Source organism: Gossypium hirsutum, chromosome D11, assembly GCF_007990345.1.
Source record: "Gossypium hirsutum isolate 1008001.06 chromosome D11, Gossypium_hirsutum_v2.1, whole genome shotgun sequence".
Lineage (NCBI taxonomy): Eukaryota > Viridiplantae > Streptophyta > Magnoliopsida > Malvales > Malvaceae > Gossypium > Gossypium hirsutum.
The window spans coordinates 2656590-2723406 of record NC_053447.1 but is presented as its reverse complement, the minus strand read 5'-3'; the positions used below and the strand labels follow the sequence as shown (position 1 = coordinate 2723406).

The following is a 66817-nucleotide window of genomic DNA, read 5'->3' as shown; positions in this document are numbered from 1 at the left end:
ATTTCTTAAAATAATTAATATTATGACATATGAAATGTATAAGGAATTTAAGTTTATATATTCACGTATTATATTAAAATATTAAAACCCTAACCAACACCCCTAATTCATCATCACCAACAGCTTTGTCAAGCGTTGTATCATAGTTAACTTTCAACCAATTATCCTCTAACCTCACTCAATCATATCTAAATACTACATATTTCATAGTTTCGTCTCTATAAATTAGGTGTAAGGGTACAACTTTTTTTCCATAAACAATGTTTAATAGGATTAACACTAGTGCAACATTTTCATGGAAAGATCTTTAACATACTAAGCATCTTTAACTTCTAGATTACTATCAATATTCTATTATCAACCAAATGCGAGGAAGGTTAATAACTAATACATTGACTTAACAATGTATATGTCACCGTTTGCTCATAAGCAAGGCACCCAAAAGTGCGGAACATGCAACTAGGTGTGAACAAATGCCAATACTCCAGGTGTGGAAGGAGGCCCCCTCAAGTAATACAAGCCCCCAACATGCCTAATTCAAGAAGGAAGAGTCAAAAGGTTCTTGGAATGTGGTTGACACTTCTAGAATGCGATGAAAGAAGGCTTAAAAGAGATTGGAAGTATGAGGAAGAGATCAAAATTTTGTGGAATTAAGTAAAACATTTCGGAAGCTCTAAAATACTCTAGACTTGTATAAACTTGTTAAACATTATAAAAATATTCTAGAGACACGATCTTAACCATCCATTGTAATAAATCCTAATTACAGGATCAAAAAAGCTTGCCCTATATAAAAGAGGCATCATTCCCTCATTTGTACACAATTTTGCATTTTACCAATAATAGTTCTAATATATCTCTCAAACTCACTTGTGTTCTTTAGGTACTTTTTTTATTGTGATTAGTAGAGACTAGAAGCTAGTTAGTGACTCTCCGAATTAGATCCAAAGTTAACACAAGACCCAAGTCAAAGGTTGCACATTAACAGCACTAAAGTTTCAGCCGTAACATCTACACTAATATAATATAAGGTCATACAATTTTACCAAATCATCAATTTCATAGATTAACATTTTTTGAATTGCTTACTCTCTTTTTTTTTTCCCTCAATCAGCCATTCTTCTATACTAGATAGATCCCACTTTCTTTCCTCCTTCAATAATAACTCAACTACCTTAACAAGTATATAGATTTATAAATAGGTCAGGTGCAAGTAATTTATGTCTCTTGATCATTTTACTAATCTATCTTCTCATAGCTTAATATTTTCACTATATATAATTCAGTAGAACAAATATCATGTTCATCATCAATGCATCTCGATCAATCAATCATAAAATTAATAACTACTCACAAACATGCACAATAACATTTATATTAACTCTAATTTATATTTAATTTAATTGTATATTAATCTAATTTACAAAAATGGATGGAATATAAACTACAACAACATGCATAATTTAACACCGCTTTAAGTAATTAATAGCCACACAACCATTATGTAACGCCCCTCACCTGATCTGATCGTCGGGTTCGAATTATGGTGTGCCACATTCGTTGCCGGAACAACTACAGTTAAATATGCAGTAAATAATTATTCACACATGCAATTAACTATCAATCACATTCAATTCATGTTAAACAATTAATATGTATTTAATTGACGATTTGTTCCTCAAAAAGTATTTGATGACTTGTTTGTCATTCCAGTTTTGTTCAATAGTAGATCGATTTTAAACCTCTACAAAATTAACCCGGTCCATTAGTTTCAGTCCATTTAATCCAAGTTTCGGATTTTTTTATGGATTTAGCATTATTTGGCTTTGAATTTTTTTATAGAAAAATATATATGTTAATATCTATTTCACAATTAAATAAAGATGTATGGAAATTTGAGATTTTCATCTTTAATTCACTAATTATAGGTTAATAATCAATCTTTTTATCTTTCAAAATTGAGAAAAAAAAAACATAGATATTTAATTGTGAAAAAAAAATTTAAGTACTAAATTGAATATTGAAAACAAATTAATATATCAAATAGAATATTAGCCTTTTATTTAGTGATAGAGTATTTTTTTGTTTTTTAAGGCATTCACTGGAGCGAGCCCAGTGATTAATCTTCCACATCCTATAGGCTTATTTAGTGATAAAGATACTTCATATTCGGGACAAAAATCGAACTCTTGACCATTGATTAAGGTAAGAAAGACCTTTACTATCTAACCCTTGACCACTCGTTTTAAAAATAATTTTTTAGTTAAATTTGATTTAAAAATAAGTATTAACATAGAATTTTTTTTTTATAAAAGAAAATCAAAAGCTAAACAATATTAAATTCATAACAAAATTCAAAACCTAGATTAAACTGACTGAAATTAATGGACCGGGCCAATCTTGTATAGGCTAAAACCAATCTACCATTGAACAAAATCGAAATGGCAAATAAGCCACCAAACAGTTTTTGTGGAACAAATGGTCAACTAAATAAATACTATTATATAAAAAATTCTGTAAAATAGAGTAAAGAGGACTCTTTTCATTTATTATTAGTGTTTTATGTGCAGTTTTGGGTTTCATCCCCAAAATTGAAAGCCAAATCTTTCACCGCTAATCAATCATTTTTATACAATTTCTTTTCATGCTCATGTTTCCTTGTTTGGGTTTCTTTCAAAATTTCTGAATCAAATTGGTGTAGTTATTGGTAGATATTAGAAGAAGATGGTGCTGGTTTTGGCTTTGGGGGATTTGCATATACCCCATCGGGCGGCTGATCTCCCTCCCAAATTCAAGTCCATGCTGGTTCCTGGAAAGATCCAACACATCATTTGCACTGGTAATCTTTGCATCAAGGTATCCCATCTTTCTTTTCCTTTCTGGGATTTTTTTTTTGTAGCTGAAATCATAGTTGAATTTGGTTCCACTTCTTTAGCACTTTGGGTTTTATGTTTCTCAGCAAGCAATTGACTATGTTAATTTTCTCTTCCTTTTTTGGAACTATGGATTGTTCATTCCTTTGTAGTAGTTATGCTAAATTTATGCCTAATTTAATCTGGATTTCATGTTTTTGCCCAATTATTTTCTCTTTGAGCTGTAATATGCGAAGAGATATTATTTGCTAGTTTGAATTTGGGAAAAGCAGCAGAAGCTACCATACCTGAATTATTAGTATTTTAAATGATCGCCAGCAATTGTTTTATTTGATAATTGTAATTTTGATCCGAATAGCCATTGCTGCTACCTTGCATTTATACATGCAAAGAACGATTCCTGTCATGTTTGATCTCAAATGCGTATAATCACGTGTCAGATACTAGTTTGTGTCCAACTCTGACATGAGTATGTTCAAAATTTCCGAAGCTTTTCCGTATATTTGAAGGATTTTATCTCAATCCTCTGAATATGTGTAGGGCATATGTGCCACTTTTGAGAAAACGAGAAGAGTCCGTGTAACATAGCATTAAGTAGGATTGAAGTACATATTCGGTTGAACTTAGAAACATGTAGGAAGTTAGTCACTAAGGGCTAGTTTCTCATTGCTTTTGAAAAGTGCTGCAAAAAAATGCTTATGAAAAATGCTTTTGAAAAGCTTGGTCTAAAATTTAAGGGTTTACTATCTGTTTAGTATTGCTTATGGCTCTAAAAGCACTTTTGAAAAGCAACGAGAAATGATGCCCAAGTCTAAGCTGTTTTTCTCTTATTTGCATAGCTAACAACAAATCAAATGAACCTGATTTGTTAGCTTTAGCTTTATGGAAATTATGCCATAGTATTTCTACCAATTGAACTTTTACGGTTTTCGTTTATCTTATTAAAATTACCACTGGCTCAGCTAATTCGGACTAAAATTTCAGGAAGTTCAAGATTACTTGAAGACACTTTGTCCTGACTTGCATATTACCAGAGGTGAATATGATGAAGATACAAGATATCCCGAGACCAAAACATTAACTATCGGACAATTCAAGTTGGGATTGTGCCATGGCCATCAGGTATTATTTTCTTCTTTCCGCTGGTATATAGTATTGGACTCTGCATTTTAAATCAGTAAGTAGTTTGCCATTGATGCGGATTATAAATTTGTATTGAAGCATGCATCTTCTGCTGTGAAAAATATGTGATTTCATGCTAATGGTGTTATCCACACCTATGTCACTTGGATTCTGTTGTGAAATATCGGATGCAAGAATGTGTCCAACTTGAATATGCTCTTTTTCCTTTTTTCTTTTTTTTTTTCAAGTTTTCCCATGTATTTTTGAATGATCCATGAGGGATATATCTCTGAACCCTTGTAGATCTGCACATTTCAGCCAATACTAATCAGTCTTAATACGACTTTGATGCATCAAGGTCATTCCCTGGGGTGACCTAGACTCCTTAGCCATGCTACAGAGGCAACTGGATGTAGACATACTTGTAACAGGTCACACCCACCAGTTCACCGCTTACAAACATGAAGCCGGAGTTGTTATAAACCCGGGGTCTGCTACTGGTGCATATAGCAGCATCACTTACGATGTCAACCCTAGCTTTGTCTTGATGGATATCGATGGACTACGTGTTGTGGTCTATGTCTATGAACTCATCGATGGAGAGGTTAAAGTCGACAAAATCGATTTTAAGAAGACACCTGCTACAACTCACTCTGCTCATTGAAACGTTGGGGTTTGTTCTCTGTTGCTGTTCACATTTTCTATGGATTCGCTCAAAAGTTTGTCTTGCTAATCTAATGTTATGTCCTGTTTTGGAAGCCATTGGTTTGGATTAAATTAAAGAAAATGAAAGTAAAAGCTAAGGCAAGCTTTGAAATGGATTTTTTTTTTTTTGAGATGTTAGTGTGCCTTTACATGAATAATAGTTTTGAAAAATTATTGGTTTTGTTATTTTTTTTTCATGCAGATTATCAAAACTAGATAACCCCTTTTTTTTTTCTTTTAATGTTGGGTTCGCGTTATCAGCTAGCTTTTAATATGATTTCTTTTTATCATATGTATGAACTGACTTGCGATTTGTCTCTTCTTTTTTTTTTTTTCTTGAGAGGGCCATTTGTCTCATTTGGTTATATATTATTGCATAAATCAAGTAAATTGGGTACCTTAAAAAGAAAAAAAAAGTAAATTGGGGAAAAATATATATTAAAATATTAAATTTCAAATTAAATAGTTTTAGTTATTTAAATTTTTGAGGCAATTCAAGTAATTTGATTTACGTTTTAATTATAACTTAAAAAGATTAAAAGTGGTTATTCAACAATTTGGAAATTTTTATTAAAGTAATTAAGGTTTTTTTAAAAAAAATTAGGTTAGCAAGTTTCAAGTTACAATTTGATATTCAATATTGTAGATTAGTTCTTATTGATGAGTAGAACATAAGGGGGAAATGTGTTTAAATTTTGGTTTACAAATTTGTGACATTTAAAATCATTTCATGAAAAAGTTAAACATGGAAGGAGAGTTTTTAATTGGTACAGGCGGTGCGAACAGTAAATTTTGTACAACAATGATTTTATTATTTTAGTAATTTAAATAAAAACTTTTGAATTATTCAGTATTTTGTGCTTTTTAAAATTGAGTAACTAAAGTGTAAACTTACTAATACTTTAATGATTTTGAGCGAAGTTTACCCTTATATATATATCAAAAACTAATTACACAAAAGACTTTTGAGCAAGGCTAACACTAGAGGATATTGTTTACACCTCCCTTGTGATCTCTTCAAACACTGTTAAGTTTGTCTTATATCAAAAACTAATTTTACCATACAATCTCAATTTCATTTAACTCCTTGGAAATATATTGCATGACCCAGTATCTAATATTTACTAAGAGTTGATGAATATATAACCCTTGTATTTTTAAGTATTTTCAAATTTCAATCCTTAAACAATGAAACAAATTAATCAAGTGTGCTTTAATGAAGATTTAAGTACTTTAATAACATTGGGTATAATTTAATTAATCAAGTTTTTTTTATATTAATCCTTAAACATCCTTTTATTTTAAATGGAGATTTAAGGCTCGACTACTAGTCTAACCTAACATAAATTATGTACATATAATTAATAATTATGAATTACAAAATTTATATTAGTATTTTTTATTAAACTATAAAAAAAATTTGTAAAATGAGATGAGAATTTGTGTTCAACTTTTTTTTTTTATGTACCAAACATTCACCCTTAAATTAATCAATGTAAAAAATTATTTTTTATTCGCAACTGCTCTAAAATAATAATAAACAAATAAACAAATTTAAACATACTATAAAATCAATTAATAAACCTAAACCTTAATCCTCATACTCTTAATGAGCTGTGAACCTATAAACCATAAAATGCTTATATATCCCTCGAGGCTTAACAATCTGAGATGGAAAATTTGGGTGATTCACTGCATCAGGGAATCCTTGAGTCTCAAGGCAAAACCCTGCATGTTTTCCATACACAGTTCCATTTTTGCCCTTCTCATTCTTCAACATATTGCTTGTATAAAACTGGACCCCTGGCATATTGGTCCATAGCTCCATTTTCCTTCCACATTTGCTTTCTACAACCACAGCAACTTTCCTCAAGTGTCTCGACCGCCTCGATTTATGGAGCACGTAGTTTATGTCGTATCCGTGGGGTAATTGGTCGAACTTGCTGCCGATCTCGCGAGGCCGGCGGAAATCATAAGGGGTTTTTCGAACTGGAACGATTTCGCCCGTTGGGATTAGTTCAGAGTCCACCGGTGTTATCTTAGAGCCAAATAGCTTAAGTGTGTGAGACATGATGTCGCCACTGTTGTGGCCACCGAGGTTCCAATAGGTGTGTAAGGCTAAATTCACTGGGGTGGGTTTGTTTAGTGGCTTGGCCATCATTTTCACAGCTAGTTTGTTCTTATGAAGCAACATATATGTCACTGAAACTGAAAGATTTCCGGGAAAACCTGCATAATTTAAGAGAAAATTTTTAATTTTTTTAGGGACGAAAGTTATAGTTTTAGCGACGATTTTGAAGTTTAATGTAGATATACCTTCTTCACCGTCAAAACTTTCGTAGCTAAAAGTTACATGGCTATGTTTTTTATAACTTTTCACAGTCCATATAACATCAGAAAATCCCTTGCTTCCACCTAAATTTAAAAAAATGTTAAAATGTTAAAATAGAACCAACAATTTCAATTTTAGTTAAAAAATAGTAAAAAAATTTACCATGAAGGGTGTTTTTTCCATCATTAGCATCGGTTTTATAAGTGACACCATTTAAAATAAACTTAGCCCCTCCAATTCTATTAGCCACTCGGCCTACAATGGCTCCAAAATAGGTTGTATCATTCTGAGAGAAACCCAAAATTCAAAATCATAATCGATTATAATAACATTCATCACTTTCGCTATCATCATAATATTACCTTGTAATCATTAACCAAGTCATAACCGAGAACAACATCATCCAATTTCCCTAAATAAATAAACAATTTTACACTAGTTTTAAAATTATGTGAAAACACAAAATGTAAAGTACAAAAAAAAAAGTATTAGGGATACCAGTTTTATCAGGGAGAATAACAGAGAGCATAGTTGCACCATAATTAGTGAACTTAGCAGAGAAATATCCTCTCTTAAGTTCATATACTTTAACATGCTGTGCTTTAGAAAAGCATAATGAAGAAAGGACAATAAAAACACAAAAGGAAAAAATATTAGCCATGGTTTAATGTTAATGAGAAATACAGCTAAAAGTCACAGATTATATAGAGAGAAGAAGGGTTTGGATTAAGTTGAAACTGGGTAAAAAATAAGTAGATAAGCACAGAGTTTACAGATCAAAGATAAATATCCCGTTTATTTTGCAGAAAAATCTGTAGGTTATGATTATGAATACTGAAAATTATGGCAAGAATTTATTGCATTATAACTCTGTTTTTTTACTCCAGCGATATGGATTTGGTGTTTATTCTTCTAAAACTCAATTTGGGTTTATTAGTTTTTGGATAAATATCAAATTTACATATGAATCTTGTTTTAATTTGTATTTTGATACATAAATTTTTATTTAGTACAATTATATATTTGAAATTTTAATCATGGTTCATATGAATACATAAAAAAAAATTTGTGATTCAAACTATATAAATTTAAAGAAATAATACATCACTTTCTTTTCATATTAGATAAATATAATTATATTTCTATTTGCAGTATGTATAAAAACAGTGTAGTTTTGACATTTATCTCTTTAACTTTTTTTTTAAATAACAATTTGAATTTATTAGCTATTATAATTCGTTTTATAATATAATTGGTTTTTAATAACATGTGGAATGATTGGATTTGCTTTTTATTTATATAGATATTTAAAATTATTTTATTTTTTATGTTATATTTTATAAAAATTATATATATTATTAAAATTACATTATATTATCTCTAAAAAATACATTATATTATAGTATTTATTATATTAATAAAAATATACTTATTTTATTAAATTATTAAATATCTTCATGTAGCATATAGGATACGTACTATTTAAATATGTTTAGATACATAAAAGTAGTGTTATTTGAACAATTACATAAACCAAAATATGAAAATATATAAATAATACGATAAAACTTTTTTCACTTATTAAATTTAAATGTTTAGCGGATTTAAATAAGTAAGAAAATCCCACCCATTCGCCATTACTCTCTCTTTTCGCGTGGTGGTTCCAAGAATATGAGATGAGAGATTCGATTTTATTTTATTTTTGTTATCTTTATTTTTGCCTTTAATGGACTTAAAGGAATACTAAAATTTATTCAAAAAGTTTGAAACTTAATTTGTACAAATAATAATAAGACAAATTCAACGTCTATGTCGAAATATATATTACAAACTTAATTTTTGCCTTAGAGATAATCACTCTGCATATAATTGTTTATATTGGTTTCTGGTGTTAATCAAGTAAATGTAGTTTTCTATCATTTTAACTCCTGGATTTTGTCACTTCTGATGTTTGATGGCAGGCTGCTTATGCATTCATGATATCGACGTTCATTTAGAAGTCATCTGCAGCCATGACATACGGGTACTTTCCCACCCAACTACACCATCTTAATGCGACTACTGAAAATCCAGCGGATCCTGGAATGAAGTGGGAGGATCGAAAGGGTAGGCTGGCCAGCTCGCAAGCTCGCACTTTGACAGGCTCACCAAGTGAGAGAGCTGCTGCATGGTTGACCTACTCGTAACAGTATTTTCTAGCAGTGCCTATCCTACTCATAATATTTGCTCAAATCCAGGTAACTCGCAGTTATTGGATCAGGTCAAGCTCTCAGAAAGTACCAAGTTAGAGCTGGTCGTTACAGTGGAGGGATGAAGCGTCGTCTCAGTGTTGCAGCTGCCCTTTTAGGGGATCCGAAGTTAGTCATTCTCGATGAACCGGTACGTGTGCTCACTCTATTTTGCAAGTCCTACCTTTTATTTAGTTCCTTTCTTGTGACTGCAGACTACTGGTATGGATCCAATAACCAGAAGGCATATGTATGGGATATAATAGAGGCTGCAAAGAAAGGTCGTTCCATTGTCTTAACGACACACTCTATGGAAGAAGCTGATGTTTTAAGTGACCGTCTCGGAATCATGGCAAAGGGTAGGCTGCGTTGGATCGGTTACCTCAATCAGGTTAAAGACACGATTCGGTTCCGGTTTCATTGCTAATCTTAGCTTCCCCTCCGGGAGCAATAAGGCAGACACAACTCACCATCGGGAGGCTGTAAAGCAGTTCTTCCAAGCTGTATATCGTATTATAATTCCAATTGATTTAAACAATCTCATCAACTGTTGGTTTGGTTTTAACCATTTTTTACTCGAAAAACATTTTTTTTTCTCAGTATCTCAACGTGTTAATAAAGGTAGAGAACAATTCTTTCTTGACTTATGTCATCCCTTATGATCGAGAAAATTACCTCACTGTAAGCACTTCGGTAATCTCAAACTATATATCTGTTGCATTTTACTTTTTAACTATTTTCCTAGAAATTCTTCAGGGAACTCCAACCGAGAGAAAAGGAATTCAGCATAGGCGATATACAACTCGGTCTCACTACGCTCGAAGAAGTTTTCATGAACGTTGCAATGAGGACGGAGTTAGAAACCGCTTTCACCGAAGGACGAATGACGACTTTTACGATTCCTAACGGATTAGTCGTTGAGGTATGTTTCAATCGTCCGAACACTCCTCAACGTTTATATATATTTGTCGGATACGGATACTTACCAAACCAATGGGTGCTATTACAGATACCAGCTGGGGCAAGGTATATAGGGATTCCAGGGACAGAGTCACCACACTATCCGCAAGGCTTGGTAGTGGAAGTGTATTGGCAACAAGATCCTTTAACAGGGAAATTATGCATGGCTGGTCACTCGGCTAAAATTGCAGTGCCTCCCAATTTTCAACGCTTGCCTTCTCTAACATCAACTACTCCGCCTAATACCTTAGGCAAAGGTGGTACAGTTAAAGGAATCGTGGTCAGTTACTAAAAAAGAAAATTTATAACCTCATTTTTTAGAGGTAAATTGCACATCACCCCCCTCTACTTAGAAATTGGTTGGTGAAAGAAAGCAACAATTTAATTATTTAATTTGTTTTTTAAAATAATAAATTTATTAATTATATAATAATTAATTGAAATATTAAGTGTTTATAAGTAATATATTTGTTTTTTTGGAGAGTTTACTTGTAGAATTACAAATACATATTTGAGCAATTACAAAATAGAATTAAATCAATAAAAAGTACAAATGAACAGTTAAATTGTCTAATATGCCTTTTTTTTATTAATTAGTCAAATAAATCGTTTCTTTTTAAAAATTTAAGAAAATAAACCGGTTTTGAAGAGAGTGTATGAAAACGTGTCTAGCTAGACGTGGAAAGTGCATTACATTTTTTTGACTTTTTTAATATAATCAATCTTTGGTCAAATGGTTTAATGTTAGTAATTTTGTTCTTGAGTCTTGGGTTCGATTTCTCTCTTGCTCACTTTCAATTTTTTTTTTATTTCATGTTGTTTTAAGCTTTTTATTATTTTTAGTTAATGTTTCTAACATATCAACTCCATTGGTTAAATGGTTAAATAGTAATGATTTTATCTTTTGAGTCTGAGGTTCAATTCCTCCTCTTTTAAACACATTTATAATTTTATTTCATGTTGTTTCAAGCTTTTCTTTATTTTTAATTAATAAATATATTGTTTTCAATTTTTTTATTTTTAATTCATCTTTTTAATTAATATGTCTTTTATTCATAAAATTAAACAATAAATATGTAATTATATAATAAAGATAATATATTTTACATATATCATTATGTTAAAAATATTTGAAATTAATAACTCTATCAACTAATTTTTTTGATATATTTTTCTTTAAATATTTATATGTCAAATATTTACTTTCTCCACGTATATTGTGGACATGGTAAATTCTAATATTATAAAATGAAATAATTATTTCAAATATAATTATTATGTTTATATATAAAATATTTCAAATATCATTATTTTTTCATCTACATTGTGGTATGATGTTTCAAAGATTTTTATATGTGAAATATTTTAACTAATTATTTCAAATATATATCATTATGCTTATATGTGAAATATTTTTAATACACATACAAAAATATATAATACTAAAATTTACTGCACTTATAATATGGATTGAAAAATAAATATTACACATATAAAAATTATATTTACTAAAAATAATAATTTTTGTAATAATTATTTGATTTTATAAATAAAAGAGTTATTAATTAAAATGATGAATTAAAAATAAAAAATTGAAAACAATATATTTATTAATTAAAAAAAAGAGCTTGAAACAACATGAAATAAAAATTACAAATATGTTTAGAAGAGGAGGAATTGAATTTGGGACTCAAAGATAAAATAATTATTATTTAATCATTTAACCAATGGAGCAAATATGTTAAAAATATTAATTAAAAAAAATAGAAAGTTTAAAACCACATGAAATAAAGAATACAAATGTGTGTGGGGAGGAATTAGGGATTCAAGGACAAAACTACTAACATTTAAATATCTAATCAAAGATTTATTATATTAAAAAAAAAGTAAAAAAAAATTGCGACTTAAGGAGAAAGCACGTCCAACTGGGCATGCTTCTCTACCACTTGGACGTACTTTTATATTCTCTCTCTAAAATCGACCTATTTGCCCAATTAACAAAAAGAAAAAACACATTTATACTATTTAGCCCTAATAAACTAAGAGCCAAGATAATTTGTACTTAAAAAGTGGAAAATTAAGTCCCGTTTAAAAAATAAAAAAAATCTCGGTTCAGCCATTAGTACTTTTTGTGAAAATTTATTAACTTGAAATTTTGTTTAAGTTATTCTCATATGACATGTAATGTGATTAATAAAAAATGAACATAATAAGTTGATAAATGTTAACAACAATGAAGGTTGAATTATAATTTTTAAATTAGAAAAATATACTTAAATTTTAAATATTTAAAACGCAAATATTAGATCTTAAATTTTAAATAAATAAAATTATTTTTGGTTAAATTTTCTGAAAAATTCGCGTCAGCTCAAACTTAAAAGCTTAGAAGAGAAACAAATTAACTTAATAACTAAAAAAGAAACCAAAAATAAAAAAGGAAGAAACTGTTCCACTTTTTAAAGACGTTTCGAGGGAATTATCTACGAGAGTTGAAATGTTTTCATAAAGTCATCGGTCAATTGCATTGGACGTTTGTAAATTATGGTTTAAAATTTAATTTTCTTTCATAATTTTAAAACATTGAAATTTCAAAAAATCAATCTAATATTAATCTAGATTAGATGTTAAATATTAATTTAAATCAGACCTAAAATATATTTAAATCAAAATAATCAACTTTTAAATATATATATTTGTACTACATAAACAACTTAATTAAATCGTATTTAAAATTTATGATGATATCTAGACATATCAAAGCTATCTATGCAATATGTTAACACTCAAACCAACATAATGATCTAATTTATGTAATATTGATATTTAAGAAGGTTTTTGGTTCATGTTACATTCTTAAGATAATCTTACTTTTCAACATAAACGTTCTTTTATCCTGTAAATTTCTTTGAGTTAGAAATCTTATATTCTCAATAGTGTTAAGATTCTAGATTATACAAGTTAACTTAAGAGTCAGATTACATTTTATCTTTCTATTAAAAAAATTAGACAAATTAATCTATGTACATTGGATCAGATAATAAATTGATCCTTTTTGTTAAAAATTTCATCTATTTATATTGTAAAAAATTGGTGCAATTGATAGAATAACCAGATAGTGACACGTGACATGTCATGTGCACCTAGACTAATTTTTAATGGTACAAATAGATGTAATTTTTAACAGAATGATTAATTTATTCTTTAATTTAACATATAATAAATAATATTCTATTTTTTAAGTAAACAGACAAAATACATTCTTTCATAATACTTTTTATCATTAATTTGAATACCAACTCTTTCGAGATTCTAAGGGGTAATCATCATGTAAGGACATTTTTATCCTTTCAAGGGTAATCCCATTACCTCCCCTGGTTTGTCCTCACTTATTGATTTTGGGTCCCCGGATGGCTAGAAAAGAAAATATAAAATAAAAGTTATTTTAACAATTACTTTGGATCATTCGCAAATTGACCCATATTATTTAAATAATTTTTTGGTGAAATTAAATAATAATCATTTTTCTAGATTCATCCTTAATATCTGAAATCATCATACTAATATCATATAATCATTTTATTTTCATAGTATTTTTCAAGTTTTATATAATTAAAAAATATTTAACGCACTGTTAAAATTTATAAACTCCACGATTAAGAGATTGATAATCATCTTATAAAATATAATAAAATATTTTTAAAAAATACATAATAATTTTTTAAAATTATTTGTAAAATAAAAAGCATACTACGAATATAACAAATATTCACACATAATATAATTAGAATGAATTTATTATAATAATATATAAACCCTGGTACAAAATTCTAGAAGACATATAATAAATCCAATACGGTGGGCTTTGCTTTGGACAACCTTTTGTGCTCATATTATGGTGGCTTTTGTATAATGTTAGAAGTGGCAGGAGCTTCAATATAAAAAAACAAAATTCAACGGTCAAAGGCGATGCCAGCAATCCCAATTTTAAAACAAATAAAATATTTAAAAGATAATATACTGGGGTTTTGAAAACCGAAGATTGCTTACTGTTAAAGTAATAATTAAAAAACAGAAGGCTTTATTTCAAAGAATAGAAAATAGGAAAAGTTCTAATTTTATATTTTCATTAGTTGAAACTTTATTATGGGTTTTTGAAATAAAATTTTGATATTCCAGCTATATTACTATTTAATTAATTAAATGTTTGATTTAAATCTACACTTATATATAAAAACTATACTTACGAGTCAATTGAATTATAACTCGATTGGTATGAATATTGTTGCTAATTTAGGAGGAAGTGGGTTTAAGTGTGCCGAAACGCATTATCCTCCTATTTATAAATTGAGGAGGGACTATAGGTAGTTCTAGGTATTGTATAAAAAAAAACAGATATGATAGATGTTCTTTTTATATTGGTCAATTTTTAAGTTTTGGTACTTTTATTATATTCAAATTTAAGATCATTTTAACACACAAAAAATATATTTCAACGTGCATTAAAATTTGTGTTTAAAAAAAAATTTAACTCAACATTTTAATCAAAATAAATAAAAGGTGTTAACTATTTGTACTAACCAATGATATTGTAAACATAGAAAACCGAATCATATCAAGTTAAAATATAGAGACTAAATATTAAATTTTAATATGGTAAAGGGAACATAATTATAATTTGACTTAATTTATACCTTACACAATAATCTCGAGAGAAACTATGCTTTTGTTTATATAAATATGGGTGTATAATAAAATGTTAAATGGTGTTGATTTAAAATAAAGTATGAAGATGAAGCAAAATAATATATTTTATCTAAATTTGTTTCTATTTTAATTCAAATATTTTAAAAATAAAAAATTTGAATATTCAAATTGAATGTCTAGGTATATATTGAATAGCAGTAATAAAAAAATGCATGAAATTTATTAAATCATTTGAAACCTATAGTGATTTAAAATTCCATTTAATAAAAGTAAAATTATAATTATAAAATCCCCAAACGAAATATTGTTAAAAACTCAGTATTAATCTATAAACATACCAGTTAAAATTTCCATGATGAAAATATAGTTATAATTTTATTTCCAATGCTATTAATGAAGTTCAAAAATTTTATAAATATGATTATTGGATGACACATACCACTTTACGATACAATAAATTAATAAAAATTAAGTGTTAAAAAAAACATATTACAGTATTTGAATATGTTATTAGTGAAATTAAAATTTCTAGTGATAAGTGTTGGAATTGTTTTTATAGGGAAAAAAATTGGTATAAAGATAAATTTAGTCTTTAATTTGTATTTTTTTTTATCATTTTAACTTTTATTTTTTATTTAGTTAAATTTGATCATTAATTATTTTTATAAAAGAAAAATTGGTATAAGGGTAAATTTAACCCTTAACTTGTACTTTCTTTTTCTTTTCATTTTAGCTTTTATTATTATTTTAGTTAAATTTTATCATTAATTTTTATAAAAAAACTAAGTCGAAAATGTTAACTAAAACATCAAAATTTTATCAATGTTGTTGCATGATAATTTACGTGGCGGTCCATATATATTTCATACTAAAATGGCATTATTTGTCTTATGAAAAATTTTCATTTAGGAGATTTAAAAGTTTTAATAAAGATAAAATTGCACTTTGACCCCCCAAATGATAAAATTTTGATTTAATCATTTAAAAATTATAAAAATATAAGCTATTCAAATGGTGAAATTATATTTGTACTATTGTAAAAATTATAATTTAATTTCGGCCCTCCCAAACAAAATTTGCTGGTTTCGCCCCTATGCATCACGTCAACAAATAATTTAAAATTATAAAAATATTTAATAAATAAAAATTTTATAAATTAAAAAAAAATGTAAGAAGTACTCATGGATTATCACATAAGTTACCATGTTTAAAAATATAATATTTTAGTTAGTATTTCCATTAAAATCAACAATTCGACTCTTTTTTGAATGTTGATGATTAAATTTGATTTTTTTTAAAAATTATAGACCAAATTAATAAAAAATATAAATATTGAAGATTAAATTTATTATTATACCACAAATTTCAGGTCAACCATTTGCATTTGAAAGCGCCGGTGTTTAGAAGCAGGAAAATTCTTTCCCGTTGTTTGAATCACAGAATAAAACAAATATTATTACAATCATAAAGTCGCAATCCTAATATATAAATTAATGTAAATTTACGGAATTGACCATTCTTCCATGGTGGTGATTTATAGGAAAAGTCTTCGTAAGAAGATACAAATTCACATTTATAAACTTTCAACGATTAAAGTTAAATAAAAACAAAAAAAATCATAAGTTTTACCATTTAGTTAAATAAGTCCCTATAACTTTTACTCTAACAAACCAGCCTTTACCTCCGCCTTCAACCATCAACTTATATTCAAATAAGTCCCTAACATTTAATCTATAAGTGGACTTGTTTATCTACAAATAAAAACTTAATTTTAATAAATCTTTGTCATGATTGATAAAGACGTGTTAAAATTAGCCAAAATATTTTCATTACACCCCAAAAAGTTAATAAATTAATATTAAAATAAAATTCGAGGGATTAATGAAAATCAAATTCAAGGGAATTGAATTGAGAGTTCCGTACTTCTTTGTTTTAGGGAAGCATTTATAATTTTTAAATACTTATTATTCAATTATTATATTTGACGTGCAATAAAAAATAATATATTTTTAGAATGCATTCACGCGGCTTTTTATAAATGGAAGTGACATAGTTAAGCTTCGAAGTAATTGTTGTTTACAGTTTTTTTCAGTAACATTAATATTTTAAAAATTAATATATAGAAATTATTCTTAATTAGTCAACAATTTTATTAAACTAGGCAGAAATTTAAATTTACACGCAAAACATTCAATTCGTAATCTTCCAGGAAATGACCCGTCAGTGGCAAAATGGGGAATATCTTAAACTACAAGGTCATTTGCTAGCTTATCACTCTTGCATAATCAACAAAACCCCGCGCCTTTTCAACTGTTATAAGAATCCAAGCAAGTCCGTACTTTTAAAAATCAAAGGAAAAAAATGGCGATGAGAGGAATTGGGTTACTTTACTTGCAGTTCAGAGCTTTATTAAAGAAGAATTTGATACTTTCATGGCGGAGCAAGAGATCGACGTTTCTTCAACTCTTCTCTTCGCTCTTCTTCATTTTCCTTATCTACTGTATCGAGAAAGCCACAAATGCTCAAAACTCCAATTCGACGGCGTACAAGGTGATCCGAGATCCCAAGCCGTTGGTTGCTCCGGTGATCCCCCCTTGCGAGGATAAGTTCTTCATCAAGCTGCCTTGTTACGACTTCGTTTGGAGCGGGAATGAGAGTCAGACCGTTGATAGGATCGTTAGAGCCATTAGAGAGAATAATCCCGGTAGACCTATTCCCGAGTCTAAGGTAAAGCTTTGTTGAATACGAATTTCTCCAAAAAAGCAATGAAATTGTATTTTCGTTTAATGCCAAAGATTAGGATTCGATTAACGGAATGGCCGTACAAATTTTTTATTTTTTATTTTTACTTATTAGGGTTCTGTTAATTATTTTGATGTAATTTTGCTTAAAAATGAAATTTAGCAGCATTAACAATTGGATCTGAATTTTGAAATTTGAAAAGTAGAGGGACTAAATTCGTGAAAGTACAGGTACAAGGACTAAATTCCTAATTTTCCAAAAGTACAGGGACTATAAGCATTTTTAAACTTTTTTTTTATAGATGTGATAGTAGCAGAATGCTAGGGAAGTTTTGCTGTAGCTATTCTTGGATAAATAATACAGTAACTTAATCCCATATATATATGTTACCCATGTTTTTTTTTCAGGTTAAATCGTTTAGGACTACTGTTGAAGTTGATGACTGGCTTTTCAATAACCGTATGCATGTGCCGGGAGCTCTGCATTTTCAACAAGTAAATGCAAGTGTGATTAGCTATGGTTTACAGACTAATTCTACTCCAGTGGCAAGACGAGGGCAATATGAAGATCCCACACTTAAATTCCAAATTCCACTTCAAGTTGCTGCAGAACGTGAGATTGCTAGGTCACTAATAGGAGGTACTAAGTTCTATCCTTTTCAAGAAATTTTATTTGCGGGAGGTTTGATTTGTATTTCCTTGTCTGATTGGTTTATATGATGAATACAGATCCAAGCTTTAGGTGGACTGTTGAATTCAAGGAATTTGCACACCCTGCAATGGAAAGACTTGAAACTATAGCCATGGTTGGACCTACTTTTTTCCTTGCTATTGCGATGTTCAGTTTTGTGTTTCAGATCGGTTCATTGGTGTCAGAGAAAGAACTGAAGCTTCGACAGGTCTTTCAATTTTTATGTTTGAACTGAGATTAGCATTGCATCCTCATACAGAAACATCATGGATTCTCTTTGTTGACTTTCTGATCCTTTCCCAACAGGCTATGAATATGATGGGTCTTCTTGATTCTGCCTACTGGTTATCGTGGCTCACGTGGGAGGGACTCATGACACTTATTTCGTCGCTCTTCATAATTCTGTTTGGGATGATGTTTCAGTTCGATTTTTTCTTGAATAACAGTTTTGCCGTTCTCTTATTCATCTTCTTCCTTTTCCAACTCAACATGGTAAAAACATGTTCCTTGATCTTCGCTTATGTTTTGTTTGTGTTTATAATTGCTTTTGTTGATTTCTAGTCTCAATTTAGTCATGATTTGTGACTTGTGATGCTTGATGGCAGGTTGGTTTTGCATTCATGTTGTCAGCCTTCATGAGCAAATCATCTTCAGCCACGACAGTTGGTTTCTCTATTTTTATCATTGGTTTTTTTACTCAGGCAATGCTCCAACTCTAAACTTCTTGATTTGAAATTACATGTTCAGCTATATTTATAGATATTAGTTATTTATTGCAGATTGTTACCACTGTCGGATTCCCCTACAGTGATTCCTACAGTCAAACCCTTCAAAGTATCTGGTCATTATTCCCACCCAATCTTCTTGCTCAAGCACTAAGGCTTCTTTCTGATGCTACTGCCAGCTCGACAGACATTGGAATTAGCTGGAGTAGACGAACCAAATGTGCTCCAAATGATGATGAGTGTGTAATAACAATTGTATGTCCACATTTCAAAATTAAAGATTTTCTCTATTGAGAATGTTTCCCATTATATCTTCCACATACTCTTCACTTCTTTCCTTCCTGTCTGCTTCGTTCTCCTTTCATCAGGCTGCAATATTTCAAAATGTTTTTGGATAGTTAAATCATTCGTTTATGCTTTATTTCACTTGTTCTTAACAGAATGATATCTACATATGGCTGTTGGCTACATTTATTGTGTGGGTTGTTTTGGCTATCTACTTTGACAACATAATTCCAAATGCATCTGGTGTGAGAAAACCAATATTGTACTTTTTGAGGCCTGGCTATTGGACGGGGAAAGGTGGAAAGGAAAAAGGTAATTAAATTCCAAATTCAATTTATATTCAAGAAATTTCCTATTGAATTAGTGTGCCTCACTTATAGTTTTCTGGCTTTCTCTTCGTAGAGGGTGGTGTTTGTAGTTGTATTGGTAAAGCTCCACCTCTGGAGCATAATACTCCTGATGATGAAGATGTCCTTGATGAGGAAAACCTTGTTAGAACACAAACAAGGGAAGGTACCGTTGATCCAAATGTTGCAGTTCAGATACGTGGTCTTGCAAAGACATTTCCCGGGACCAGAACATGCGGTTTCTGCTGTAAGTGCAAGAAGACTGCACCATACCATGCTGTTAAGGTAAGCAAATCCCTTATTAGCCTTATGCTGTCCAAATTTAAGAACCAGAACCTAAAAGGTTTTCTCTTTCCAAATTACTATTTTCCCTAATATACCTCTAAAGGAAATTTTCTCGTCCCAGTTGTGCTATGTTAGGTCATTTAGGATTGTAAGAGTTGTTTAATTTGATTGGTCTTTGGCCTGCTAGCACCCTTTCAGTTGGACTTCTTGCAATAACATCATTATGGCTCCTAGGCAATGTTCTTCCCTATCTATATTTGTTCAGCAAGTAAAGATTTATCTACAATATGGATATGCATTTAGATTTGGAGCTTAATTATCTTTTTCTGCATATCTTGTATGGGTGAACCTCACAAAACATATTGTAGATGTGCATCTAGATTTCTTCTGTAAGTGGAGATTTATTTAAAATCTGCTGCTTACTTGTAAACTTGTCTTCAGGGCTTATGGGTGAACCTTGCAAAGGATCAATTATTTTGTCTTCTTGGACCCAATGGAGCTGGAAAAACCACAGCAATCAACTGCTTGACTGGCATAACACCTGTGACTAATGGAGATGGTAAGATGCCTTGTTCCTCAAATCTTTTTTTCTTGATGCGTATTATTCAGCACAATGACTCCTCTAGGGAAATAATAATATGTTATAAATTAAAAACAGCGTTGATCTACGGTAATTCTGTTCGAAGTTCTGTTGGTATGTCAAACATTCGAAGAATCATAGGAGTTTGTCCTCAGGTAACCCTCTCTTTCTCTCTGTGATATGCAGCCATTCATAGTCGGCAGGTGTGTCAGAGCTTGCTGTTTTCAGCATTTCTAAGAAGACATATAATATCAATTGTCATTCGATTCTGATCTTATCATTTTCTGTATCATGTATTTTTGTAGTTTGATATTCTTTGGAATGCTCTATCTGGTAAAGAGCATCTGGAGCTGTTTGCTAGTGTCAAAGGCCTACTTCCATCTACAATCAACTCAGTATGTACCACATAGATATGTCTATCTCTGAATTGGACCAGTTCTAATCATCGACATTCCATCGTATATAACCATTTAAATATTTACAAGCATGCCAGATGAAATCTTTTACATCAGAAAAGACCCTTTCAACTATCCTACCCATAAAGATCGATTTATTTGCTCAAATCGCAGGTAGTTCAAAAATCATTGGAGGAGGTCAGACTCACAGACGCTGCAAAAGTGAGAGCTGGGAGTTACAGTGGAGGAATGAAGCGCCGACTCAGTGTTGCAGTCGCCCTTCTAGGGGATCCAAAGTTAGTCATTTTGGATGAACCGGTATGTCAATCAGACCTTATCCTCACGTTAATGTCCTTAATCTACTTTGCAAGCACTTCTCTATCCCCTGGTACCTTGTATTTATTCCCTTATGACTGCAGACTACCGGTATGGATCCGATAACCAGAAGGCATGTATGGGACATAATAGAAAGTGCAAAGAGAGGTCGTGCCATTGTCTTGACAACACACTCTATGGAAGAAGCTGATGTTTTAAGTGACCGTATAGGAATCATGGTAAAAGGTAGACTCAGTTGCCTTGGAACCTCAATCAGGTTGAAGTCACGATTCGGTACTGGTTTCATTGCTAATGTTAGCTTCACTGGAAACAACAATGGACTTAGCCCTCCCAACGGAGATGCAGCTGACACAACACACCAACGGGAGTCTGTAAAACATTTCTTTAAAAAAGTATGTTGTATAATTCCAACTTATTTAAACTCTTTTGAGTTTCAAACACTTGGTTTCTCATTTGGGCTCGTATTCTTTCAGCATCTAGACGTCGAGCCAAAGGAGGAGACCCAAAATTTCTTGACTTTCGTCATTCCTCATGATCGAGAAAAGCTTCTGACTGTGAGCACTTTCTAATCTCGGTTGGAATAATCTCTTTTCTTTTTTCTCTTTTTTTGCTTTGGTTTTTAATTATTTTCATTTCTTCTGTATTTGTAATCTCAAACAGGGATTTTTTAAGGAGCTAGAAGAGAGAGCAGGAGAATTTGGCATAGCAGATATACAACTTGGTCTCGCAACCCTTGAAGAAGTTTTCTTGAACATTGCAAGGCAAGCAGAGTTAGAAAGTGCTGCAGCCGAAGGACGATTAGTCACTTTGACGATAACTTCTGGAGCATCAGTCCAGGTAAGTGCAACCAAATTTGATGATAGAATCATGTATATATAAAACTAAAAATAAAATTTAGCATAATTTCGAAATTAAAAATCCTTAAAACGCAATGCAGATACCAATAGGTGCAAGGTTTGTGGGGATTCCCGGAACAGAATCTGCTGAGAATCCTAGAGGTATCATGGTTGAAGTCTACTGGCAACAAGATGATACTGGGACACTCTGCATTTCAGGTCACTCTGCTGAAATACCACTACCTCAAAATTTTCAACCGATGGCTTCTGTACCGTCTCATACCCGGAACCTCTTTGGCCGAAGGGGACCAGTTCAGGGAGTTGTGATCAACCCGGATGAAAGTTTTAGACCTACTTCATAATCATACATTATAAACACTGCCTCATACCCAGAACCTCTTCGGCTGAAGAGCACCAGTTGGGGGAGTTGGTCAGGCCGGATTACACCTACTTCATAATCATACATCATAGACACCTTATTTTCATCATCATTTTACTTGTTTGCTTGAATCACTATAGTCTTCTTTCGGGTTTTTCATACGTATATTTTTTGTGGGTATAGTAAGTAATTTATTTTTTGTAATTATATTTTTATTTAATTTATAACATTTTGTTTGTAGTTGTGGAGGCCCTTTCTTTAATATCATCTGATCCCAAAGGAAAATATGAGTTAGCTTTGTTAACAAGAAAACACAAAATTATAAAAGTTGGAACAAATTCTAATACGCAATTAAGAAGCCAAAAGAAAAACTAAAAATAGCAAGGCAAAGTTTAGAAGAAACAAACGGAATGAAGCAATTTATCACAACGATGATTATTTTGCGGCATGTTTGAAAGTTCAAAATCTATTGATTTACACTCAAATTCACTCACAAACACTGAGAAACATTGAATTTTCAGAGGCACTCAACCCGCGCACACATCCTATCGACCCGGTTTCAGTTTCAAAGCAAGTTCTATTAATTTACACCACAAAGCATATGAATCTTGAACCTAATAGTGCCAACAACTCCTCAAATCTCAATAAGATCACCTCCTCCACTCTACTTGAGTCGCCTTGGCTGCAAAATCGAACCAAAATTATTTATTAACATGGGAAAAAAGGTAACCATTTTCGGTAAAGTAAATGGTACGGCATTCTTTAGCTTCTTATGTGATAGGAGCTATAAAGAACAAAAGTGTTAGCTGTGAACCGACATTGGTGAAATATGCGAACTAAATAAACTAATATACAACCTTTACGGAAGCTGCAAGGTGAAACATGTCAAGCTTACGACAAGATATGAACAAAAATAGGTAAGTATTAACCAAGAATCAGCACTTCATACCATTTCTGTCTCTGGATGACAGTGGTCTGTCGCTTTTGCTCCCTTCCTTCCCTGCATGAACCAGTCTCTGCGTCCTTGGTGACTGTGAGTGGATTTTACTATTGGCTGAAATTGGCAGGGACTGGCGACGAGCGAGGTTATGTTTTTCACCTCCATCCTGGCTAAATCGAGGAGAGCCTTGCAGTCTCAGCTTAGCCTTGGCAGATTCAGTTGCTGCCATGTAGCTTGGCAGTGCAGGACTGATTTGAGGCCCATTCTCAGTATGATCTTGTTTTGCAGGATTAGAAGCTTTCCTGCCAGACTTCTGATTCTCATTGTTGGTTGAATCGCCCTTCCTGTTCAGCTCCACGTTTGCTATGGGATTATTTTCATCCTTAACGATACTATCTATCGAAGGCTTTGAATCAGCAACAAAAGGATCTGCATGAAATAAATCTGATGTCTCATTCATCCCTAATGGCCCCAGCATAGTTTCAATGTCAGGTGATTTCGAAACTGCCACAGTGGTCTCTTTTTTCATCTTCTCAGCTGAGCCATTCACTGTTGAAGCGATCTCTTTCTTAACCTTCTCAGCCGAGTTATTTACTGTCAAGGCTGTTTCTTTCTTCACCTTCTCGTTCGAGCTCTTTACTGTCAAGGCCGTCTCTTTCTTCATCTTCTCAGCCGAGCCATTTACTGTAGCTGTCTCTTGTCTCATCTTCTCAGCTGAGCTATTCACTGTCCTGGCCATCTCTTTGTTCATCTTCTCAGCTGAGTTATTTATTGTCAAGGCTGTCTCTTTGTTCATCTTCTCAGCTGAGATATTTACTGTCAAGGCTGTCTCTTTCTTCATCTTTTCAGCTGAACCATTTTCTGCAGCTGTCTCTTGTCTCATCTTCTCAGCTGAGCTATTTAATGATGTTTCTTTCTTCATCTTCTCAGCTGAGTTATTTATTTTCAAGGCTGTCTCTTTGTTCATCTTCTCCGCTGAGCTCTTTATTGAAGTTGTCTCTCTTTTCATCTCCTCAGTGGAGCTATTTACTGTCATGGCCATCTCGTTCTTCATCTTCTCGGCCGAGCTATTCACTGCCGAGGCCATCTCTTTGTTTGCCTTCTCAGCCAAACTATTCAGACTCTGTTCCACAACATCTGGATTAGTAGCGCTTGAGAACTTCTCCAAACTTTGCTTTGGCTTATCAGGTTCAACCCGTGACTGCACTGAATTTTCTACTACAGGGTTATGAACCTTTCTCAAGTTGCGTTTAACCTTTTCAAGCTCATTTTGTGGGTTTTCCTGCACTGCCATCTCAGCTGGATGACTGGAAACTTTCCTCAGGTTACGCTTGGGCTTATCAAATTCAGAGGTCGCTTGAACCGAGGCACCATCCAGATTTGCAGGACGAATCCTGCGAACACTCAGTTTTGGTCGACCAGAATCAGTTTCAACAACTTGACCGTTAGCTTGTTTCTTCTGCAACTTAGAGGCTTTTTTTGGTTGAGGAACCGGTTTCCAGAAGCAGGATGCTGACCAGCGCTCTAACCAGTTCCAGACTGAATTTGGTTCCCCAGTGTCATCATGGAGGCGCAAAGGCATTACAGGAGGTGATGAAGCAACAAGCTAAAGAAACAAACCCAACAGTCACTTGCCCAATGTGTAAGAAAAAGAAGGTAAACAAATCAAAATGACATTCCAATTTAAGAAATCATGTCTACTGATGGTGAGAAACAGGAGAGATTTTTAAGTTGGATTATGTGCAATAGTTTTTGTGCCACTGATTCAGATTTTCTTAAAGATATGAGAAATACCAATGCACCATCTAGTGACAGATAATTATCAATCAGACTTTCAAACATCTCGTATTTGCAATACTTTTGGGTGCCAGGTAATGCCATAATGTTTTCCCCATCAAAAGGAGTTTATGGATAAGGATAAAGCCCCGAAAGCATAACAGCCAACAAATGGAGTCATCTCGAGAAATGTCACACAATATCAAGGTAAATTCTATATATTTTCAATTTCATAAACAAGATATATTATAAGCACAAAAGCAGCCATACCTTACGAACAAAAGTATTTGCAGACAACTTTCCAATGCGTGCAGGCATATTCACTCCAAGAGAAACCACAGGCTTGCTCTCCTGCCAAACAATGAAATAAGAATTAACAAAGCAAAAAAAGCTGGCTTACCTATTTCTTGAATAAATACAAATTCGGTGCAGGAAGATGAGGACAAAAGCTAAAAAGTATTCATATATAATACGAAATTCTGCATATTGCGATTACGGGAAGTAAAGAAAATGCATGGTGTTAGCTTCAAAAGCATTTTGACCACCCACAGAACATAGTGTTCAATTTTGCTCAAAAACCTCAGGCCAAAGATCTCTTTTAATCATTCTCACTAAACTTAGTTCATGATGGACTAGACAAATTCCATTTACATATGGAACATCAGATGGCCAATACAAAATTTAATTTATATAAAAAATCAAGTTGCAAAGTAGTAGGCATGCCTATTAAATTTGAACAAAAAGATTAGTGATTGTAAGATGAATTTCAATTAGTAGCACCGGGATCATGAATGGTAATTGGTCCATGATCGGATTCGCAAAGAAATTACCCAGAGGTTCATTTGATTGTATTTCTTATGCACTTCAAGACCACCATCAGAACGTCTGGCCATTACTCCACGAATATGACTTTGTAGCTTGACAATCCCCATCACACAGCACAAAGTAGCAATAGCTTGTCTTCTAACCAAGTGACCACGAATAAGTGCCTGCAGCCTTATAATGCCTTTGAGGGCCCAGAATGCTCGGCGAGCCTTCACATAATGAACTAATATGAGTGTAGGGATAATCTCAACTAAAGGTCCTTCCTTGGCTATATAAATTATTTGAAAATCGATAGTAACATTTTACAGGCAAAAGGATAAAATACCAGGTAACCCCTAAAAGCAGCCTGAACGATGGTTGCTGCTTGCTTTTGCTTCATTCTTTCAGGATCATTTTGGAAATCTTGAAGAGTGGATTCCTGAGAACCTATGCCTTGACTCACTGGTAGTGATATCCTGTCATCGTTATAGATATTTGCAGCCTCCTTGTTTTCCAGTTCTAATTTCCCTTCATCTCTCTCATTTCTCTCATTAGCATATTGATTAAGCTGTGAAGGGAAGGGAGGAGCCACAGGGACTTCAGCTTCTGATGCCCTGGCTGAAACCAACACCTCGTTTACATTGGCAACATTCTGCAAATAACAGTCCAATAAAAAACAGAAGTGTACATAAATATTTTAGGATTGATGGAAGAAAGATGCCATATCATGTTTATCTCATAACTCGAGGAAAGAATGATACATTCCCAAAACCAAAGCATTAAAACAGCCATGTTAAATACAACAGCTCCCGAGAAATTTCGGGGAAGCTACTGTTCAAATCAGCTAATCCTTTACAATTACTTAACTTTCTCAGTAGAGGGAATGAAGCCACCAAAAATAAACCAAATGACAGAGGAACTATATTTGCAGTTCCTCATGTACATAATCTAAACATTATATTTTTCGTTTAGTAGTAATTAGCAATAAATATTACCTCCCTTCCTTTATGATAACCAGATTTGGAAGACTTCTTTCCAAAAAGCACAGCCTTAATCCATTTTCCCGGTGATTTTCCCATTTCGCGAAGTTCAGGAGAAACTGCAAATACCTTTAACTGACTTTCAGCATCATTTTAAGCGGTAACAGCTTAAGGATACATTTAACCATAAATTCAAGAATAATTAAAAAGAAAGCAAAAAAATACAATTTCAAACGAAAATAGAAATTACGCATAGCAAATTACAGTATAAATTCAAAGTTCAACAAACAATTATAAACAAAAAGCAAAGAAAATTACTAGCATCCGTTAAGAATCCAATGATCTAACAGATTCAAAGACAAATTTCAAAAACTTGAAGAAATTTAAAGTAATTAAGCCAAACATTTACGATCTACTGTGAGATTAAATAAAAAATAAACAGATATGGCGCCAAAAGGAAAAAAAGCAAAACCAAACATCTTAAAACTAACAAATTTACACTAGATCTGATACTTACCTCACAAATGCAGTACTTTCAGGGCTCAAATCTCCATTCCTGATTTTCAAAAAACACCGAAACATCAGTTTTTTTTCCCCTTCGAAACCAAAGAAAGAAACACTAAAAAGAAGAAAAGATTTCAAAAATCGAGACAATAGAAATCAAAATGTACTATGAGAAAAGTTAGCACAGAAGAGAGAGTAAGCTTACAAGCAAAACAAGAGGAAGATTTTCCTTTTTGTTTTTTTTTATTCGCTTTGGCTTCGCTTTTGTTTGCAGTGGTTAGGTGTCTTTGTATTGAGAGTGAGGGAAGGATGTAAAAATAACGGTGACTAATCCAGTACAAGCGATTTTAGTGTAATGATTTTGAGTAGGACAGTTTAGACCGTCAGATGCAGAAACTTGACAGAGATTGTAACCGACAGTGGGATTTGACGGTTGAGATTGATAAAAGATTATACGCGTTGGCGTAGGGGATGATTAAGATCAGTAAAAGAGGGAGGTGGCGGTTGGCCTATATTACAGTTACTTCGGGAACAAACAAACCAGCCGCAAGTCAAGTTTACATATATTCGGCAATTTGTAACTTAAATTTTAGAGATATTTTGTATATTCGTAATTTAATTCACTTAAAATTTATTGTATTATAATTTAGCACGATGTTTGTTGTTTTTTTATTGCATTATATACTTGTACTTATACTTGTATATTTATGTTTTAGTAATATTTTTGTCGTCTCGTAAAATTTGTTCAATTTTTCTTGAAGTCTGTGCTGAACTTACGTTTCTGCCCTTTTACCTTGTTGTCGCGCGTGGGAGTTATTATTTAAGTAGTGGCAGTTGCACGGGTGAAATGCCATGATAAATTGATTGATAGATGTGGTGTTGGATACAACCGAACATGTAGTAAAACGAAAAGTAATTTCTTCGTCCAGAATTCAGTGTAAGTTTTAGGTATGTGGTAGCATGCGATGTGTTTAGTTTATTTTCTTATCATATTATAGTATCGTTATAATATTTAATTTTATTGTTGTTATTATTTTTATATTAATAGTAAATAAACGTATCGTTCATTTAAATTCATTTTTAATTCATGCTAGCAAAATAAATGAGATATTAATATTTGTAATCTATTTTAGTTCAATTTGAAAAAAAAATTTAAATTGTATTCAATAATTATCAAGTCGAATTCAAATATCTTGAGCTATCAATCGAATTGAATTCGAGTTTAATAATATTTAACCCGAATGACTTGTGAATCTTATCAAGTTCTTCATATTTTTATATTATTAAATTATGTTATTGCCTTTAATTTATATCATTAACTCTAAGCTTGATTATTGAGTCAAGCTTGAGTAGTTTAATCATATTTCGAGTCGAGCTCGAACTTAAAAATAAATGTTTGATCGAGCTTGAATCGAGTATCCAACTCAAGCTTGGTAATATTTAGGCTCAGCTCGGCTCAATTACACCCTTAATTCATGCTTATATTTAAATGACTGTATTTCATATTAATATCAAAATATGTTTAATGCAAAACTTTTGTGTCATTCAACACAAAAACATTAATGTAATGTTTGGAAAGCCACGTAGTAAATAGATTTGGGTGTAATTAATTATAATTACAAAAATATGGCATATTTGGGTAACCATTGTAGCCAGTGAGTCCCACCGAATTGGATGTAATTGAAGCACTCAATTATATTTTTCAATTCTTACGGGTAAGAATGAGAGTAATTACACATGTAATCACACTCAAATTCAAAATTTTTAAAATTATTTTTATAAAAGTTATAACAAACATTTTACAAACATGAATACATACGAGTGTTTAAGATGATTATAGCAAAAATATATATTATAAATCTTAAAAATGCATGTTATAAAATAATTTGTGTGTTTTATAAAATTATAACAAAAAATTATATTATTTAAATCTGAAAATTTTTTGGAATTTATAACAAAAATTATTATAAAATAATATACATATTATAAAATTATTATAATATATTTAACAAAAAATTATTATAAAATAATATACCTATTATAAAATTATTATAATATATTTATTTATAAAAAATTATGGCCAAATATGGATATAACTTATTTATATGTCCATATTATATATTATAAAAATAATATACTTATTCATAAAAAATATTATATATATTTATCATAAATATAAATAAGTTTCTAAAGTTATAACAAAGAAGTATATTATTTATAAGAATTGTTACAAAAGTTTTAGATATAAAACAATTTTTATAAAGGTTATATATTATAAATTTTATATTATTTTTACTTAATTACTTATTAACTTAAAATAAATTATTCTCTAAATTAAGTTTATATCAATTTTTATAATTAAAGGTACAAAGTATTTAGATAGTGAGCCAAAATATTATAAGGTCGATGCTATACAAATAGAAAAAAATTTATTGCACCATATTGTAGGATATTATATTATTTAAGAGAATGATGCCAAACCCAAGCACCATAGATAGGTTGCAAACTCTTTAATTTGAGACACTCAAGGCTTCGAAATCTGATTGAGAAGTCATTTATTGTTCTAAAAAATATTTCTCATATTAACAACCATACCTTAGTAAAGCATTAAAAAAATTAGATCGTATTAGCACGTTGCATATTTCATAACTTCAATCATAAGTGGAACTAAAATGATTCATACTTTGTAAAAACTGCATGGGAAAAATAAATATCGGTAATTTTAATTAAGCAAATTCAAATTCAGATGATGATAAACTTGATTAAAGACCAATAGATGTTGAGAAAGAGCATCTGTTAAACAATAAAAAGGGAATAACCCGACAAATTTGTACTAGAACAATTAGATAAAATTACATATGATGTTTATTTTTCTAATTATTTTTATTAGTAATCATGTTATCAATTACTTTTTTAGACTAACATAAATATGATGATTTGATTTTAATTTTTGTTACTTGTTTAGAAATTATTTTATCATACTAATAATATATTGCAGTAAGTAATATATTTTTAAAAGTATAAATTATGTAATTGTGTAATTACAATTTGTATTACCAAACATGACATTGGCATTAATTTTTGTTACTTATTTAGAAATAATTTTTAGTTTTTTTTCTATAAAAGGTAAGGAAAAAACTTGAGTTTTTTTTTAGGAAAATTTGGCTGTTTTATACAAAATTGAGTTATAGAGAAAAACTTGAATTTCATCTCCCATAATTGAATAACTTAATTTCCTATAAAACCTCAATTTTTTTTATAGAAAAAAGATAAAATTAATTTTTAAAAAGTAAATGAATGACCAAAATTAAAACTTAATAAAGTTGGTTAACTAAAATGAAAACAGTTGTTAACATTAATGCTTAATTTGTAAATTTTTTTATTTTCAGTAACAAAAATGAAAACATATGAAAGTTAAGTGACCAACTATGAATTTGCCCATGTCTTTTTGACCCACGCCATGTAAGGTAACACAGTAAATTTTTGTGATTTGGTAAATCACAGTACAAAATTACCAAATCTATCACCAAACCATCAAAGTGGAAGTCGACGTTTCACCCTTTTATGTCCGATTAAGGTTTTATGTTTTTCCATCTATATCCTCTTTGTCGGCAATTAACTACTACTATAGGGATAAGATTTTATATTTTTATAAAATTTCTATCAAATACCAACCATATTACCAAATGAGAAGTTTTGATTTATGACTAGGTTTTGATGTGTGGGATCCTTAACTAACATCCATCTTATTTTGAATTAACTAACTAACATACATTTATTAGCATTTAGTGGGTCTATTTTTTTCAATTATTTAACACTTGGTTAACGTAAACACCAAACAGCCCATTTCGGGGAAAAAAATTAAACGAAAAATTACACTTTTAGGTCCACATATTTGTCAATTCTCACAGAGACAGCATAAAAATTAAAATAAACGACAACAATAATAATAGATTTATGTCACTTGTAACAAATTTAGTTTTAGTACCCACTAAAACAAAATGATTTCACGTCTTGAATTTGATTATTAATTTCCTCAATTAGGTGATGATAACATTAATAATAATGAAATGGGTAGTTGTGAAAGTTTAATACATAGTTTTAAGCTACAAATGAAAATGACATTTGAAATGCCTTGGAATAAGGAAATTTGGTACTTCATTGGGCAGCACAAATTTCTCCTTGAGTAAAACTCCTGTTTAGAGATGTTGATAATTGGGCCGGATCTAACCAAAATCTTAAGTCTATCTTAAAAAATAAATCTAAAATTTTGTCTAAATTCATCCAAATAAAATTGTTAAAATTCAAGCCCGTATTAAATTTTTATATTATTTTATACATATTTTAACCTTAATAATTAAAATTTTAAAATAATCAACCATAGAATATGGGCCAATATAAACTTGAAAACCTATCGGACCCAACCCAACTAAAAAGCCATTTCTTTCTTTTTAGCCCCTATTGGCTATTTGTTGTTTCACTGTACTGTTCTCTCCAAAACCCTACCGACTAATACCCTATGTTTTCTTTCCAAACCCTGCATTCCCTCTCAGTCTCTCTTCTCATTTGATTCGAGGGCCTTCGTCAAGCTCAAACTCGGGTCTTCCATTTTCTTCACAAGGGAATCCCTTCAAGGTAGATTTTTTGTTTTACTTCTTTTTAAGCGGCCTTTTTCTAATTGCCTGTTGGGTGGCTTTTGTTGGTGATTCTTTATTGTTTTTCATTGTTTGTTTCGAGGGATTGTTTCTTTCCTTTTACGATGACCTTGCTTGATGTAATAACAAAGGCTTCGGCTAGTACCGAGCCACATACTTCTCAAGCAGACCACCCCATAGTTCTAAACACAGATGATATTTTCTTTAACTTAAAGCCTGAAGTTGAAAACCCCAATCCCACATCGCTTGTTAATCCCCTTACTGGATGGGGAATCTCTCAAACCGATGCTAAATTCATTGACTTGAGCAAAAAGTTTTATACAAAGTTAAACAGAAACCTCAAAGACATCCATAACTTTAATAAAGAAGAGTTTATTGGAATATTGAATCCATTTCTTGAGAAAATTAAGGAGAAAGGCAGAATTTTTATTGGGGTTGATCCAAATGATACTGGGTATACTTCTGTTTTGCTTGAGAAAGTTGGGTTTTTGATTGGTAGAGATGTTTTAAGCTTGGTTTTGGAAGCTTGTATTAGTTTGGAAATTTGGGAATTGTTAGAGGTGTTGATTGTTAATGGCCTTGTTGACCATTCGTGTTATCCCAATTTGGTTGTTAATATTGCTGCCAAGAAGCAGTCGGATTTGCTTTGTCTTTGCGTTAAACATGCTCGAAATTTGGGTTCGGTTGAGTTGCTTTGCATATTGAAATATTTTCTATGTCCACCTAAAGATAGTTATGTTAGTATGGTTAATGTGAGGAAGGAGTGGGAGAGTCAAGCTTTGCTGGCTATTGAAAAGGCCAAACTCGGAAAGAAATCACGTTTAGCCAAGGAGGCTTCGATTTTGCTTATGGTTGCATACGATGGGTTTTTAGATCCTGAGCTTTGTTTGCATTATTTGTTAGCTTCGAACAATGTCGATGAGGTGATATTGTCGTCTTTGCTTGGTAAATTAGTCGGTAAAGAGTTGATGAATTTGATTCGATACTTGGGGAAATGGTTGAAAAAGTATGAGAGGTTTCCTCAAGCCATTCCATGTCCAAAGGCATCTTCTGCTTTAGGCTTAAAGGCCTGTGATTGGGTTCCCAAGGTCGAAGATGTTGTGAAATGTCTCGGGTTTGTCGTGGATGAGAACTTCTCTTCACTGATGTTGCATCCCAAGTTCTGTGAAGAACTCAAATCTATTGAGGGAGTGGTTAGTTCTCTAGCATTTGAAGCAAGATTCTGTTGTTCGATGGCAAATGTAATCGAGAAGTTGAGAGCTGAAGATATTCAGAGCTAGGAATTACGGTAATGTTGCATTGACACACTTTCCCTATCATTTGCACTGCTGTGTCTAATATATTTTTGTTAACTAGACTTGTATTCCTTTTGGATTGAATCGAAGTTATTTTTATTCTTTTTGTCTGCTCATATTTAGATATTTGAGTGCTTATGATTGCTTTGTTAGTTTCTATCTTTTGTCGAAGCTATCTATCAGCTAGTTGAAAAATGTTTATGTTGGAGTGGCATGATTCGTTTATTAGTTAGCTGTTGACACTTTAATAGAATTATTCATTATCAAAAAGAGCCCTAGAATAGTACTTTAATTCGAGACTGCAGGCAGGCATGCGCAGATACTTGCTTCGGTTCTATGATTAGGTAATCAGCTATTTGCTTTTTGTCATCATAAAATATGATCTCAATATGAAGAACCTAGATCAGGTTGTATTTTCCTAGGATCTTTCCAAGTTCTTTGCCTTAGGAAGTAAGTTGATTCTTGGATATAAATGAGCTCCACTTGAAGCATGGATCTTGTTGATCAAAACCACAAAAAGACCTTACAATTTTGGATGAGATAGGAAATATGATCGGAAAACTATGTATTGTATGAAATACAATAATACTTTGATAGATACGATGTCATGGTATGGAAAATAAATATCGGGTTTTTATTCTTAGGACCATTACAAGTTCTTCACCTTAGGAAGGAAGTTCATTGAATCTCCAAGCATTGATCTTGTTGGTAGAAATTGAGCCTGTATACAAATAGACTTGATAACTTCGGACACTATTGTAAACGCAAAATGAACACATCTTTATTAAATACAGGACTTGTTAGATGTATACTTGATATGTCCCATACACATTGGTTGTTTTTTTTTTAAAGAATCTGAAATGATGTAAAAACGATCAACCTCCACACTCAAGCAATCTATCATCTCTTGCCTTATTTTAACTTTTCTTAAAGATCAATCTCCATTCCTTAAAGAAAAGACCAGTTCTTTACTTAAGGCAACTTATATTTCTTGTTTGCATTAGCTTTCAAAAGTGTAAGAATGAGTAAACTTTTCTTTTCCAGGAAAGAATTTATACAAAACCAACAGTGTTACGTTAAGAAAGAAATTATGAGCGGTAAATATGAAATGTAAAAGCAATTGAGAACTAAGTAGTTTAAATGCTCTTTGAAAAACCAGTTTGGTGTGATTTTTAACCCATCGCTTGGCCTTTGGACAACTTGGCTTTTCTATAATCGGATCAAAAACAAAACAGGATATCAGTTATGAGAAGGGTAGAATCAGATTTTTTTTAATGATATTTAATTAATTTGGTAGAATCAGTAGTTTGATAAATTTGACCACCAATACGGATGTAAAACATTGGTGCATTTATGTAAAACTAAAAGAAAGGACCCCTTTTATTTAGAACTCGCGGAGCCGCACACTTCCAAGGTATTCTTCGTCTTGGTATTGAAAGTGTAATTTATATTATGGATTACAGACACTGATGGGCTGACTTAGATCATACAGGTTACAACATCGTGCATAATTATTTAAATTTGCCTTTGAGATTTTAAATTTTGTCAAATTTATTTATATTTGATACTTTGTTTTTTAGTTTTATTAGTAAAGTTAGAAAGTTTTTATGTATTTTTTTTCTATATTTGATTTTTCTTTAATTTTTACTATATTTTAAATTTATTTATCATCACTACAATCCTATTGGTAAAATTTTAGCACTTTACTAACAATGTGTTAAATGTTTTTCTTTAAATTATATAATACACAAAAAATATTATAAAATTGAAAAATGATTTATACTCAAGAGTATTGAATATTAAAACTTAAATCTAATTAATTTTCAAACTAGCCTTTAACTTTTTTTTTTTTTGGAAGCTCATTTTTCAAATATTTCAAATTTCATTTAAAGTTTTTCCAAATATTGGACGTGCAAAACCAACCATTGATTGAAGTTGTGTTGATACACGGTTGGAATGATGGTGGTTGGTCACGATTCACCTTGTGAGTGAGAGAGCCTTCGGTGATAATAGGTAATCGAAATTCAAGTGATTTAAAAGATTTTACTATGGGTAGAGGAAGGAAGGGGTGCTCTTGTCTTTTTTAAGACGTGAAATGCCGTTGTCATATTAGTTTCATATTTTTTAGAGTTGAATCATTTTATTAATGTTTATTTGTAGGTATGAGTTGAATGGTATTAAAAAAACAATATTTAAATATTTGCCTTTTATTTTGGTGAAACAAGCAATTCCACCCAAAAGAACATTTCAAGAATGGTAAGTTAAGAATATCACGAAACATAGCTTAACAAGAAAAGCTGTATGAACATAAACAAAACCCAAAATGAACAAAAAAAGAAAAGCATAGTTTCAATGCCTATATAAAATGATAATACCATGCATGAACTTACAATACGTAAAATATACAAATTACTCCAATTAGCAACAGTAAAAGGTAGCCACAATTATGGCAGATTCTAAAGGTAGCTGGAGTCAACGGTGGCCCAGCCATACTGTCGAGAGGGTTTTCCCCTCATGGGGAAACTGGACTCTGGATTCTGACGGAAATTATCGTCTTGATATTGATCTTCCTGGTATTAATTAATCAACCATTCTTCTTTAGTTTACCCCTTTATTTTTCAATTGAATATAAATCATATGTATAAATCTTTAAATTTAGGGTTCGCACAACACGAGGTGAAAATACGGCCAGATTCAGATGGTTCTATAAGGCTTGAAGCAGAGACGATAGTTGATGAGAGCAAATGCAAATATATCGACCAAACCATCCAACTGCCGGAGAATTCGGATATCGTAAACCTTTACGGACGATTCAGAGGCCAAGTGCTCACCATTACTGTCCCTAAGAAGGTAAACGCTGATGATCAAAGTTCGCAAGAAGATGACCACGAAGGTGAAGGTGAAGATGAAGCTGAAGCTGAAGGCGAAGATGAAGATGAAAGAGATGATATTAAAGAAAATCGGACGAAACCGGAACCCGAAAACAAGAAGAGCGACAGCGACCAAGATTGTCGTAGTTTACCGAAGGAGAATATAAAGAAACCACCGAAAGGGAAAGAAAGTGTGTTAGCGATTGTGATGAAGTGGTTTGAGCGAAACAAGGTGATTGTTGTTTCTAACGCTATATCGTTTTCGATGGGGATGTGGGTGTCGAAGCTTTGGACGTAAGCATTATATGTTTATGTTTACTTTTACGTATATGTGTTCGTGTGTTATGTAATTAACTCAGTTTCTTTAAAATATATTACGTTACACCTTTCACATTATTTAGGTTTCGTCTTGACTTTATCAAGAGCTGACACTTTGTTAAAACTAAAGTTAGTGAATATATGTATACATAACATGTGGAGTTCTCCTCGCCAAGGACAGATGTCGGGTATTCTATTCCATGGGTTCTCATCTCATTGCAACCTGCCTAAAGGGTTATTGTGTTTCCTAAGCGATCGACCATGAAAAAATTACGTCGTACATGTATCAATATTCTAAGTTAAGAGAGGAGCAGTCTCATCTATAAATACTCTTCTCTAACATTGGGGAATGCTATACGCTTTTTACTTTTTCACTTCACCAAGAACACCAAAACACCAAAACGACCGCCTTACAACCCTCGGCACACTTTCATGTGAGCCTTCACCCAAACCTCCTACCTCTTCTTCCCCTCAATACACTTGTAAAAAAGAAGTATATAAAATGTATTTAAAAATAAGGCATCATTCATCATAAATTTAACTTTTAATATTTATTACTTTTTTCACTTTGACTTGCTGTCTTTAAATTTTAGTTAAATTATTTTTGTCCGGATTGAAAAGTTGATTGGGCTATTAAAATTATTTCAAAGTCATAAAAATTATAAAAAAATATTTGTACTTTAGAAAAATGGTTTAAAAATTCAATTTTTTATTTTTTAAAAATTATCCACTTGAAGCGCATATTGTCATGTATACTACCATGTTAGTGCTATTAAAATTTTAATAATTTAGTAAAATTTTCTATTCTAAAAGAAAATCAATTTGAGACATTTTAAAAGTTAAGAACCAAAATGATAAAAAAAACCATTAAGAATTAAATTTATCATGTACCCAAAAATAATACCATAATTTGACCTCACTCACACACAAAAAAAATCGATTCAACCATTAACCAAACTTGAAATTATTATTATTAAAATGGTAGCTTAATAAGTTATATAATTTAAAAATAAATTATAGAATTCGTGACACCAGCAGCCAACAATAAGACACTTATTTACTTTTTGTTCATAAAAAACTGTGCAGTTTAAATTAGTAAAAACAAAACAGCTGTATCTCCATTTTTATAAAACCTTTAAAAAATCGCAACACCTTTCAAAAAATTTAACAAAAACTATATCTATATACTTATAAACACGTGGCACACACCCACATGTTTCTCTTTTTTTCTTTTTTTCTTTTTTGCATTCTATAGAAAAAGTTAAATTTTAATTTTGGTCCTTTTAATATATCTAAATTTAAAAATTAATCTATATACTTTAAATTTTAACATAATTGGTACCTATAGTTTTTAGTGTTATTAATTAGTCCACTTGATACCTTTTTTGAGATTTGTCTTCTGTTTTTTTTATGTTATAAGATAATGAAATTTGACCCTTATATAATGCTAAAACTTTAGATTTAATTTGTATACTTTAATTTTTTATTTGATCTTTTACTTTTATAATTTGATTTAATATTATTTTTATTGTTACTTAACTACCAAGTGATTCAATATTACTTAACTTCAGAGTTTTCATGGTGGTGACTACTGCACTTGAATTTTTAAATTAAAAAAAGTAGAGAGACTAATTTCTTAAATAAAAGTAGGGGACTAAATTTTAAATATACGAAGTGGATAAACACTTAAAAAATATTTTAACATTTAAATTTTTACTCTATAATTTAATAAAACAAGTAAACAATCCAGCGCGAAGCATAGAAACCATACTAATTTAATTTCATTAATAACTATTATTCGATAATTATCTAATTTCAAAAAAAAAGTAATGCTCTCAATAAATTCTTAACTATAATACAAATATTTATGTATTAAATAAATTTAATGAGGAAGAGATTCAAGCATAAAATTAGAGTATTTTTATACATTCTAATATTTTTTTTATGATTAATATTTTAATAATACAATTGTTGAATTTATTAAGATATTTGTACTTATTATACATGTAAAATTTTTAATCGATCCGATATCTCTATTATATCACTTTAAAATATTATTCATATTAATATATATATTTAATAAGTGAAATTATTTAATATAAAATAAATAATTAAATTTTCTTTAATTTACTTCAAACTTGACATGCATAATATATGTGAATGAAACATTAAATGTGATGGTTAAATTATTAAAATATTAATGGTATAAAATATTAAAATATGTAAAAAATACTTGTAGGTGGATCCCCTCTCAAATTTAATTATCAAATAATCTTCAATTATACCATAACAATATCTAACCCAAAGTATTGTCTAGCAACCCAATCATGCCAAATGCAACAACCACTTGGTAGTGAATATCTAGATTCACTTTCTTTTACAAGGTATCGTCATATACAATTAAAGAAGTATCACTATATATGATGCATTAAAATGTATAAAATACAAAAACCTTTTATTTATATGAAAACATTAAAACATAATCAAATTCGAAGGTGCATAATATTGAGAGGCTGCTGGCCATGTTTGAGCTATCACCAATCAAACATCAAGTGGCTGGCCCTAGCTCACTGCGCCAAATAATCGAACACCTGGTGTCTAGTAGACTAGATGATAACCAGCATCCACCACCAAGTCATGCCCGGTAATAAGCTCAGAATCCTGGGACGCAAGAAACAGCACGGCATCAGCAACATGCTTCGTTTTCAGCACCACCCCTTTCAACCGAGTGTAGGGTTCATAGGTCTGCTCCACTTCCTCCACCTCCTTCCCGAGGTACCGACAGAGTAACGGGGTTCCCACAGCAGACGGAGACACACTGCTTACCCTAATCCCATGCACCCCAAGCTGTTTGCTTGCCGATCTCATCAACCCAAGCACTGCATGCTTTGTAATGAAATAGTCGGTGTTCATTTCACCAGCGGTGCTAGATGCGACGCTCGCCGTACAAACGATACTTCCTCTCACATTCAGTTCCACCATGGCTCGTGCAGCGTGTTTCACGCAAGCAGCCATGCCACGGACATTTATGTTGAAGAGGCGGTCAAACTGTGCTAAGTCCAGTTCAAGGACGGTTTGAGTGGAGCTGCTAAATATCCCAGCGTTACCGAACATGATATCAAGCCGCCCATAGTTTTGGACCGTCGATTGAACTAAGTTCTTTACTTGCTCTTCATCGGTAACATCGCAGTGCATGAATGAGCACTTATGGGAACCGATCGATTCGACTACCTTTTGGCCTAATTCATCTTGGATGTCAGCAATCACGATCATTTGAGCACCATGGGCAGCGAAATGATGAGCGGCGGCTTCTCCAATGCCGCTAGCTCCACCGGTGATTATGGCTATTTTACCTTCTAGCTTGTTGGACATTGTAGAGTTAGCCGATTTTGCCACTCAGAGTAAATGGACAATGATGATAAGCAAAGAACCATTTGATGCATAAAAAGCTGTGGGCCGGAACCACGAGCGACAGATATTTTCCAATATTTCTTTCTGACCATTCTAACGCGCATCAGTTGGCCGTGGAGCATTAACCCATGCCGCACACTTGTAGGGTCTTGATGAAGAGTCTGGCATGGGCCGTACAAACGTGTCCAAGTTTTCTTTGGCACAACGATGCATGTCTCCATCGGCTGTTCGGTCTCTCAGCTTTTCTAATTTGGATTATGTGAAATATATGGGATCTTTTATTAAATTATAGATCAATTTTAAACATAAATAATAATATTATTAAATGATATATATGAGTTTTAATGATTATGTTTAAATAAAATTAGTAGCATATATTTATAATTTTTTACTATTTTATTTTATTTAATAATTACGTGTAATGTTAAATTTTTTTTTTGTAAGATGAAATTTCATTCATTGAAAATCAAATATGAAGGTGGGCTAAAACCCAAAGATATACAAATAAAAACTCAAGGCTTGACCCACACACGGCTACCTAAAAATCCTAGTGACCTAAACAACACCACTATCACAAAGGAGGAGGACAGAGAGGACCAAGGTCCAGCAAAGATTTACTTCATGAATCGTATCTCAACAATGTTTTCTGTATTCCCTCATTTCAATATTTACCCCATGAATCATATTATAAAAAGCTTAATACATAATTTAATATTTGAGTTTGGTATTTAAGTTTTTTTCGTTTAATGTGAAATTTATATTTAACAAAATTTATAAATTTTGATATTTAAAGGTAACAATGTTAATTTTTAAGTGTTTAGATTCAAGTTTTAGAACTGATTTAATTAAAATTCATAATTAACTGATATTATTAGTAATGAATTTCATCCAATCAACTCTAAAACCTTAATTAAATCACATTCATTTGACTACTTTTTGACAAATTAAATGTAAAATTAAACAAAGTCACAATTATACTAATTTTTTTCTATTAACAAAATAATAAAAAATTCAAATACAATAATATTAGCAATTAACTTTTATTAAATTGACCCTAAACTAAAATTAAGAACTAAAAAATTAACATTGTTACCTTTGAATACTAAAATATATTACTTTTGTCAAATACTAAATTCGATAATAAAAAAAAGACATAAGAATCATGTTACCACAGTAAGATAATTTGTCAAACTTAGATTATTAGATAAATGAGAAATAATTTATGTAATGTAGACATGTTCATGAGTCGAGCTACTCATCTAAGCTTGAAGACCTGTCCAAAATTTGGAAAGGTTTGAGTAAAAATATTAGGCCTGAAAAATAAGCTTGGGTAAAAAAATTAGGCTCATTTAAAATATGGATCGGGCTTGAGTTTTAACATTTAAGGCCCGACCTAGCCCGTTTTAAAGTTTATAATATTTTATATTATGTTATTTTTATATATTATGTCATTCATAACTCATTAAAAAAATAAACCTATACTAAATTTATAATATTACTCTAATGTAAACATTAAAATAATATTAAGATGACTATATTTATTATTAAATATTAAATTAAAATAATATAAATACTTTTTAAAAAATTAAAAATAACATGAGCGGGTTTGGACAAAATTTTAGACCTATATATCAGGGTGGACCAAGCTTGGACAAGTATAAAGTATGTTGATATCATACTTCGACTTGATTCAACTCGACCTATGAACACCTCTAATGTTGTCACGGAAATTTATTAAACTTCTCACTATTTTTTTTTGAATAAACTTCTCACTAGTTATTAAAGCCAAAATCGATCCTAAAATGGATCCATTTCTTGAAAGGAAATTAAAATAACCTAAAATGGGTCCATTTTTTAAAAGGAAATTAAAATAATTTATTGTAAAATAAAAGGATTATAATTAAAATAAGGAAAAGAAAAAAGATATATGCAGGATTTCTATAATTTTTTGATAGCAAATAAAAATTCATTAAGCTAATAAATAAGGATTACAAATTATATGAAAATCATAAGATGACAGTCCCGTAAGTTCACGGACTGTCGTGATCAGCACTTGGATTTTTTTGTTTTTAATTAAGTTTAAAAGTTATATTTAAGATTTTTGCGACTATATGATTTTAGGATATAAGATTTTAGGGTTGGATTTTAAAGTTATAAAATTTTATAAAAAGATTGAATTAATTTTTAAATAACTTAAATTAAAAATAATAATAATTGGCTCACGTTTGTCCTTGAGCTAAGTCTCATCCCAAATTATAACCGATCGGGGCAAAGGATAATCAAAGCTTAGATAAATTAAGAACAAACTGATTTCCAGACAAGTATGATGAAAAGACATGTTCCAAATTCTAGTGCCAAGTCCACAACATTATCCAGTAAACTACGACTACAGCTACTTATCTCTTCAAGCAAATCACTGCCATTCATATATAATATGAGCAGTCAATTGCTATGGTTCGATACTGGCGACCTGTATAGTCACTTTTCAACATGATATTTCGAACCATCTATGCAAAAATAAAACAAGTTCAAACCAACACAAAAATGGCCTAGCCTTATTTGAGGTGGGACGCAGCTCACTGACACAAAATAATTAAGGACCTGGTGGTCTACTTGACAAGAAAACCAGCATCCACCACCAAGTCATGTCCGGTAATAAGTTCGGAGTCCTGTGACGCAAGAAACACCACAGCATCAGCAACATGCTTCGCTTTCAGCACCACCCCTTTCAACCGTGCGTAGGGCTCAAACAACTGCTCCACCTCCGCCTCCGTCCCCAGGTAATGATAGAGTAATGGGGTTCCCACAATGAACGGCGACACACTGTTCACCCTAATCCCATGCTCTCCAAGTTGTTTGCTTGCCGATCTCATCAATCCAATCACCGCATGCTTCGACATGTTATAATCAGTGTCCCTTTCACTACCGCAGCTAGCAGTCGTGCTCGCCGTACAAATGATGCTTCCTCTCACGTTCAGTTCCACCATGGCTCGTGCGGCGTGTTTCACACAAGCAGCCATGCCGCGGACATTGACGGTGAAAAGGCGGTCAAACGCTGCGAAGTCTAGTTCAAGGACGGTTTGAATTGAGTTGCTAACTGTCCCAGCGTTACTAAACATGATGTCGAGGCTCCCGTAGTTTTGAACCGTCGATTGGACTAAATTTTTTACTTGTTCTTCATCGGTAACATCACGGTGCATGTATGAACACTTATTTGAACCGATGGCTTCGACTACTTTTTGGCCTAATTCATCTTGGATATCAGCGATCACGATCATACGGGCACCATGGACGGCGAAATGATGGACGGTGGCTTCTCCGATGCCGCTTGCTCCGCCGGTGATTATGGCTACCTTGCCTTCTAGCTTGTTGGACATTGTAGAGCGTTGATGTTGATATTCGGTGACGCTATCAAGCAGACAATAATTATAAGCAAAGCTGAAAGCACCGTTAGATGCATCAAAACACCAAAGAAAATGTTAAAGAAAAACCTTACGCTATCATTTTCATGTTTTTATTTAATTAAAATACTAACAGCGTGTTTGGTTGGTTGTAATAACCAACTGAATCAGGCGTTAGCCATTGTCCTTATTTATTCATTTGGTATTCAGTCAATGGAATACCATTCAGACCTCATTCGTTGATTTCAACTTAACTGATATTCAATGATGTGATTTTTTTTAATTGGTATAATTTTATATTTAGTCTTCAATATTTATACATTTTATCAATTAGATCCTCAAATACATATACTAAATATAATTATAATTATATTTAAACACATATAATTAAATCATGATAAACATATATGTAAATTTGTGATTTTTATAAACTTCATTTATGATGCTACTAATAACATCCTCAACAGAGGAATCTAATTTTTCCTATGAAACCTAACAAATAATTAACAAATAAGAAAAAAGTTTCCCATAAGCCTTTTATATATCATCATCTTTTGCATTCTTGTCAATTTAAAGAATTGTGTAATAATATGTACTTATCTCTAAGCATAAAATTTATTGAAAATTTTATCTTCACCTAATTTGTATGCAATTTATTAAAAAAAAGATGTAAATTGTTTGGATTTTTAAATTTTCTAACTTGAGTTTTAGATTTTCTTTTATTTTTTAGATACATATTTTTATAATTTATAATTTCCTTTATAATTTAAAATATATATAAATTTTATATATTTTCTCTTAAATTTTTAAACATTTTTATAAAAATAGATCGTCACATTATCAGTGCCATGTGTCCTATATTTAACTCTGTTACAAAAAAATATATATCAAAATCTTTGATGGAATGAAAATTTAGGTTCGAATTTGGGATAATGTGTCAAGTTGGGGGACTAAATGCATATTTGAACCTTACAGTTATAATTAAATACAAATACATCATTATTATATATAAAAATAGATATAAATAATATTATATTTCGTACTTTTTCATAATATATAATTTATATTTAGTTATATGTATTTGAGGATCTAATTGATAGAGTTTGTAAGTATGAAGGATTAAATTTCTTAAATTATTTAAAATTATGATCAAATTGATAAAATATACAAATATTAAAAACTAAATATATTATTGTAGCCGTTAAAAAAAAGTCACATCATCACTTCTCCATTCTATTAAATACTTAATTGAGTGAAATTGTTAAACTATCCCAGTGTTATTGAACATGATATCGAGCTGCCTATAATGCATGTATGAACACCAATGTGAACCGATGGATTCGACTACTTCTTGGCCTAATGATCTTGGATGTCGGCGATCACGATCAATGGGCACCGTGGACGGCAAAATGATGGGAGGTAGCTTCTCCGGTGCGGCTTGCTCCACTGGTGATTATGGCTACTTAGCCTTGTAGCTTGTTTTGACATTGTAGATGCGGAAAATAATGATAAGCAATGAAGCACAAGAAAACACCAAAGAAAAATGTCGAATAGAAAAAAAAAACACCTTATCCTATAATTTTCAATGGGTTACTGGATGAAAATAAAAAAAAGAACAATGATTGAAGAATTTTTTAAAACAATTTATTTTTAATGAAGTTATATAAAATGGAAGGTTAGGTGATGATAACTAGTTTATTTTAAAAGAATATCAATATTTTTAATTGTATTATTGTATTATATTTATGATATTTATTAAGTATTTTATTGAGTTGTCATCTTGAATCGGGTTACAAATTTAATTAAGAAATTACGAAAATATCTTTTTATAAGTAAAAGTTATACTATTTACGGATATTTTAGATTTTTTTTTTACAAAAACCACTTAGAAATATGACATATAGTAAGATTTGAACTTACACCAATTGGATTAGTAAAATCTTAAATTCACTACTCAACCAAAGCTTTATTTTAAAGTATTTTTGTTATATTTTATTTTAATATGCACAAGTTATTATCTTTATTAGTTGTATAATGTTGTTAATTAAGTTGGTTTTACAAGTCAACTCGACATTAACCCATAATTATTAACAAAACCATGATAAATAATTGTAATGCATTTAGTATGGTTTATCTTATGTATTTATGTGTTTAAATTTCGTTTTACTCACAATTTAATCTATTTTTTTATTTTAATGACGTACATATTTCATGTGTTAATATGATTAATTACTTTCAAACTATACGTTTTATTATTTATTGTATGTTATTTTTAAACACACATTTGTATCTAAATCTATGATTTCCACATGCATACACATGCGATAAGATTTCTAGTATTATATATTTGATTTGGTTTTATTTTATTTTTTCACTTTCGTGGCTAGTCAAAGTTTTTTGTGAGAGTATAGGTAAGTATTGGGTACACAACCTTAAAAAATTGACATGTTTTTTTTAAATATATATTTTTAATATTTGATTATACCATTATAAGACACTTGCTAATCCTTAACCTTGTGAAATCTAAAAACTCTATCAATAATGTATCAACTACTTTTCCGGAAAAATATGTAATTGTCATATTGTCACTACTTTTTGTTGTTAAGTTGAATATATCTTAGTATGTGCTTGATATATTGAAAAAGAGTTAAATGTACCATACATCCTTAAATTATAATTTTTATTTTAAATTTATTCTTAAATTTTATAATATTCTAATTACATCTTTAAATTATCAAGGTTATATCAATAAGGTTTTTCCATTACTAAAATAGTTAATTTAATTGTTAAATAAGATGTCAAATCTTATATGGCATAGTTTAAAATAAAAAGTTTTAAAAAAATGACTATTGTAAAAATGGATATTGTAAAAATCTTAATTTTGAGATTTTCAATTTTTTTACAAAAGCTTTATTGCTCACTCTTTCTTTTTTTAGTTTTACTTTATTTTTAGTTTTTATTTTTAAAGGTTATGCAACAACATTATATATTTTTTTATTTTCATTTTAAATAATGCTACATAAGATTAGATATATGGTTTAACAGTTAAATTAACGGTTTTAATAATTAAAGGACCTGATTGACATAACATCGATAGTTTAATAATGTAATTAGAATATTTTGAAGTTTGAGGGCCAATTTAAAATGAGGGTCATAGTTTTGAGATGTTTGGTGCAATTAACTCATTAAAAAATATATATCTATGCTTTTCTGGGTAAATTGTATCATACATCTTTAAAGTATAGCTTCCATTCTTATTTGATCTCAAAATTTAAAACGTTGTAATTAGGTCCATAAACCATTGATATCATATCAACCTATTCCTTTTTAACTAAAAAGGGTTGAAAAACATTAGGGTGCTGAAGGGTGAAACCCGCCATCTACAACCAGATTATGGCCAGTGATAAATAGAGACTCCTCGCTAGCAAGGAACAAAACAGCATCAGCCACATGCTTCACCTTCAATACTCCATTATTTTTCAACCAATACATCCTAGCGAAGCTTGTCTCTACGTCCTCCGCCCCCATCCCGAAAGCTTCGCAAAGCAAAGGCGTTGCCACTGGCCCTGGCGACACACAGTTCACACGTATCCCATGTGGACCTAATTGAGTACTTGCACACCTCATCAAAGCCAACACCGCGTTTTTCGACATCACGTAATCCGTATGCCTATCGCTCCCTACGCTTGCAGCTATACTAGCGGTGCATATGATGCTTCCTTTGGTATTTGCCTTCACCATAGCACGCCCTGCGTGCTTGATACCGGCAGCAACCCCGCCTACGTTGATAGCGAAGAGCCTTTCGTACAATAATAAGTCGAAATCGAGGATTGTTTGCAAAGATTTACTCATAATTCCCGCATTGCAGAACATGATGTCTAAGCGACCGAACAATTGAATCGTGGATTGAACCAGCAATTCGACGTCTTGCTCCTTTGTTATGTCGCAGTGGACGTAGGTACAGGTGCAACGGAATCGAATCGATGCAGCAAGTTCCTCGCCCTTCTCGTCTTGGATGTCCGCAACCACGATGGCTCGTGCGCCATGATCGACAAAGAGGTGCACGGTGGCCTCACCGATTCCACTGGCACCACCGGTGATTATGGCTACCTTGCCCTCAAGCTTTTTGTTGCACGCTTTGGGATCTACCATTTTTGGCTCAAAGTATAGCCAGCAGATTATAACCTATCTTATATACTATGAAGCATGAAAAGAAAATGTTCATCATATAAAGTATCAAACGCTGACACGTGAGTGGCAAATTTAACAAAGATTCTCGATATGGTTTGTGTCCTATAGCAAAGTGTTAGATATTACGCAATTCCTTACGTCAGCTGAATGCAACTCAAATGCTTCTTTATTTTCATTTATTTGAATTTTAATTATTTGTGTAAATTTTAACCTTAAAAATAATATTATTGGGAGTAACAATCATAAATAATATAATATTAAATAATAAATTTATGTGCTTTATTTTGATAAACTTTTGGACACAATGCTATTTATTTTAATGTTTATTGTCTAATTTCTGTGTAGATTCTAATAATTTGACAGCTTTTTAAATTTCAAGATTTTTTATTTTAAAATTTATTTTTATTATTTTTATTTAAATTATTATTTGTAAAGACATTTATTAAAATTTTAATTAGAATTAAATTTTATCCCATTATATTACAAATTTTATATTCTATTTTTAAACATAAAATTTGTTTTTCATGATTTCATAAATAAACCTCAAAAATCAACTATAAAACAAACAATTAAGGATATTTTGTTTAATAATGAAGTAACAAATTGTGATTCAGTGGAGGTGCATTAACTTAAATATAAGTATGCCTTGTTTGCATCTTAAAATCATGTCTAAAAACTTCGTGTTTAGGATCTGATGTTTCAACTAAACCAGACCGGTCAATTGAACCTATTAAACCGAGAATCGGCCGAGGTATCAATTCAAAAAATGGCTTTGAACCGAATGGACCATGAACACTAGTTCAAGATTGAACCAATTTTTTTTATTATTTTAAAATTTTTAATCGAACCAATGGCCTTATCAATTCAACCACCAGTCTAGTTCTAAAAACATAGGTGCTGCCGTTGCTATATGAAATATTGGCTAAAGCAACTGATAATGTGTTCGAGAGTGAAAAACCATTCAAGCTGATAAAAGCTGCAAGACCATCATGCACATGCATGCATTGCTGTGACAATGATATACAGGCCCCAAAGAGTGGGGTAACAAAATCGCATGAACACAAAGGAAAATTTGAAGACTAGCCATGTTTACTCAATATTTGTTCTCTATGTCCGTTTTAACAGTAATCCGAGTGAGAGTCGTAAAAATCACTAGGGCAAGGTGACATGACCTCTTGTTCAAGCAACTGAACTACCTGGCTCATTGTTGGTCGTTCGTCTGGATTTGCATCGGTACATTTTGCTGCTACTTCAAGAATTGCTTCTAAAGTTTCCATGTCAGTGTCATTACACCTTCGATCAACTATGTATTCTAATCGGTTCTCTCTCAATAGTGTGTTCATCTGCACGTGTTGGAGCAAAAACACAAATTATGGTACTAACTCAAACAGTTAATCCTCCATCCTAATAGCGGAAAAGGTTTGAGGAGCTTACCCAACCAACAACATTCAAGCCCCTCTTCACAAAAGTTGGATCGGTTGGCCTTTTTCCGGTTAAAAGCTCCAACAAGAGAACTCCAAAGCTATAGATGTCAGACTTTTCAGTGGCTCGACCGCTTTGCAGATATTCTGTCCCATAATAACAACACCTTAATGACTGCAATGTTTGCCAGATGTGCTACTCGAATCTCTCAAACTAAGACTTGAAACAACAAAATGTAGGGGCAACTGAAACATTCTAGACAAGAGTTTACGGCGAGATGTACCTGGAGCCAAATAGCCGAAAGTGCCAGCAACGACAGTAGTGACGTGGGTCTCCTCATCCACCAAAAGTTTGGCAAGACCGAAGTCGGATACATGAGGCTCCAAGTTTTCATCGAGAAGAATATTGCTGGATTTTATGTCTAGATGAACTATCTTCGGACAACAATCATGGTGCAAGTATGCAATACCTCGGGCAGAACCAAGGGCTATTTTTAATCGAGCACACCAATTCAATGGCCTGACATCTTCTTTGCTTTCTGAAAATGTAAATAACATACAAAAGCACACAATTGAAACCGAGAATTTCGTTGTCTTGTTAATGAATGCATAAGATATCATAGATAAAACTTACCATGAAGAAAGTTGTCCAAGCTGCCCATAGCAAGATAATCATAGATAAGCAGTTTTGATGCCGGCAACCTGCAGTAACCTCGTAGGTTGACTAAATTAATGTGTTTGATGCTGCCCAAGATCTCTAACTCTCTCTCGAAGGCTTGATCAGATCCTTCATGGTTCCGATCTATTCTTTTAACAGCAAATGTTCCACAATCATTCATGACCATTCGATATACAGTTCCAAATCCACCCGACCCCACAACATCTTCTTCATCAAGGGACTCCAGCTTTTCTATAATCTCGCATGATGGATACGGCAAATCCCCATGAAAAGTGATAAGTTTTTTGCCTACAAAAGTGAGAAAACTTTTAGGAGCCAAGTAGGGTTGATCATTCAGAGCTGGGGCAGAAGCTGGGAACAATAGGACATTGTATAGAAAAGCCAGAGTTTAGCTTACTCGAATCTTCGTGGACTTGTTTTTTGACTTCTGTGTATCTCTTAGCAGCCCTTTCCTTCTTCGATAGAAGACATATCCAAAGAAATGCAAGGAGCACAACAAGCATGACAGCCATTGTTGACATTGCACCGATCAGCACACCTTTTATGTAATGAGATGATCGCTTTGTTTGGCCTGAAAGAATCGGAAACAATAATCCCCATATCATTACATGATTAAAGTTTCGAAGAAATATAGTAATTATAGTCTGATTTATCCATAAAACTTGCCAGCTGCTTCATCACTTTCAGCATGAGGTAGAACTGCTGGGAATCCGAGTGAAGTCCGACATGGCCATTGAACTTGTTGTCCACATAAATCCAAATTGCCGATAAACCTGAACATAAGGTCGGTGGGAACATGTCCATGTCAAACAGAAACCCATATCCAACCCTCACACCAAATCAAAGTGATACTCAACAGCTTTATCGTAAATATATTATCAAAATGCTTAAAACAATTTCTTTACTGTATGCTTACGAAAAGGCAAATAAAAACCTTTCAATATATAACATTCGAAGAAATATAAAGCTTGAGCATTGCAGCTTATCATTAATAAGTTGATCCACATAACGAGAAGGGTACTCACGACTTGTTCCCAAAAGTGTTAAGTACTCCGATATCTGGGATTTCACCGGAGAAAAAGTTGGTGGACAAATTACTGCATCAAAAGTTTAAGAAACCTCATTTTTGCTTCTTAGTTTTCAATTAAACAGCTTAAATTATTTAGCAAAAGCAATAAGTTCTTGTGAACTTACAGGTAACGCAATCTTGTAAGACGGCCTATAGACAAAGGTATAGAACCCTTAAGCAAATTGCTCGATAAATCCCTACAAATAGCAAATTATCAACAAAACAGACCCTTCGATTCACATTTATGCCTTGTGACTAAAGTAACATGGTAGCATATTCAAGGATCTTACAGTACAGTGAGAAGAGAAAGGCTTCCAATATTTGATGGTATGCCTCCTTCAAGATAATTAGCTCTCAAGTAACTGTGCATACAGCGAATCAAAACGTGTAAATAAAGAGCTCTGAAATGAAAGAATAAATAAGAGAACTCATATTTTTGCTTACAGAGCTCTCAAATGAGTACAATTTGAAATTTCATTAGGAATTAGTCCATGTAAATTGTTTTGGTGCAGTGCCCTGTATTAACCAACATAAAGAATGTTAAAAACAAGAACCCAGAACCAGCCCAAAGGGAGCTAAACCCCAAATTTTCATGCATTAATCTTCTGGGTATTGAAGAAAATGAGGATTGAACTCACAATCTTTGCAATCTGTTGAGTTTGCCAATGCTGGGAGAGATTGACCCTCCTAATTGCATGTAGGGTAGGTTGCTGTAAAAGCAAATATCAATACTAAAAGAGCCAAAGCAGTAAAATGATCAAAAGAAACAAAAGGAGGTGTGGTTTACAATTACATTGATCGAACTCTTTGAAGATTGGGAAAACATGAAATGCCAGTCCAATTACAGGGTGATTCATCAGTAGCAAGCCAGTTTCCAAGAAAGTTTTTACTGTCATTCAGTGTGCTTTTGATCTCCAGCAATGTTAAACCTTAAAAATAAATAAATAAAATCAGATCAAAGAAACCAAAAAGGTTAAACTCCAAAATAAAGACCCAGGATTAAAATCTACTGGAATAGGAAGGTTTCTTAGCAAAAAAACATCATCAAGCTGAAAAAAAAACAGTGAAACAGTGATGGGTTTTTAGCTGTTACCGTCGTCAGTGAGAGCAAAAGAACCAGAGTTCCAAAGGGTAACAGCAAAAATCACAGAGGAAAACCACACAAACACACTCATTTTCCACCTCAACTTCCACAACAAGTTTCTGGGAAGTTCCAGCAAAGAAAGGGGGGTGGGGGGGGGGAGAAAGAAAGTTGTGTGGGAAATGAAGTGATGATGATAGTGAATAATTATTTTGAAGCACGAGAGAGAAGCAAAGAGGAAAAGCGAGAGAGCTTTTTTCAGAATATTTTATGAACACAATGGAGGATACTCCCTTTTTTTGAAAATTTCATTGAAAGTTGTGCTGCTGTGTGTAGCCGTTGTCGTACCAATTAAAATTCAATTTCAAAGGTAAAAAAAATCCACTGAAAAAAATAATTTTATCAGGAGATTAAATCCATAGATTTTCTTCTCTTTTTTTTTTTCTGTTCAATCGATTGCATGGTCAATTAAGCTAAAATCAATTTCGATATTTTTTATATTTGATATTTAAAGAATAATTTATTGATAAATAATACCGAAATTTTATGTATAATATACTAATAATATAATCAACATATTATGAGTGAATTAGATTATATCAAATATATAAATTAGCTTTATATTAATTTACATGTTAGATTATATCATGTTATTCATTAAATGCCATTAGTATGTTTTTAAGATTTTGTCTTCTTCTGTTTAGTAATTATAAGAGAAGGTTAAAGTTTTAATAGCAACGTGACTAGCATAACTCAAATACAGGTTACTCAGTGAACACTTTAACCATCATGTCAATAAAATTAACATATCATTAAAATCTATGGCATCATAAAGCAAAAAGAATGGATCAAAACACAACGTTTAAGATAGAGTAATAATGTGAGTAATATTGTTGCCTCTTCAACTTTATGGATTTTCACCTTATGCCAAATCTTCAAATGGTTTGGTTCCTGCTCTACAATTACTTAAGAGATGCCCCCAACTTTTTTAGAACTAAAGACATAAGATACTCGGCTCTTCAATAATTTTTTAAAAAATTATACACTATTAGCACAATATGCTTTTTTTAATACAATACTAAAAATTAAAATAAAATAATATTATTTAAATTAATGTCAAATGAATGTCTGATAAAAATTTTAACCATAGTTTTATTCACAGAACATATTACGCTTTGAAACACCTTTTATCAAACCAAATTTCTTTTAGTACCAAACTTTTAGGAAAGGCAAATACTCAAGCACAGGGCCACCAAAGCAAGGGGGTAATGTTTCGGGGTATTATTGTCCTTCGAATTAGCGGCAAAAATAATGAAAGTTATGCATTTGTCAAAGCTACTAGTGAGCGTGTGAGAGTGAGTGGAGTGACAAAAATAGTGGGGGGATTTTGAAGGTAATTTGAAAAATCAACTTTTAGGTAGTGTTTTTTTTTAATAAGAAGATAATTTTTAGCGCATTTAAATTCGTTTTTATATTAATAATAATGTTCATACTAATTGAACTAAGGTTCAATTAATAAATAATATTTTTAATTTATCTTTTAAATTCTAAATCTATAAAAACTAATTTATACTCCAATCTATAAATCTTAATTCATTTTCATTAAATGTCATCATTGATTTTTCTTGATATATTCTTTCCGCATTAATCTTATTTTTTAAATATATATTAAATAATTAGTTTGTATTGGTGATATATACTAATTATAAATATATTAAATTATTTGTTACAATTTTATAAAAAAATTTATAACATTTCAGAAATAATATTGTTAAGAAAATAAAGAACCAATAATATAGATGTTTGGTATTATGATTAATATAAAATAAAAAATAATAAGTGAAATTAAATTAAAAAAATAATGTTACTCAAACTAATCAAAAGTTTAGATTATGTCTTTAGTATTTACCCTGAAAGTTGTTTCAAAATGAAATTATAACTCTAATTGTAGAAAATATTAGTAATGATTTATTTTTGTGGTTGAAATAATTTATTTAAATATTTTTACTTATTCCTTTACCATTGCAGGATGTACCCGCTATGGTATTTAAGTAATAAACTATTATGTATAAAAATTCCCTTTTTTATTAAATTTTATTTTTGAAATAATTATTCTATTTTTGTTTTGAATCATTATATTGTTCAAGTATTTAATTAGTTTTTTAGAATTTAATTTATTTTGTTTAATTAAAAGTGTGATGTTTTAATAGTATATTCAATTATTTGTTACATTATTTTAAAATATGTTTTTAAATTGAAGGTTTATTATATTAATAATATAAGTATTCCAAATATATTTTTTAAAAATTGAAAACCTAATTTGTTGATCAACAATAAATGTGAGAATATTCGATGAACTTTTAGTGCATAGATTTCATGCATAACCAGTTAATAATAAGTTGATACATCATTATTAGAGTAAAAAAAATATTGAAAGGTTTAAAAATAAATATAAATATTTTTATTATAAGAGGTAAATATTAATTATAACTATTAAACATAAATAATATAAAAACATCAAATTTGAAACTCGAAACCTAAAATCCGAAATCAATGCCTAAAACTCCAAATTGAATGAGAAACAAAATAATTATAATTAAAAGCATATATCATATTTAAAAGCTTTACCATTAGAAAATATTGTTTAAAAATTTAGAATCTTTAGATTAAAAAAAAAACACGAACACATGATAAATAAAAATTATCATATTCTTGTAGTGTAAATGTTGAGAGTAATTTCGGAAAATTGAAAATATATATTTTTATGAAACAAACAAAACAAAATAAAATCTTCAAAAAAATAACTTTGATTTTTTATTTTTGATTTTTGCTTTGACTGATGTTGCTTTTGAGCTACCAAAATTTTCCTTTTTATAGATCTAAATTTATTTGAACCTTTTTTTTTATATCGTCAAATTTTAAAAATATTTAATTAATAGATATTTAAATGTTAAATAGTTATAGAAAATATATTATTAAATAAATAAATTTTATTTATATTAAATTAAATGTATAAATTAACATTTTTAATTTTATTTATCAAGTTAACTATTTTTTAAATATAAAATCTAAAAATTTTCAAATTAAGATATAGTTATAGGGTTTAACAAATAATAAATTATTTAATTTAATTTAAATGATTTTTTTTAAATTATTTATTTAATTAAAATTGTATCTAATTCTAAAATTTTATGTTTATCTAATTAAATATTTATTTAAAGCATAAATTTAAGGCCCGTTCAAAAAATTTTGATCCATTAAAATTAATATTTTCAATTATCTAAAATTTTGCGCATGTTTTCTCTACAAAAATTATATCCAATTTTCTTTTTACAAGAAAAATGTAGAAAAAATTAAGCAGATAAGAGCTATTTATCACTTATAAGAATATTTTTAATTATTTCTATTTTATTTTATTTATTTAATGTTATATTATCCTATAAAACTTTACATTTAAAATTTTATTTTTTGTTTAAAATACGTGAAATGTTTAAAAATTAAGAATAAAATGTAGAATATAATTTTTTTATAATTTAAAATATATATTTATTAAACAATCTAATTATATTCCGTAATTAATTTTAAGTAATATGTCAAACAAATTTTATAACTTAAATTTTTAATATTTAATTTTTAACACTTATTTTTTAGCGCTTAACTTCTTAATTTATCGAACAGCACCTAACTTGAAAATTAATTATAGATAATATATATAATCTAAAATTAAAAAAATTTATTTAAGTTTAATTAATGAGTACTTTATTTTCAAAATCTTGTAAATATATGATTACAACCACGTCCAAATTTTTTTCAAAATTTTCAATTGAGTAATATTTTATTTAAGTTAAATTAAATAAAAATTATATTTGTGCCATGTGTTGTAATTTCAGTGTATATACCTGGTTATATAATATATATTATTAATTCTTAAAAAAATATAAAACTTTAATTTTTATGAATAACAATTTTAAATAATTGTTTTTATAAAATATTTATTTCTACCAATAACCTGTTGCGGCGAATTTAAAAGGCAAGCAAAGGACTTCCGCCTCCAAAAGAAAAATAGCATGTTTAATCTCTTCTAAAATAATAAAATAACATATGATTAAATTGTACTTTGATCTCTTAAAATGAAAAAAAATCTTTTAATCACTTAAAAAATGATAAAATTATGTTTTAACCTCTTAAAAATTTATAATTAAATTTCATCCCTTAATAAAAATTTTAAATTCACCTTACCTCTTGACCTTTAAAATTAAATTAGAAAAAAAATACACTTAAACTCACTTAAATTCATATTTTTCTCATAGTAATGATTTTTGTATAACAATCAAATAATTACAAATTTTATTGTAAATAGAAATTGAAAAAAATTCAGGGAAAAAAAAAAGCCTCAAGATTTCAAGACGTGCAAATGAAGTTTGTTTGAAACTCCAGATTATCCTACGAGGTGACTACCTGATTATCAACATAGCAATCCTACCAATTAAACTTATTTACCATTATAATTATCCTTTTTATCTATATCCACACCATATTTAAAAGTTTTTAAACGAGCATGAGGAGCGTATTTAGGTGGCTGGCAGGAGTCCTGATCCCTCTTAAAATAGAAAATCTTTTATTTAAGTTTTTAAAAAATTTTAATTAGTAAAGATAAAATTACATCTTGACCCCCTAAAAATGATAAAATTTTAATTTAATCCATTAAAAATTATAAAAATATAGGTTATTCAAATAGTGAAATTACATTTTTAGTTTCGTAAAAATTATAATTTAATTTCAATTCCCCCTTAAAAAAATTATAGTTTCGCCCGTGGCGAGTATGATAATCTCTTTAAATAAGCAACGATGGTATTGATGTGAGCTTGTGAGCTTGTGAGGTATGCATATATCTACAAGGGTCCTAATTGATGAAGGTGAAGAAATTAATTTAAGTCAGATATCAATAACTCTACCCTTATAATGATTAATATAATAACTAAATGCAATTTTGATGTCATTACACCATCCCTTACCAAGAACCCTATTAAAATAACGACGTAAAAGTTGAGGGAAATTATTTGAATTTAGACCAAGAAAAAGCAAAAGGAAAAGGGCAATAACTAGTACTTTGAAAAGCTCGAAAACATAATGTACCTAACGGCCAACCACACCAAAACCCAGAAAATCATGCCATCCTTTTTGCGTTTTAATTTATTTATTCGACCAAAATATTAATGAATGTTTAGAGTGCATCCTATCAATTTAAAACAATATATTCTTTCGAAAAATAAAGAATAAATTGTTCAAAAAAGAAGGAAAAAACCCTTGTAATGTCCTAAAAAAAATCATCTAACAGTTCACCGATGTGGGCCTACTAAGATGGGCTATATTCTCCTTTGAGAAAACCTTTCGGGTGCTTCCGACCCTATGAATTTGGGTAAAAAAACCCATAAATCTGGGGCAAGTTTTTAATGCTAGATTTTCAATCCAACTCATTATTTAAGGTAATGACATGTCAAGCATTTAACGACAGACTTAATATTTTTTAACTAACTTTTAAGTTTCTTATTTCCATTTTTTTTTTGCAAAGTTTTTAAATGTTGAATATTAGAATGACTAACATGAAACTTCTTAATCTGGTACGGAAATCCGTATCAAACTCGAATCCCAAAATTGTGTATGAGATTTAGTTACAAAGGATTAAAAAGCAGGCATTTTCAAGAGTAAATATTAATACCGGTATTAGTTGTTGTTTTTATCAATCATTGTTGAAGCAAAGAATCAAACAGGAGGAGAAAGTGGTGGGTGATTTGAAGGTTTGATTCATCTGTAACGGGCAGAGAGTCAGAATAAGAAATTGAGAGAGGAAAAGAAGTGTGGAGAGGAAGGAGGGAAAAGGGATCCTTTGTCCCTCATGCCCAAAGACATATATATAGGGAGTGTCCTTTGTCTGACAATGCTTGCACGGTCGAGTAGGTAACAAGTTTATTGCATGTCAACTATTGGCATGCATAATATTATGTGGTTTTGCTCTGACATTCTTCTTGCTGAAGTTGTAAAAGGTTGCCGCACCTTAGTGGTCCTCACTGAGGGCTCATAACGAATGGCCTCTCCATTGGATTGAGTTGGATTCGTGGATGGTTGGTTATGAATGACTTTGGACAAAGAGCCACCATAAAGGCTATGAAATGAAGGGCCGCTTGTGGCTAGCGAGGGGTGCTTGCCTAGGTTCTTGCAAGGCACCTATCGTTCTTCCACATGTCATTCTTAAAGGAGGGTATAACAATTATAATATTAGGAGAGTAAATATTAATATCAACCTTAATTTTTTTATCATTACAATATAGTTTGACGTATCATCTAAATGCTAAATAATTTTAACCACTACTTTAAATAAGTCTTTAACAATACTGATCTTGAGTCAAGATTTAGAGTTCTGTTTGTTAACCGGATTGGATCAAGTTTAACTTAGGTACGGATTGGATCAGGTTTAACTTAGGTACGATATTATACTAGTCAAGGTAAGACTGTGCAAAAGGCCAAACTGTTTACTTAGGCCAGATGAGATTTGGCCTATGTCAGTTTGACCTTGAGCCTACCTAATACTTTACTAAAATTTCAATTAAAAATAGGGTAAACTACACCTATGGTCACTTTTGTTTACCTTAGGTTACATTTCAGTCACTTACGTTATCGTGTTGTAACATTTTAGTCACTGAGCCATTAATTGTCGTTAAGCTGACGTGGCACGTTAAATCATCATTTCAAACAAAAACTTTAGGTTAAATTATACAATTGGTCCCCATAATTTTTCGTTTTGAGCAATTTAATTCTTTTATGTTCTTTTAACTTTTTTTTTCCATTCTCTTCTGCTTCTCCCTCTGTTTTTCTACCTTCTTTATTTCTTTTAACATACCAGGAAGTCGAATTGGTAGTGAAGAAAGAAGCATGGTATGGGTTTATGGGTTTTGGTTATAGGCAAATGATGACAGTCGACTTCCTACTTCTTTTTTCATTGCCAATTTGACTTCCTAATATGTTAAAAGAAATGGGAAAGGTATGAAAACAGAGGGAGAAACAAAAGAGAATGGAAAAAAAGAGAAAAGTTCAAAAAACATAAAAGAAAAAAAATTAAATTACTTAAAACGAAAAAAATATGGGAATCAATTGTATAATTTAACCTAAAATTTTGTTTCAAATGATGATTTAACGTGCCACGTCAGCTTACCGTTACACCATTAACGACGATTAATGGCTCAGTGACTAAAATGTTACAACATGATAACGTAAATGACTAAAACGTAACCTAAGGTAAACAAAAGTGACCATGGGTGTAGTTTAGCCTTAAAAATAAATTATTTATTTTAATTAAAAACATTTTAAAAATTTTAATATTAATATATTTTAAAGTTATTAAAAAAACAACTAGACATCCTTCTTAATATTTATATATATCATTAGAAATTTAATCTTTATATTATAACAATTAAAAAATATATTAAATAGCTAATAACTTCATGACCTAGTGGCAAGAATGTTATATTGTAAGTATGAGAGCTTGGATTTAATCCCAAACAACCCCATTCCTCTTTTCAAATTATAAAACCTAACTTAACTTGGCCTTGACTTTTAAGAGCCGATCAATTTTTAATTGGATCTTTTCATAAAAACCTTTAAATGTCACGAATCTACAGACCAAACTATTCAAAAGTTTTCATTTAAATTATTAAATTGTTAAAGTCGTACCTCCTATAATAATCAAAAACTCTCATTCCCCTTCTTTTTTATAGTTCAACTTTGTTTTCATAAAACCTTTGAACGTTATGAATTTACGAACCAAAATATAAATTGCTTTCTTCTCCAATCTTCAACACTAACTCTCAAGGCAAAATATAAATTGCTTTCTTCTCCAATCTTCAACACTAACTCTCAAATCAACTTGAATCTAAAATATGTTCTTTTACTCATCAACAAATACTGATCCACTACACCAGTCGATGCTCGCTAGCTAAACTTTCAAATAAAAACATTCAAATGGTTTAGCGATCATTTTATAACTTTTTGAAATTAAATAACCAAAAAATAAACTTATTAATAATTTAGTGATCTTAAATATTGTTTACCCGTAATTTATATTCCCAAGTCTATTTTCCAACTTGATGTTTTTTTTTTTTCAAATTCTTAAGGAATAATCCGAACCTTAGAACTTAACAATGATTAAATCCATAAGAAATAGATTAAAAGAAAAGAATAAGGGAAAAGAACAAAGATCGGAAACATTTTTGTCATAAACAAACCCCTATACTACATTCTGCACAAAATAGTAAAATGAAACAATATGAAAGTCAATCATCAAACAGCCTTACATGAAAAAGACAAAACAAAACAAAAATATACACGGACATGCCCTTCACATTCTACTAACAACTATCCTATCTTAAGACTCATCAAAAGTGAGTGTCAAAGACGAATACGTATTCAGTAAATATATGCTGAATTCAGAAAATCATATTCTCATACTCGTATCTGAATATGTATCGAGTATGATAACTTTAGGACAAACAAATAATAACAACCAGCAGCTGGCAACTTTATCCGATCAATGCACACTTCATGCAGCAGCAAAAAGAAAACAATCAAACCCAGGCCACGTAAACATGTTACGGAAGAATATTGTGTCTGCCATCCAAAAAACTGTGTTAAACTTGAACCCTAAATGCCATTTCCGTGAGGTCACTGGTGCGGTACGTTTCGGATATATGTAGATCGTTTATCAACAATAAATGGTCAGAGAGAAATATCAAGCAGGCACAAGCATGACTAAGTCGACCGATCCCATTTACCTCAAACAGCAACAGCTTGGCCAGTAACAGCATCATGGAGCTGCAAGGAACCGTCTTTCATCAAGTTAAGACTTAAGCTCTTGAACCTCTCTCTTGAATACTGTCTCGATGCCTTTCTCCAATCAGTGCCGGCTTTCATCATGGCAACAAATTCGTCATAACAGATTTGCCCGTCCTGAATAATCAAAGGTATATAGATTTTAAGCACCATGAAACTGAAAATGATTTAAGAAAAGAAAATTATTGAGAAAATGGAAGCTATACCTTGTCAGTGTCGACTTCACGCATGATGTCGTTCAGTGCATCAACATCAGTTTCACCCGATTCATCAGCTAATGCATCCCGTAACTCATCCAATTCAATATATCCACTCCCATCTTTGTCAAAGAACATAAATGCTCTGCGGAAATGCTCGTCATTTTCCATCTTTTGCAAGTGGATTGTCACTGCTACAAATTCCCCATAATCCAATACTCCATTTCCATCAACATCAGCCTGAAAAAAATTAGATCGCAACACAGAAAACACAAGTTAACATTCAAGTTCTTGCAGCATGCTAGTAGAACAGCTTCAAAGTGAAAACTGGACCGTACCACTTCCATTAACATCTTGATCTCTGGTTCAGCCAACTGCGAACCGACCTTTCGAAGGCCGGCCTTAAGCTCCTCGTACGAAACTTTTCCATCATTGTCTGTATCCATCAATGCGAACATATCTTTGATTACTTCAACCTCTTCTACTGATAAGTGCTCAGCAATTACCTGCAGCATTTACAAAACTAAATCACCTGCAGGAACTTGCACATTGCATGATGGCACAACGGTTTTGGATTTTAACTGACAAAATCACATAATCTGCCTAACAATACTTACCCGTAAAGCCTTCTTTTTAAATCTATTCATCACTGAAAACTGCTTGAGCCTGGCTCTCACAATATCTCCCAATGGAACATTCGGAGCTTTCTTTGTATTTTGCAACCAGGGATGTTCTGTGACCAAAAGAAAGGTTTCTGCTGATTAGAAATTCTAAAAAGTGAAATATTTCCATGCAAAAGAAACTTCTTCTGAGTAACTCACTGAGTACAGATCATAGTGCCCCACTATGCTCACTTCAATATCATTTCCCTTATAAATTCGGAAGAATATATACTAAAATTTAAACTAGATAAATGTATACATATGTCATCATTTGACACGGTCAGCATTTGACCGCACAAAGTTGCGTACAATGTTGAGTCATTTTCAGATGCCAAATGCTATAAACCCAAACCATACACTGCATAAAAGTAAGCTCAATGCTCAAATTCATTATGGAAGGATCTGTACTGTCAAGATGACCCTGACCTCACTCTTTATAACAATAATTTATAACATTTAGGCAGCAAGCACTTTGGGTCCTCAAATGCTATCTAAATGCTTTTAGCTAAGCACGCAATTAGCGCGTCCTCTCTATACCAACTGGAAATTCAGTATGATAAGGAACTGCCAGAGAACTTACCGAGCACCTGTTGAGCAGTCAACCGTTTCCTAGGATCCGGTTCTAACATCTGCCGAACAAGACTCTTTGCACTCTCTGAAACTTGAGGCCAAGGTTCTCTCTTGAAATCAATGACCCCTCTCAAAATTGCAAGAGCAACTCCCTGTTCAGTCTCTGGAAAAAAAGTACATGAAGGTACAAAATCAGTGTGTGTCTATCTATCTATATATGTATGAATGCCACATCTTCACGAGAGTGTCTGAAACAGCACAACCATGGAAAAGTAGAAAAGGAGTACCTGCCCAAAAGGGGGGAACCCCACATAATAAAATGTAAAGGATCACACCAGCACTCCACACATCAACCTCTGGTCCATAATTTCGCTTCAGAACTTCAGGGGCCATGTAATATGGACTCCCCACGATTTCAGAAAACTTCTCCCCTGTAAAAATAAATCCAATCTCAAATATCAAGCTGAAATCCATGAATGGATCTCCCTAAAACAGTAATCCAACTCCAAAAAACTCAAGATTTAGCGGTCGAACAAACATCCAACTAGCAATATCCAAAATCCAGTCAAATCAAAGAGTCCCACAGAAACAGGGGAAAACACAGAAATCCCCATAGCACTCAGCTTTGTCACAGAAACAAGCCAAAACCCACACAAAAAATACTTTATTCTATAAATTCAGAGTAGAAAAAGCGACCAAAACCCTTAAAATGAATTCAAAAACCCTTCTTCAACCACACAATTGGGGAAGCCAGGGAATTTTTTGAAGAAAAAGAATCCAACCCAAACTTTAAAAATCCAAAATTTTATCAGATGAAGTTCCAAACCATCAAGGAACCCACGTAAAACCTCAAAAAAATGGAATAAATAAATAATTAATTAATTACTCCACATACCAGGCTTAAAGAACACAGACAAACCAAAATCAATCACTCTTAGCGGCGCGTGTTCTTTCTTGTTAGCAAACAAAAAATTCTCGGGCTTCAAATCTCTATGCATAACGCCATTCTCGTGGCACATCCTAACCACCTCTGCTATCGTCTTCGCCACGTTCGCCGCCGCGCGTTCCGTGTAATGCCCCCTCGCTACTATCCTGTCGAACAATTCCCCTCCTTCACAAAGCTCCATAACCAAATGAACATTTTCATTGTCCTCGTACGTCGCTTTTAGCTTCACAATATTCGGGTGTTCCGGCAACGTTGACATTATAGCAACCTCGCGTCGGACGTCTTCGATGTCGACTGCTGTTCGGAGCTTCCGCTTGGAGATTGACTTGCACGCGAGGGCTTCGCGCGTTTCCCTGTCCGTGCAGAGGTAGGTGATCCCAAATTCACCTCGGCCGAGCTCGCGCCCGAGGATATACTTGTCCCCAATTCGAGTTCGGTGACTCAGTGGGATCACATCTTTCAGAACTCGGATCGGAGCCGGCGAGGCAACTTTCTCAGAGAACGGGTTCGGTTTCCTTTCCCGGGCTTTTTTCTTTCCCTTCTGGTTCTGGTCGGACCGGTTCGGTTTACTCTCCGGACTCTCGTCCGGTCTAACGCAAGCGTTACAGTTTCCCATAACAAAAAAGAATTCAAAGAACAACGGAAAAAAACTAAGCCGCCGACGTTGCGGGGTAGGTGGGCGGACGACGGCGGAAGAAGGCGGAGAAAGGAAGAAAGAAATGAAATGAAATGAATGAAAACGCGGGGTGAACTGGTCAGTCGAGAAAAACGGGGGGTTTTGAAATTTCTTCTTAGTATGATTTTGATTATTATTTTATTAATAGATTTTTGGGAAAAATGATTATTTAATTGTTAATATAATGATCTTTTTCTTAATGTGATTAATTGGTTAATTAGTATGAAATGTGGAGCGAAATGATTCGTCTTCATAAACAAAGTCAATATGCTGTAAATTTGCACCGTCACATTTCGGGATTTTTTTATCAAATATTTTATAACATGTATACTTTTTTTAATTATCTTAATTTTAAAAAAATTATGTAATTTATATTGTAGGTTGGTTTTTACCTATTAAATTAATTATATATGACATGCAACTACATGTGTCACAGTTATATTTTATATTTATTTTGTAATTTTGTTAAATAATTTGATATGATTATGTATTTTCCTGCGTTCTTGTTTTTCAAAAATAGGATGTCCAGCTGTATTTAAATAAAAAATAAATTTCTTTTAAATGTATTTTGACAAGGGAATCTTCCAAAAAAATATAAATTAAGTTAATTTTTTCAATTCTTTTTATCTAGAAAAAATTTTGAAGCAGCGGAAAACAATCTAATGATTTTTTGGACCCACAAGATGAAAAACTTATTGCTTTAATCCCAGCCGTTGCTTTTTATTATTCCAAGACAGCCATCCGTTTTTAATTTTTCTTTTTTTCTTTTTCCCCTCAAAATTTAAAACAAAAAAATCTATTGTCGACAGTTGTATACACATAGAAAATATAGGCGGATGCCAATGCATCTAGAAGTTTTTTTGTTTTTTTGGTATAACTCAATTTGAGAATTAGGTGTATTTTGATATCTAAATTTTGTAATTAGATTTATTTTAGTCTTTGAATTTAGATTCTATCGAAGATTTGATAATATGATTAGTGCTATTGAAACATGATTGGATTGGTCAATCAAACTGATTGAATAAAAAAACTAGAACAAAAATCAACAGTTGAATATGTTGAACCGATTTAATGTTTTTATGATTTTTTAATTAATTATTTAAATCATTGTTGGTCTGATGATTGAATCGATAACCAGTGATTTGACTGAAATCACCAATTTGGTTATTAAAACATCGAATGTAATACTCTAAAATTGTATCACGTCATCGCTAAAAAATTTATATAATTTGTTAAAATTTCAAGTATATGGCACAACTTTAGAGTGTCACATCATCAAACTTTTTATATTTTTCAATTTTAGAAATAAAAATAGATCTAATTGTTAAATTTAAGTGTTAAAGTGAACCAAAAAATTATAAGTACCAAAGTGAACGTCTAATTATCAAGTTCAAAGGCCAAAACTTATATTATCCATTTAATCTGTTGTTTTTACTATTCATGTATAAAATACTAACCCATTAAATATCACTAATTTTGTTTTTAATTTAAATGCATTATATATAAACATGCTAGTTGAAGCAAAAATTTCATTTACTTATTATAATTATTTTTTTGGAAGTCAAACTATACATTGATAAATCCATTAAATAATTATTTGACGGTCTCATAAGTACTACAATATTATTTTGTTACTATCTAAATTATTATTAATTATTATTATTAGGTAATACATCTTTTTTGGACGATGCTTAACTATTTGGTTCGGTTGCAACTTGCACTTAGTATGAGGAGTTGCTCAAAATATTTGACCTACTTTATTGCTGTTTTTTTTTTCTTTCTTTCTTGATGGGTTGGTTGCTTAATTTTTATTTTTATTTTTGAAAGCAATGGGACAAAAATTTGAATATAATTTTTAATTTTGTGCTTATATATACACACATCTCATTACAACGAAAAATAAAATAAAATTTGAGAATTTGTTAAAATAAATACATAACGTTTGATTGAATCAAGTTAAATCGAGTCTTATGTTATCATTCTAACTCGATTTAAAAAAATTTCAAATCGAGTCGAGTAAAATGAAATTCGAGTCAAGTCGAATCGAGTAAAATTATTGGAGTTATATTAAAAAATTAAACATGTCAAATTAAAATATTGTTATAGTATAATTAATGCCATGTTATGGCACATAAATGTGAAATCATATATATTTGAAGACTTTTCATAATAAAATAAAATACTTTAGTATGATAAACTTGAATCATTAATTAACTTATTTAAGTCCCAAAATTGTTATTTTAGAAAAATTTCAAATTTTTAACTTTCATTATATATTTTTAAATTTTTTTAAATATACTTTTCTAAAATATAAAATTTGAATTTTTTTTTTGTAATTTTTGTTGAGAGAGACTAATTTGCTTATTTTTAAAATTGACGGGACCAAAGGACATTACACCAATCTATTATTTGAATTATTCGAATTGTAAAATTTAACTCGACTCGAACTCGAAACTCGAATTACTTAATCAAGTTGACTCGAATAACTTAAAATTTGAATTTTTTCAAATTGAATCGAATTTTACTAAATACATTTACTTTTATTATTAATATGTGGATAGTAAATTGAAAATAAATTTATCAAAAATTGGCATTCTAGAAGCTAGACCACGAAAAAAAACATAAAATGAACATACATATGTTTTAATACATTTAATACTTGTGTTTAATATTTTAACTATTTTATATTATATTTGTATCTAGTTAATAAAAAAAAACAGAAACAAAATAGTCAAAAGTTTGGTTCAAACACCGAACTCTAACTGCCATCTAAAAACCTTGGCGCAATGTCAGAGGCCATTAATTTTGCTTAGTGAAAACGGATAAATTTAAATTAGGTAATATTAAGGTTTATTATTTGAAACATTAGTAACGGATTTTTTTTTTAATATTACAAGTGATATTAAATAATCGTCATATATCATTCATCTATTTTTTATTTTGTAAATATTAATTTTAATCTAA

At 31.1% G+C, this 66817-nt stretch overlaps 11 protein-coding genes and 1 long non-coding RNA gene across 15 annotated transcripts; 5 read left to right on the top strand and 7 right to left on the bottom strand.

The window, feature by feature from the left end:
- Nucleotides 1-2475: 2475 nt before the first annotated feature.
- On the top strand, nt 2476-4812 carry LOC107912144 (vacuolar protein sorting-associated protein 29). Its single transcript, XM_041105494.1, has 3 exons — nt 2476-2856; nt 3858-3995; nt 4354-4812. The coding sequence occupies exons 1-3, from the start codon at nt 2725-2727 to the stop codon at nt 4657-4659; spliced, it is 576 nt and encodes a 191-aa protein (XP_040961428.1). The 5' UTR covers nt 2476-2724; the 3' UTR covers nt 4660-4812.
- Nucleotides 4813-6186: 1374 nt separating this feature from the next.
- LOC107911262 (galactose mutarotase) lies at nt 6187-7708 on the bottom strand. 2 transcript variants are annotated; one of them, XM_016839135.2, is made up of 5 exons: nt 7531-7708; nt 7395-7444; nt 7195-7318; nt 7017-7115; nt 6187-6929 (listed from the first exon to the last, which is right to left on the bottom strand). In XM_016839135.2, exons 1-5 carry the CDS (start codon nt 7691-7693, stop codon nt 6307-6309), a joined length of 1059 nt encoding a protein of 352 aa, XP_016694624.1. In that variant the 5' UTR covers nt 7694-7708; the 3' UTR covers nt 6187-6306. The 2 variants fall into 2 exon arrangements, with proteins under 2 accessions (XP_016694624.1, XP_016694625.1); XM_016839136.2 differs by lacking the exon at nt 7017-7115.
- Nucleotides 7709-9019: 1311 nt separating this feature from the next.
- On the top strand, nt 9020-10614 carry LOC107911264 (uncharacterized). The gene is made up of 3 exons (XR_001687821.2): nt 9020-9411; nt 9476-10182; nt 10270-10614. It is a non-coding gene; the product is annotated as an uncharacterized lncRNA (long non-coding RNA).
- Nucleotides 10615-17246: 6632 nt separating this feature from the next.
- On the top strand, nt 17247-22766 carry LOC107912145 (ABC transporter A family member 2). The gene is made up of 16 exons (XM_016840213.2): nt 17247-17651; nt 18074-18305; nt 18395-18564; nt 18663-18848; nt 18962-19057; nt 19136-19336; nt 19522-19678; nt 19769-19998; nt 20440-20557; nt 20657-20733; nt 20884-20973; nt 21148-21291; nt 21393-21701; nt 21783-21863; nt 21970-22146; nt 22247-22766. Exons 1-16 carry the CDS (start codon nt 17286-17288, stop codon nt 22505-22507), a joined length of 2895 nt encoding a protein of 964 aa, XP_016695702.1. The 5' UTR covers nt 17247-17285; the 3' UTR covers nt 22508-22766.
- A 169-nt stretch (nt 22767-22935) lies between these two features.
- On the bottom strand, nt 22936-28056 carry LOC121223621 (protein IQ-DOMAIN 31). Of its 2 annotated transcripts, none has more exons than XM_041105493.1 (8): nt 27734-28056; nt 27542-27580; nt 27040-27143; nt 26391-26696; nt 26071-26274; nt 25511-25591; nt 23474-25070; nt 22936-23206 (listed from the first exon to the last, which is right to left on the bottom strand). In XM_041105493.1, the coding sequence occupies exons 3-8, from the start codon at nt 27121-27123 to the stop codon at nt 23175-23177; spliced, it is 2304 nt and encodes a 767-aa protein (XP_040961427.1). In that variant the 5' UTR covers nt 27124-27143; nt 27542-27580; nt 27734-28056; the 3' UTR covers nt 22936-23174. The 2 variants fall into 2 exon arrangements, with proteins under 2 accessions (XP_040961427.1, XP_040961426.1); XM_041105492.1 differs by having other exon boundaries at nt 27040-27153; nt 27734-28000.
- Nucleotides 28057-31993: 3937 nt separating this feature from the next.
- LOC121223620 (uncharacterized) lies at nt 31994-33635 on the top strand. The gene has a single exon (XM_041105491.1). The coding sequence runs from the start codon at nt 32288-32290 to the stop codon at nt 33461-33463; it is 1176 nt and encodes a 391-aa protein (XP_040961425.1). The 5' UTR covers nt 31994-32287; the 3' UTR covers nt 33464-33635.
- Nucleotides 33636-35716: 2081 nt separating this feature from the next.
- On the top strand, nt 35717-36744 carry LOC107912148 (uncharacterized). Its single transcript, XM_016840218.2, has 2 exons — nt 35717-36051; nt 36138-36744. Exons 1-2 carry the CDS (start codon nt 35925-35927, stop codon nt 36644-36646), a joined length of 636 nt encoding a protein of 211 aa, XP_016695707.1. The 5' UTR covers nt 35717-35924; the 3' UTR covers nt 36647-36744.
- A 2358-nt stretch (nt 36745-39102) lies between these two features.
- Nucleotides 39103-40329, bottom strand: LOC107912149 ((+)-cis,trans-nepetalactol synthase NEPS2). Its single transcript, XM_016840219.2, has one exon. It carries the CDS (start codon nt 40036-40038, stop codon nt 39265-39267), a length of 774 nt encoding a protein of 257 aa, XP_016695708.1. The 5' UTR covers nt 40039-40329; the 3' UTR covers nt 39103-39264.
- Nucleotides 40330-42353: 2024 nt separating this feature from the next.
- On the bottom strand, nt 42354-43705 carry LOC121223619 ((+)-cis,trans-nepetalactol synthase NEPS2). Its single transcript, XM_041105490.1, has one exon. The coding sequence runs from the start codon at nt 43452-43454 to the stop codon at nt 42687-42689; it is 768 nt and encodes a 255-aa protein (XP_040961424.1). The 5' UTR covers nt 43455-43705; the 3' UTR covers nt 42354-42686.
- A 2958-nt stretch (nt 43706-46663) lies between these two features.
- LOC107912151 ((-)-isopiperitenol/(-)-carveol dehydrogenase, mitochondrial) lies at nt 46664-47791 on the bottom strand. Its single transcript, XM_016840221.2, has one exon. The coding sequence runs from the start codon at nt 47628-47630 to the stop codon at nt 46830-46832; it is 801 nt and encodes a 266-aa protein (XP_016695710.1). The 5' UTR covers nt 47631-47791; the 3' UTR covers nt 46664-46829.
- Nucleotides 47792-48636: 845 nt separating this feature from the next.
- LOC121223618 (LRR receptor-like serine/threonine-protein kinase FEI 2) lies at nt 48637-52257 on the bottom strand. The gene is made up of 13 exons (XM_041105489.1): nt 51932-52257; nt 51632-51767; nt 51477-51548; nt 51283-51354; nt 51129-51200; nt 50964-51035; nt 50795-50866; nt 50436-50542; nt 50167-50340; nt 49725-50057; nt 49375-49629; nt 49104-49237; nt 48637-49012 (listed from the first exon to the last, which is right to left on the bottom strand). Exons 1-13 carry the CDS (start codon nt 52011-52013, stop codon nt 48788-48790), a joined length of 1806 nt encoding a protein of 601 aa, XP_040961423.1. The 5' UTR covers nt 52014-52257; the 3' UTR covers nt 48637-48787.
- Nucleotides 52258-60169: 7912 nt separating this feature from the next.
- Nucleotides 60170-64178, bottom strand: LOC121202964 (calcium-dependent protein kinase 10). 2 transcript variants are annotated; one of them, XM_041105487.1, is made up of 8 exons: nt 63127-63983; nt 62519-62662; nt 62242-62394; nt 61617-61732; nt 61338-61505; nt 61009-61239; nt 60745-60919; nt 60170-60580 (listed from the first exon to the last, which is right to left on the bottom strand). In XM_041105487.1, exons 1-7 carry the CDS (start codon nt 63791-63793, stop codon nt 60746-60748), a joined length of 1653 nt encoding a protein of 550 aa, XP_040961421.1. In that variant the 5' UTR covers nt 63794-63983; the 3' UTR covers nt 60170-60580; nt 60745. The 2 variants fall into 2 exon arrangements, with proteins under 2 accessions (XP_040961421.1, XP_040961422.1); XM_041105488.1 differs by having other exon boundaries at nt 60170-60919; nt 63127-64178.
- Nucleotides 64179-66817: the final 2639 nt, after the last annotated feature.

Bases quoted from the DNA above. Each gene is read 5' to 3' on its own strand.
- LOC107911262 (XM_016839135.2), bottom strand. From the start codon at position 7,693: ATGGCTAATATTTTTTCCTTTTGTGTTTTTATTGTCCTTTCTTCATTA. The intron at 7,319-7,394 runs GTAATATTATGA...GGTTTCTCTCAG, and splicing joins ACTTGGTTAATGATTACAAG to AATGATACAACCTATTTTGG. The intron at 6,930-7,016 runs GTATATCTACAT...TAAATTATGCAG, and splicing joins AAGTTTTGACGGTGAAGAAG to GTTTTCCCGGAAATCTTTCA.
- LOC121223621 (XM_041105493.1), bottom strand. From the start codon at position 27,123: ATGGGAAAATCACCGGGAAAATGGATTAAGGCTGTGCTTTTTGGAAAG. The intron at 26,697-27,039 runs GTAATATTTATT...TGTTATTTGCAG, and splicing joins GTTATCATAAAGGAAGGGAG to AATGTTGCCAATGTAAACGA. The intron at 25,071-25,510 runs GTATGGCTGCTT...TTGTTTCTTTAG, and splicing joins CAAATACTTTTGTTCGTAAG to CTTGTTGCTTCATCACCTCC.
- LOC121202964 (XM_041105488.1), bottom strand. From the start codon at position 63,793: ATGGGAAACTGTAACGCTTGCGTTAGACCGGACGAGAGTCCGGAGAGT. The intron at 62,663-63,126 runs GTATGTGGAGTA...TTATTTTTACAG, and splicing joins GTCTGTGTTCTTTAAGCCTG to GGGAGAAGTTTTCTGAAATC. The intron at 60,920-61,008 runs GTATAGCTTCCA...TTGATTATTCAG, and splicing joins GTGAAGTCGACACTGACAAG to GACGGGCAAATCTGTTATGA.
- LOC107912145 (XM_016840213.2), top strand. From the start codon at position 17,286: ATGGCGATGAGAGGAATTGGGTTACTTTACTTGCAGTTCAGAGCTTTA. The intron at 19,337-19,521 runs GTATGTCCACAT...TGTTCTTAACAG, and splicing joins ATGAGTGTGTAATAACAATT to AATGATATCTACATATGGCT. The intron at 19,999-20,439 runs GTAAGCAAATCC...ACTTGTCTTCAG, and splicing joins CACCATACCATGCTGTTAAG to GGCTTATGGGTGAACCTTGC.
- LOC107912149 (XM_016840219.2), bottom strand. From the start codon at position 40,038: ATGTCCAACAAGCTAGAAGGTAAAATAGCCATAATCACCGGTGGAGCT.
- LOC121223618 (XM_041105489.1), bottom strand. From the start codon at position 52,013: ATGAGTGTGTTTGTGTGGTTTTCCTCTGTGATTTTTGCTGTTACCCTT. The intron at 50,867-50,963 runs GTAAGTTCACAA...CTTTTGATGCAG, and splicing joins CTTACAAGATTGCGTTACCT to TAATTTGTCCACCAACTTTT. The intron at 49,013-49,103 runs GTAAGCTCCTCA...CAACACGTGCAG, and splicing joins GCTTGAATGTTGTTGGTTGG to ATGAACACACTATTGAGAGA.
- LOC121223619 (XM_041105490.1), bottom strand. From the start codon at position 43,454: ATGTCCAACAAGCTAGAAGGCAAGGTAGCCATAATCACCGGCGGAGCA.
- LOC107912151 (XM_016840221.2), bottom strand. From the start codon at position 47,630: ATGGTAGATCCCAAAGCGTGCAACAAAAAGCTTGAGGGCAAGGTAGCC.
- LOC107912148 (XM_016840218.2), top strand. From the start codon at position 35,925: ATGGCAGATTCTAAAGGTAGCTGGAGTCAACGGTGGCCCAGCCATACT. The intron at 36,052-36,137 runs GTATTAATTAAT...CTTTAAATTTAG, and splicing joins TCTTGATATTGATCTTCCTG to GGTTCGCACAACACGAGGTG.
- LOC121223620 (XM_041105491.1), top strand. From the start codon at position 32,288: ATGACCTTGCTTGATGTAATAACAAAGGCTTCGGCTAGTACCGAGCCA.
- LOC107912144 (XM_041105494.1), top strand. From the start codon at position 2,725: ATGGTGCTGGTTTTGGCTTTGGGGGATTTGCATATACCCCATCGGGCG. The intron at 2,857-3,857 runs GTATCCCATCTT...CTAAAATTTCAG, and splicing joins CTGGTAATCTTTGCATCAAG to GAAGTTCAAGATTACTTGAA. The intron at 3,996-4,353 runs GTATTATTTTCT...TGATGCATCAAG, and splicing joins GATTGTGCCATGGCCATCAG to GTCATTCCCTGGGGTGACCT.